The sequence below is a fragment of the Puccinia triticina genome, chromosome 4A, assembly GCF_026914185.1.
Source record: "Puccinia triticina chromosome 4A, complete sequence".
NCBI classification, from domain to species: Eukaryota; Fungi; Basidiomycota; class Pucciniomycetes; order Pucciniales; family Pucciniaceae; genus Puccinia; species Puccinia triticina.
Window position 1 is genome coordinate 2272307 of NC_070561.1, and position 72089 is coordinate 2344395.

Genomic DNA, 72089 nt, shown 5'->3' on the forward strand with positions numbered 1-72089 from the left:
ATCAGGAGGCTGTGTTGTTTGGAGGTGGAGTTAGAAAGTATCTATCAGGAGGCTGTGTTGTTTGGAGGTGGAGTTAGAAGGTATCTATCAGGAGGCTGCTTTGTTTGGAGGTGGAGTTAGAAGGTATCTATCTGAAGGCTGTGTATTTGTTTGTTAGTTTGTATATCATAGATGTTTGGCTGTGGATTTAAAGTGTATCTAGCACAGCAAAGCTGTGTTGTTTGTATTTGTGGCTGTGTAGAAAGGCTGTGTAGGTGAGAACCTCTGCAGCAGAAATCCCTCACAAGGAGCTTCCTGCAGCAGAAATCCCTCATCCTCCAACATAAAAGGAGGGCCTCTCCCCACTATAATTTTCTTTTTTCCCCATCAGCCTACAGAGGTTTGGTCACAAGTGGTTAGTTAGTTTAGTTAGGATCAGCCTATAGAGGTTTGGTCACTGTGGTTAGTTTTAGTTTGTAGCAGCCTAGGAAGGTCTGTTTTATTGTGGTTATTAGTAGTGGAGAAGTGTAGAGAACTGTAGTGTGTGTCAAGAACGGAAGTAGAACCAACAACCAACCAACCAACATCCAACATCCAACCCATATATATATATATTTACTTTGTAACAGATTATTTATAACAACATAGTGTCAGCAATTTAACATCACAAATTCTTACAACATATATCAAACTTTATTGCACCCACCACGTTAAACCAAGTTACAAAAGATTCACCTCAACTATTGATGCAAGTGATCTAGGTCAGATAGAGATTACTATACAAAAGTAAGAGCTATCTTTGGAATCAGCCACACCATTTAAATATTGATTACAAGACTCTTGGTTATTTGCATAGTACCATCAGAGGGGCAGGTCTTTCAAACCACCCGTAAATTGTAATAGGCTTTCAACCTATTCACAACTTATCTCCCCCTCAACGGAACTTCGATTACCACTCATCCATCCCTTTGGAGTCCCTACATCTGGTGTCCCAACAGTGGCTGATTACCTTCAGCAAGATCATCAAGTCATCAACCAATTTTAAGTGGATCATCAGTAACTTCTTATAAAAGTGGATCAAGATAACCAAGTGGACAACGGCGAGGCTAGGATTTTAAAGGACAGCAACAAGGATAGGATTTCAAAGGACTTCAGCAAGGATAGGATTTGGAACGAAGGTGGCAAGGATAGGATTTTGGAGGACGGTAGTGAGGAAGAGGAACAACAGGCTAGGGAAAGAGAAGTGATTAGTAAGGTCTTTCAGAAGCATTTCCCACACATTTGGCGCAAAGGAACTCAACTCAAGAGGGTAGAGGATACACCCATCATGGATTCACCACTCCCAGATCAGTCAGCTATAATTCAAGAGCAGTCAGCAATTATTCAAGAACAGCGAGCAGCTTTGAAGAGGGTTGAGGATATGCTGGCTTCATTCCTAGGACAGCAGAAGGCACCAGAAAATGTACCTATACCAGAAACTCCAGTTCAACAAGGACCATCACTTCGATTTACAACGTCAACTCCATTTACACCAGGGGCAGTGGGTTTGGACACCACCATTCAAGGAATTACAGATAGCGTGGGGGAAACACCTGGATCAACACCAAACTCTAGTCAGTTCAAATCACGAGCTGAGATCAAGTTAGTGGACGAGGAAAAGGGTGTTTTACTAGACACTAAGAAGATGAACTTACATTTTGATGGGACTGAAGTGGAGTTGTTCATTCAGCGTGTGGAAAAGATAGCTTCAATGCAAAAAGCTGGTGGACAAGATGTGGCTTTACAATTGCCATTCTTGGTGAAGGACCGGAAGATTAGTGAATGTATTGAGAACATGGAGGGCCATGAGAACCGGGATTGGGAGTTGCTGAAGAGGGAACTCATTTGAAAATGGGGAAGGGCAACACCAAAAAGACGATTCAATGAGGGCTCAATAGGCACCTTGGTTGAAAAGTATGCAGACAAGGGTGGCATCCAAACAAAGGAGGAGTACCGGTCGTTTATAGGTGATCTTGAGGAAGTCCTGGCATACTTGAAGAAGATGGGATACGAGGACGTTAACACAGAGAGTGGGGAACCACTTTGGAAGGCGATTTCAACGGAGATATGGCGAGACGTAGCACGTGATATGGCGCATAATAAGAAATTACGCAAGACCAAGGATGGGAAGGCACTGGTACCTAAGCTGGAACAGTTGAAGGAATACGTGGAGGCATCATTGGCGGTATTGGATATGGATGTGGGTACTACAAAAGTTAAGAATGTCAGCAAGGATCCAGAAACCAACAAGAAAGTTCAAGCAAAACCCCAGCCAGAGGAGGGGAATGATAAGGTAAAGGCATTAGAGGAGGAAATCAATAAATTACGTACAGATTTGAATACTAACTTGAATACTAACCCAAATTCTAGACCTTTCCCACCTCATTTAGCAGCACCAAGACATTCAGCACCAGGATTTAGACCAGAAGGACCAGGAGGACCACTGTTCCCACGGCCACCAATTCAGTGTTTTTACTGTAAGGAGATGGACCATACAGTCATGTTTTGCTCACATCTGAGTGAAGACATAACCAAGCGGGCAGTATTCAAGTCAGGTCGAAACTATTACTATCCCAACAAGGAACCAATTCCACCGGACACAGGGGATTCTATTTGGGAACTGGTACGGCGATACGCAGAGCGGGTTGAGTTAAACAAGGAAGGAGCGGAAATGAGAGCAAATATGGCAGCAGGAAACATGGGGCCAGTGAACTTACAGGAACCAACGGCAACCATGATTTCAACCAACCGATGGGAGATGTGGAGTCCACCAGAGATGCATTACGGCGAGGAGGACGAGGAAATTCAGATTGGTTTTGGCCTACGAAGATCTCCAAGGAATGCCGAAAAGGAGAAGGAAAAAGAAAGTCAGCCAACTCAATCCAAACCCGAGAAAGCCGAAAAACCCAAGGAAACTGTACCTAAGCCCCCAGCACCAAATCAAGAAGCCAATAAGAGGCCAGCAGCAGGACGTAAGAGGAGGTCAAGTTATCCTGGAGCATGGGTGGAAGGAACATTGGATGACGGAAGCAGCGAAGGCGAGGAAAACCAGGAACAGGAGCAGCTACCGGAGAAAGAAGTGGAAAGCAAAGAGGAGGAATCAGCAAAAGAATCAACGGAGAAGAATGTGGAGTCAAAGTTGGGGGGGGATTAAGGAAGAAAATACTGAAGCAAAGTTTCACACTTACCTTAGAGGAACTCTTGCTAATTGCCCCAAAATTTCTACAAGAGTTGAATAATCTGCCGGCAGGAGAGGTTAAGATGGCAAATTGACAACAGAATTCAGGAAGATGTAACCGGGATAACTTTGCGGAAGAATTTGACTGTCGGAGTCGACCACTTCACCTAGCTGCTCCTCTGACATATGCATGCCCGTTAGGATTTGTCAATATCAATATTAATGGACGAAAAATTAAGGCGTTAGTTGATAGTCGGGCGGAATTGAATATCATGCCAGAAACTGTTGCTCTGCAGTTGCAACTACCTACCAGGGAAATCAGTATGAATATTACGGGTATTGGCGGTCATTCTTCACCCATTGTTGGCTTAGCAGAATCTATTCCATTTTATATAGACCTGGAGGACAACAAGGCAGCTAATTTCTTCATTGTTCAAGGGAAGGTGTATACAGTGTTGGGAAGACCGTTTTTGGCGGATCATAAAGTACGGCTGGAGTGGTCAAAGTCACGAGGAGAAATCCTGAGTTACGAGTTGTGGGATGGAGAAAGATTGTGTATACCCATCTGTGCTCCAGAAGTTCCAGGATGGGAGATGGGACCGCCTAGAAGGATTACTGATAAATGTTCTCATAGCATTCGAGTGGGCCAGTATCAGACTTCGGGAACGGACGGAAAAGCGGATAGCGGAACGGACGGACAAGCGGATAGCGGAACGGACGGACAAGCGGATAGCAGAACGGACGGACAAGCGGATAGCGGAACGGACAGACAAGCAGATAGCGGAACGGTGTAGGGACTCCAAAGGGAAAGGATGAGTGGTAATTGAAGTTCCGTTGAGGGGGAGATAAGTTGTGAATAAGATGAAAGCCTATTACAACTTACGGGTGGTTTGAAAGACCTGCCCCTCTGATGGTACTATGCAAATAACCAAGAGTCTTGTAATCAATATTTAAATGGTGTGGCTGATTCCAAAGATAGCTCTTACTTTTGTATAGTAATCTCTATCTGACCTAGATCACTTGCATCAATAGTTGTGGTGAATCTTTTGTAACTTGGTTTAACGTGGTGGGTGAGATAAAGTTTGATTTATGTTGTAAAATTTGTGATGTTAAATTGCTGACACTATGTTGTTGTAATAATCTGCTACAAAGTAAATATATATATATATGGGTTGGATGTTGGTTGTTGGTTGGTTGGTTGTTGGTTCTACTACTGTTCTTAACACACACTAAAGTTCTCTACACTAATCCACTACTAATAACCACAATAAACAGACCTTCCTAGGCTGCTACAAACTAGAAACTAACCACAGTGACCAACCTCTCTAGGCTGATCCTAACTAAACTAACTAACCACTTGTGACCAAACCTCTGTAGGCTGATGGGGAAAAAAGAAAATTATAGTGGGGAGAGGCCCTCCTTTTATGCTGGAGGATGAGGGATTTCTGCTGCAGAAAGCTCCTTGTGAGGGATTTCTGCTGCAGGGGTTCTCACCTACACAGCCTTTCTACACAGCCACAAATACAAACAACACAGCTTTGCTGTGCTAGATACACTTTAAATCCACAGCCAAACATCTATGATATACAAACTAACAAACAAATACACAGCCTTCAGCAGTAGATTCCTGTGAAGGCTGGACCAGATACACCCTATCTCCACCTCCAAACAACGCAGCCTCCTGATAGATACCTTCTAAATCCACCTCCAAACAACACAGCCTCCTAATAGATACCTTCTAACTCCACCTCCAAACAACACAGCCTCCTGATAGAATCTTCCCTGAGCAAACAAATACAAAGACTCCAGCCAAAGATGCTGTGCAGCCTGTGTTAGATACCTTCTAACTCCACCTCCAAAACAAACACAGCCTCCTGATAGAATCTTCCTTGAGCAAGCAGATGTATAGATTGCCACTATCCGTGACCATTCTGGATTCTGGGGGTCTTGGCCTCTCCTCCTCTTCCTCCTGTTCCTTCCTCCCTTCCTTCTTCCTTTGCGCTCCTTCATTCCGTTCCTGGTTGAGACTATTCCTTACTACAAATCCTTCTTTGGTTCGTATGTGCCTTGACTGTTGATGTGATAATATCTCCTCCTCTTGTATGATGACTGTACTGTCTCCACCCTCTGTTGTATCCTTTTTGGCATTGACACAGGCACAGAACGCCACAACGGATAGCTTAACCAATGGCGGAGTGGCTTGTGGAAAGGACAACGGAGAAGGCAGCGTAAACAACAACGGAGCGGATAGCGTAAACTATAGTGGAGCGGATAATTGGATGAATGGTGGAGAGAATAATCAATTGAGTACCACCTGGTCTATTAGAAAAGAGCCAAAAGAGGATGTAAAACCATCAATGCGCCCTCCAAACACCCTTTCAGATGAGATTGCATATTATTTTGGTACTCCAGTGGAAATGGTAGAGCTGAAAAATACCTGGGACCTTGAACCTAGCAGTACTACGGCACCTCCAGCAGTCGAGCTTAAAGGGGAACCTGAGGAAGGATGGATAACGGAAAACTCGGACCAAGTACAGAATTGGGATACCAGCTGGACAGACTGCCCCACATATACTTCATCAGGACGAATACGCAACTACAAGGTGAACAGTGCATTAGGATTGGATTATATAGATCAAGGGTTTCCCACCCAAGACTTTTTACGAATATACCCAGAAACACTTCCTTCAATGGCAAATGGGTATTGGGCGGAGCTTCCAGGGTATACGGCCGGACGAATTGTGTTCATGATGTTGTTGAATGGTGATGGGGTGGAAGGTTATCTGAAGAACGAGTTGATTTGGCCAGGCCATTGGTGGATCCATGAAGATGACAGGAAAAATTTGTATTCAGGGGGTGACAATGGTTACAAGGAGCTGAGTAATCAAAGATTATGAGATTCATGTAGAGACAGAGAAAAAGAGGAGGAAGAATTTTTGGCCAGAGCAATAGCAAGGATGATTGGTGCCTGTGGAAAAAGGAGCAAAAACTGCTAGGAGAATCTTATGCCACCATTTGGGAGGAATGGGAGGATTTAGTTTTTAGCTGTTGAGATCTTTTCCATAAATAGCAATAATGTACAAAGAGATGGTGGAAGACAATGTATTTTTGATGGGTCCGCTTTTGACTAGAAGAAATGTATAAGTAGGAAACCTTAGGTTGGTTGTGCTTTTAGTTTCATTTTTTGGTGGTGTTTATCTTATGTGTTTTGTTAGTCATTTTTGGCTTCTTTCAGAGTAGTTTTTCGCGTGGGCACTTGGTTCATGGGTTTTTTTGTTACAGTCCATGTATTTCAAATAGAAGCAAGAAAGAGGATGTTAAAGGTGATAGGATGAACACACAATTCATAGCTTGTTATATTTGTTTCTATTTGCTTGACATGAGGGTACATAAGTAGGATAACGGTACATGCAGAATATAGTTTTAGCTCTTATGTCGGTCCAATCCTTTCTTTTGTTGGGCTCCAATTTTTTTATGTAAAATAGGTAGGTCGGCAATAGCTTAAGGAAGCGAGTAGATAGATCAGAGCGCGAGGTTGAATGGATTGTAGGCGTGATGGTGTCGGCTAGTAGGCGGAGGGACGACGAGAGCACCGCGGGCTAAGGAAGCAGCTGGATAAGAAAAGAAACGGTAAGAGGATTGGCGAGTAGAACGGCTGGGAGCGAGCTGCAAGGAAGATGGAGATATACGTACAATGATTGGGTTGGATAGCTGCATATCGAATTGGTCAGAATAACGGCAATAGTAGGATGGCGATGCTTTGCACCATCAGCGAAGCTAGCAAGCATAATAAACAATTGGGCCAATTGAAGTTGGTGGGTTATTAAACAAGGATATTGGCGAGCGGATAGGCGCGGAGGTGATTCATTCGCGAGATCAATAGCGGGACTGAGGTCTTGAAAGGAAAAGTATGAAAAGATGCATTTCAGCAATGGCACATCATGCAAGAGAAGACGAGAATATCATGAGCGAGCAGTAGCAACCGATCCTGCTGATTGGAGTAGAAAAATGAGTATAGAAATTGAGAAACAGAGAACAAACACCTTACCAGCAGCGAATGAACCTGAATGAACCCAACAAGGAAAGGGAGGCGATCGACAGGCAAGCTTGAAGCAGTCGGGCTGAGCCTTTGTTTTCAATTCCGGCAAGGTCCGGTAACAATCGGACTTAACTTCGGGGAGCGGACCGGGCGCAACGGGGCGAGTTCAGACTGTTACATAATCAAGACAGAATGGAAGCGACGCGCGAAGGCGCGCAAGAAATATGTATCAGGACATCACCAATCTCAACAGGCAATAGTGGAGCATGGATTTCAACATTTATCTGGTCTCCTTGGCAAGAGGTAAAACTGCCTACTCTCTCCTCAGCAAGAGACAAAGCTGCTCATGTTTCCTCAGCAAGAGATAAAATTGCTATGTGTAAACGTATGTTTGGCTCCTCAACATGAAATTCAAACTGCTATGAACAGGAAATTCAACAACAAGCGCAATATGGAATTACAGATCAAAATTGGAGGACCACAGAATATTATGGACAGTTTTAGGCATACAAATTCAAGCATTTTTTTATATTTCAAGACTTAGTATATAGAATATATTGGAAAGCATTTGGTAGGCAAACAGTTTCCCTTGTTTAGCTGAGGGAATAGGGTGGGCCAATTTGAAAACAAGTTACATTTTTTTTAGTATGAAGAGTAGTCAGTCATTAGAGGTTACAATCATTGGGATATTCAAAGGATAGGAAAATGGACGGACGGACATTTGGAACAGGAAGATACTAGCGGGAGAAATGGATGGGGTGGAATAGGACTTGGAATTTTATAGCAAAACAACAGGGCAAAATAAGAGTATTTTGGATTAGCGGGGTTCATCGATTGCGGGCATCAGGACTGGAAAAATTTGTAGAATCAGATTGAGCAGGTATCAGGAGGGAAGGATGAAATAGGCCGGATCTTATTAAATATTGCTTTTCAACAACCTTTTGCGGAATAAACTGGCTTTTTCCTTGGAACAATGTCATTGGTGTGGAGAGGAAGAAAGATAGGATTGGGATTTTTTTTCTTATACTGGATCATGGATGGATGTCACAGAACAACAACAGGGATTAAAGTTAAGATGTAGTGGTGAATTTAGACATTCGGAACTTGGAATTGGACTAGTTGTAGGAAGGGGAGATGAATCAGTAATTTTAGAATACCTTATTTCAACTGGCGCTTTGGTATAGGAGGAAAATAACTATTGGACACATCAAAAATGGAACTCAAAATATTGGATTGGGACAAATGGAAATCACAACTGTTGGAAAAATTCTTTTGGTAAATAATTGACTATGGTTCTTTTGGCATTTGTCGCGAATGCTGTGGACAGCATTAAGTTGGGGGGGGGATGTGGTGCTCCATTTGCGTGACAATGCCAAAAGCACATTTCAGATGTATTGGGACAGCATAGATACAGCTATCATTCAATATAAGAGGGGGAAGGTATGTATAATACAAGCAGTGTATGTGTAAATGGAAAAGATGGATTATTATAGATGGAATGGAGGACTAGGGTGGTTGAGGATAGGTGGTTTTATCACAGATGGAACAGCAGACCAGGATTACATATGATGGATGATTTCACCAGGGATTGAACGGAGGAAATGACCAGGTAAGATGGCAGGGAGGTGGAATGATTTTATTAAAAGATTTATAGTAACTTGTCTCAACAGGGAAGGAAGAAAGGAAGGAACAGGAGGCAGAGGAGGAGAGCCCCAGACCCCCATAATTCTGGACAGGCAAGGGTACTTGCATTCTAGGCAGGTGTTTGGTCATGGAACCATCTATCAGGAGGCTGTGTTGTTTGGGAGGGGGAGTTAGAAGGTATCTAACACAGGCTGCACAGCATCTTTGGCTGGAGTCTTTGTATTTGTTTGTTCAGGGAAGATTCTATCAGGAGGCTGTGTTGTTTGGAGGTGGAGTTAGAAAGTATCTATCAGGAGGCTGTGTTGTTTGGAGGTGGAGTTAGAAGGTATCTATCAGGAGGCTGCTTTGTTTGGAGGTGGAGTTAGAAGGTATCTATCTGAAGGCTGTGTATTTGTTTGTTAGTTTGTATATCATAGATGTTTGGCTGTGGATTTAAAGTGTATCTAGCACAGCAAAGCTGTGTTGTTTGTATTTGTGGCTGTGTAGAAAGGCTGTGTAGGTGAGAACCTCTGCAGCAGAAATCCCTCACAAGGAGCTTCCTGCAGCAGAAATCCCTCATCCTCCAACATAAAAGGAGGGCCTCTCCCCACTATAATTTTCTTTTTTCCCCATCAGCCTACAGAGGTTTGGTCACAAGTGGTTAGTTAGTTTAGTTAGGATCAGCCTATAGAGGTTTGGTCACTGTGGTTAGTTTTAGTTTGTAGCAGCCTAGGAAGGTCTGTTTTATTGTGGTTATTAGTAGTGGAGAAGTGTAGAGAACTGTAGTGTGTGTCAAGAACGGAAGTAGAACCAACAACCAACCAACCAACATCCAACATCCAACCCATATATATATATATTTACTTTGTAACAGATTATTTATAACAACATAGTGTCAGCAATTTAACATCACAAATTCTTACAACATATATCAAACTTTATTGCACCCACCACGTTAAACCAAGTTACAAAAGATTCACCTCAACTATTGATGCAAGTGATCTAGGTCAGATAGAGATTACTATACAAAAGTAAGAGCTATCTTTGGAATCAGCCACACCATTTAAATATTGATTACAAGACTCTTGGTTATTTGCATAGTACCATCAGAGGGGCAGGTCTTTCAAACCACCCGTAAATTGTAATAGGCTTTCAACCTATTCACAACTTATCTCCCCCTCAACGGAACTTCGATTACCACTCATCCATCCCTTTGGAGTCCCTACAACGTCCGGAATTACTTCAAATGGGTTAAAGTAGAAGCTTGATTGATCTAAGCTCTCGTTTGCCAGAGAAGGGAAAACTTTTTCATTGAACGTCGCATTTCTACTGGTACAGAAAGTTTTAGACTCAATTCTGATAAACCGGTAGGTTGAAAATTTGTTTGCATAGCCAAGGAAGATTGCCTTTTCTGAGCGCGGAGAGAATTTATTTGATCGTAAAGGATCCGGAATGAGCAAGTAGGCTAGACAACCAAATGACCGAAGCTTTGAGATTTCAAAATCCTTTTTGAAGAAAGTCTTGTAAGGGATTGCAAACTCTCTTGTACTTGACGGCAGAAGATTACACAAGTCCATAGCTGTTACGACTGCTTTGGCCCAGTAGCGAGGGGACAAATTTGCTTGCGCAAATAGACAGCAAGCTTTGTCTAAGATAGCTCTGTTGGAACGTTTGGCCATGCCGTTGTTTTCTGGAGTATAAGCCGGAGCAAAGTGTTGACTGATACCCCGGATTTCGGCAGAAATCTTCGAAGAAGACACTTTTAAACTCTCCCCCATTGTCAGAGATGACCCTCTTAATAGTCAGACCAGTATGGTTTTCAGCCCACAACACGAACTCTTCGAACTTGTTCAGAGTTTCTGATTTGTGTTTCAACAGCTTCACGGATTTAAAACCAGAATGCTGATTGACGATACTCAGAAAGTATTGCGCACCACCAGCAGAACAAGTTTGAAAAGGTCCAACCAAGTCAAGGTGGACGGCTTCAAGAACAGCGCTGGTGGGCAAAAATTTTCCCGTAAAAGGCTTTTTGACCCCCTTACACATTTTACACGTCTTGCAGTCAATGTCTTCACAACTGGAGACAACGCGCTTAAGATAAGAGAAGCTTGGATGTCCAAATCTGGCGTGCCAATCCACAGAATTGTGCGCTGAGTGGTACGAGGAAACGGAGAGCTTCATTTCAAAGGAATTGGAAAGTTCTAAGATGTTGTTGACAATTTTGCCGGATAGATTATAGCTATTGTCAAAACTAACTTTAAAAGAGTCCGAACTCTTCAAGAGAGAAGTAATTTTGGTAAACAGACGACTCATAGAGATTAAAGGTCTGTGAAGATTAGGAGTGTATAATACGTTATCGAGCTTGATACGCGCTCCAGTATCGTCTAGCATAACTACATTACCAATCGCAGTTGCAGAAACTTGATGAGATTGGTTACCGGTGTAGATTTTAATATTATAACTTTAATTTTAGTAAAGATAGATAGGTCGTTGACCATATGGTGGGAGGCGCCTGAATCGAGAACAGGGGTTGATCCAATACCCGACGAGTTGACGATGAAGGCTGAAGCTTCAATGATGTCAGAGGCTTTTTTAGAGGGGAGAGGCTTATGGATAACAAGGGCATAGCCCCCAAATTTGGGGTTACAGGGGGTGTGAAAGTCACAGGATGTGAAAGGCCCAAAAGGGAATGGGACAGAGCAAAGGAAATGACATAAAATTTTCAAACCTTTGATGATGCAATTTCAGGGTGACTATGCATTCAGTCAAAGGAGAAACCAAATTTCAACTGAAAAATAGGTCAAAAAACGACATTTCAAGTGAAAACTGGGTGAAATAAGGACATTTTATTTTGGGAAAAGACACCAAATTTGTTACTGAAAAAGTATATGTTTGGAAAAATGATGATGAGAGATAATCAAAAACTCTGAAAATGTGAGAGAACTTCCTTTTAAACAATTTTTGAAGTTTATGTTGAGGGACACCAGGGACTGAAACTGAGAGGGCTACTGATACTCACGAAGGGGGCTTGGCAGTGAAGATATGGATTAGATTCAGTGAGGAAGAAGAAACTGAGTGAGGAGCCGGTAGGCAGTAGGTGATGGGCTACTTGGTAGAAGCATATCTACATACAAGCATACAAGGACTACTAAACAGGCTTCACCATCTCAACATCCCCCCTTGCTGATAACCAAGGCATATTTCAGCACTGCTAAATATATCATAAAATGGTGATTGTACTAATATAAGTAAAAGTAAACTGATAGTAGTGGAATCACCATGGGGTAGGCTAAGTATTTATTTATAGCGTACTAAGAAAGTATAAAAATGATAGCTTCACAAGGATCAGTTACTCGTATACAACATGGACTTCTTCGTTGTTGTTGTTGGAACCTGAGTCATAACTGCCTAGCTTGACGACGGTGGCGGTGTGGTGGCCAAACTGGTACAGGGCCTCAAGATCAAGATTTCAAGATTTTAGATCACTCATCAGAAAATCCTCAAGAGAAGAATTATCCAGCTTCTCAAGACCCTTCAACCTCAAGATCCTCAAGATGATCCCCTCCCTCACTTTCTCACTTCCTCAAGATTCTAAATCCCTCCCAGATTCTTTCTTTTCCTTTCTTGGTCCTAACACATGAGTCATGTGGGTTTTTTTTTGTTTCTTTCGTCTTGTTTTGTTTTCTTTTTAGATTCTTTATCATTTGATTGTGTGTTTCTTTTCTGCCTTATTCTCATTGGTGTTGCTTTATCTTTGATTGTTGTGGTGTTTTCTTCTCTTTCTTCTTTTTTCCTCTTTTCCTGTTTGATGTTTGTAGTTAGGGATGTGATGACATGTCCTGTGACATGTCACTCCCCAGAGTACAAGTTCAAGCTTGAACTTGGAGGATGGGACGGCATGGGACTTGCTCTGATCCACGAGAAATTCCATCAAACTTTTCTGATCCGCTGGCAGTATTCCCAGCATTATCCTGATCCTTCATCCTGATCCTTATCCCTTTATCATCATCATCCAATCCTCAAACAACCAACCATCGCCGACGGTATTCCATCCCCATCGTCTCTCTACAAATCCCCCCCCAACGCTATCAAGTTCTGATCCTCGTCTCATTTGCCGGACCACCACGAGGGCAGCTCAACAGCACCCATCCCCTCGACGCTCTGCCTACCGCCTGGCACGGTAGGAGTTCCACAGCGGCGCCAGCTTTGGTTTTACCAAAGTTTTTGGGTTTAGGGCATTCATTTGATGGATGCCCTTGTTTACCGCAGTTTGAACAGGCCACTCGTTTTGTGTAGGCGGCAGAGACGGAGGTGAGATCGGTTGATTTATTGCCGTTGAGACTGACCTCGTGGGCTTCCATAGCTCCAACAACATCATCAAGAGACATCTCAGTCGCAGTGTAGACAATAGTGTCCCTAACGTTTGACCAAGAGGGATTGAGGCCTGCGACTAGACGGTTGGTGATTTGTTGATCGGTTGGAAGTTCTTCGACCGTTAGTAGATCGTCAGCAGCTACCCATATGTGACCGATCCACAAGGCAATTGGTTTGTTTGGATCGTGACGGGCGTTCCAGAACGCTTCGTGGAGATGCATACGGCGAGTGCGAGTATTCTTCTTGTATGCCTTGACGATAGTCGAATACAAGCGGGGTGCTGGTTTGACTTTCCGGTATTGCTGGGAGAGAGGATTGGACAGGGTCAATCTTATTGTGTGGCAGGCTAGATCCAAAAGAGAATCCCAGTCGGCAGCTATCTCCTTTGGGTTGTAGCCTTTCGAGAAATCGGCCGACCAAATACCTGAAGTGTCCACTTTTGTGTCTTCTTTAGGACGAGTAAGCGAGCCCTTGACAATGTCAAGAGTGTTTTGCATTCCCAACATGCCCTCAAGTCGATCGCGCCATTGGGGAAATACCGCTTCAGTGCCGTCTAAGGTAGCTATCAATGAGAGCATTGCGGCAATGTTATGAACTTGGCGAAAATTTGACATGCTGGTTGATATGATTGAAGATGCAATTGAGTGATTGGAAATTCGTTCAAATGCCAGCGGCGAGTTTTGATTCTGATTCCTAGAGGATGAAGAAGAGGAGTTGAAGCGATGATACTGAGCGAGACTAAGAGGGTCTCATAACCTGTTGAGGGACACCAGGGACTGAAACTGAGAGGGCTACTGATACTCACAAAGGGGGCTTGGCAGTGAAGATATGGATTAGATTCAGTGAGGAAGAAGAAACTGAGTGAGGAGCCGGTAGGCAGTAGTGATGGGCTACTTGGTAGAAGCATATCTACATACAAGCATACAAGGACTACTAAACAGGCTTCACCATCTCAACATTTTAATATGAAGGCTGGCCACTTTCAGGCTGTGGAATCACTACCTTAGTAGTTTGGCTTGACTTGCTTCTTGACAATGCAAAACACAGGTTCATGAAGTACAATACCAAAATTACCAATTGTTTGACCTTGAGATTTATTGATTGTGAGGGAGGAGGCCAGATTGACAGGAAATTGCTTGTGTATGAGCTTGAAAGGCAGTCCAGACAGGTCCAGAGTTATCTGGGTCAGATATGAAAGGAATGTGAATCTGAGGGATGGGCACAGAATCATTAACTCTGGTACCTGATGCAACTCTTGCATAAATCACATTTGAGCCCAACCTGGTTCCATTACAAAGTCACATTGTCCAATCAAGGTTCCTGAGCATTATTATTAAGCAATTTGGTCACCTGTTGGGAGTTTGTAAGCTCTTTGATCCACATTTGTAGCATTATCAGTAAGCCTTATTGAGTGATTTGGATTTATTTCAGATGGAACAAATTCAAACTGTTGCATGGAAGATATTAATGGTGAAGGATTGTTTAGATTCTTTGCATAAGTCCTGGAAGTAGATCCTGACCATGAACTCTGTGGTTTTCAAACTCATTTTCTGTGTCATATATGTCCAGCTGTAAGAATTTGGGGAATTCCTGTAAAAGTGGAAGCAAACTTCCAATGTTATGGTGAATTGTACCCTTCACCTTGAATGTATGGATATCTTCACCTTGATTGTTGAGTGCATCTCTGGTTGAGGCATTGACTCCAAGAGATGTAAATGTGAACTTGCTATTTATCAAGCAGATGGATAGAATGAGTTGATTTCCCTCAGGTATATTGTGTTGATATGTAATTTTGAAGATCTGAAGCAATTCAGGGGGTGGGGGTGGTTTTTATGAAGTGATCCTGCCTTGGCAGCAGCAAAGTTAGGTTGTTTATCCTGTGAAGATTATGGCTTGACACTTCACACAACATCTCATTGCCCTCAAAGTTTCTGGCCTGAATCCAGGAGGCTCAGTCCAACACCGTGCATTTGGTCTGTTTACATGATTCTTGGAATATTTGTGAAGGAATGGTTACCTGTGAAATCATGTTCAACCAAATTTCCAGCAGGAGGATCATGTAAAAATCCTGCTCTTGAGATAACCTTTAATCAATTTGTTCCTGAATAAGGCCCAAATCAATTTCAGGTGGGTCATTCCAGTTTGCGGTTATTTCCACAGGGGATAGATTTGAAGAATATTCATAAGTTTGAAATGGATTCTGCATATTTCTTGGTGAAGCACTCTGGGAGTTGAGCAAGTTAAAAATAGACAACCTGGAGGTGTGGTTGCCATGATTGTTATTTCCATGCTGGGATGGAGATTTGTGTGAGCTGTGTTCAGATAAGTTTTGTGGTTGAGGATTGAAATTGTGAGAGGATTTGTGATTTAGATGATACTGTTTTCAGATTGGTTTTGTGTTTGGAAATTGAAATTGTTAAGAGATTCATGATTTTGATGATACTGTGTATGCGGGGGTCTGTTGTCAATGTTGATGGAAATTTGGGGATGAAGACCACTCATGATTTGGATTATTTGATTGTTGAGTATGAGGAAAATCTTGAGGCTGAGAAATAGAATGTTGGTGCTCCTGCCACAGAGAAAAAGAACATGGGAATGTGAATATTGCTGGTAATGATGGGAGGGTGAGAATTGATGATAATGGGATTGTTGAGAATGAAGAGAGGGTGAAGGTTGATGATGATGGGATTGTTGAGCATATATGCCAATGGGAATTATGTAGGTGTTATGATTTAAGGTGTTCAAAGTTGAAATCATAAAATTTTCATTACATAAAATCATAAAATCATCAAAATTTCAAATGATGATTTTATATGTACCATTTTAGAGTGCATACTCCTCTTGATGGCAGGTTTGTGCTGGCCATGGTGAGACGCACTCTCTCAAATGGCCAGTACAACCTTGGCATCAAAACTCTTTCAAATGAAGGTTGGCAACAATTGTGATTCACTGGACCACACTTGTTCATGCACTTTATAACTTAAGGGACAATCCTGGATAAGGTAGCCACTACTCAGGTCTGATGATGATTGACTGTTACACTGTGGAGCCCAGGGGATCATGTGTTTCCAGTGGTCAGGTGATTTGAAAAAATGATGCTAATTACATCACATTTGAACAATCTTTGGCCTGAACACAATTGTTGCAACATGCCAGGCAGTTAAGAGATGTTTCTGGTGTCTTCCACCTCCTCCAACTTCAGGTCTATCTGACAGAGAAGTTGAATTTTACCACCCTGAAATGATAACCAGGAGATGCATACATCTTGAGGTCCCCTTGTGGCTTGATTATTAGAGCTTTCCTGTTCACTGACACAGTGAAGCTGATCAAGATTTACCTTTTCTGATGGAAACATGGCTTTCAGGATCCTCAGCTGGAACACCCATTGAAATATGTTCAAGTTGAGTCAAGCTGGAGTTAATCATTGGTTCAGGTGAAGATATGAACTTTTCCATGAGTTTAGGATAAAGATGAGATCAGCCTGAGGTGAACATAACATTCCCATTGACACAAGCTGAATTTGCATATGTTTCATACATGTTTACATGCTTGATACCCGCCAGGGTTGCTGAAGGAAGTTACGGTCTGGCACTCTCTGGAGAGTGCCACACTTTTTCCCCTGGTGAGTGTGTTCCTTTTTTGAGAAAAAAATCCAGCGATGAAAGAGAATTACAGAGAAAAACTAATACCCTGCAAGATGTGTTTTACAATTATCTATACATTCGTAGAGGATAGACAGCAGAAAAGTGTTATACAAAAAAGACTAAGAGAGAGATCATGAGAAGGCTTGAATACCGGTGATTGCCTTCCCCAAGATAAGAGTGTGGATGTCCTAAAACAAAGAAAAAGGTCATGTTAATTTGCTTGATCAATTAGTGAAAGAATTGATACATATAAATATCGAGAAAATGGAAGTTGGCCGCTGACGTGTGTGCCCTCGTACGTATTAGCGACATGCAAATTAGCGGCGATCCTGCCGATATGATACTCATCCGAGACCGCATTTCCACCGAATATATCCATGAGGATCCGGGCATGTTGGAGTGCTTTACCACAATTGTTGCGCTTGAGGAGGCTGACCATCTCGGCTAGGTTGGCCAAGCGGAAGAAGAAAAAGAAAAAGTTCAATTCTGGGGGCAGATGGATTCGAACCGAGCAGAGCACTAACGACACCATGTCCCAGCGTCTTTCATACGGCCCAGTTGAATTGCAGCACACAGGCCGAGTACCGCCTCGGTGTTGGCATCCACCAGCTTTTTTTGGACGAGTTGGAAAGCCGCTAAGGGTTTGTGAAATTGAATCCGTTCTAACGAATACTCCCTTGAACGCTTCACACACTCTTCCAATGCGCCCATCACCCCAAACGAGATACCGAACCGGGCACTGTTGAGACACGAAAATGGGCCCTTAAGGCCAGTCACTTTCGGCAAGATATTCGTTGACGGAACCGGAACGGAGTCCATGTATATCGAGCCGGTTGTACTGGCCCTCAGCGATAGTTTATGCTCGATCTTCGGCGCGGAAAGTCCCTTCATACCCTAATTGCCAGGGGAATGTTGAAAAAAAGTTCGCCTCAATATCGGTTGACTTGGACCCGGGATTTTTTCGGAAACTGGGCAGACCTTTTCTAAGATAAACCCTCTAATTTTGCCGTCCCAATCACACTTAGCCCATACCACAAAGACATCGGCGATGGGAGCATTGGTGATCCATGTTTTGCTACCGCACAGGACTAAAATTTGAGGGTAAGTATAAGCGATATGTAGAAGCCTTAGTTCAAGGATAGGGATAATAATTATTCAACTTACTATAGCCGCCCGATGGGTCTTCGGTTGCTCGGGTCAGCATACCTGAAGGGTCCGATCCATGGCCGGGTTCAGTTAGCCCAAAACATCCAACCATGTTCCCGCTTGCCAATTCCGGCAAGAATTTCGACTTTTGCTCCTCCGAGCCGAAGGCGTCTGCGACGACCAAGTAAGTACGGGAAAATTTCTTCCAATGACTTTAAGAGTACTTACGGATCGGATGCATCACTAGAGATGATTGCACGCTCATCGCCGAACGGTACCCAGAATCAATCCGCTCGACTTCACGAGCAACTAGGCCGTAAGCCACGGATGAGACCTGTTGAATTAAGAAGCCAATGTGAAAAACTAAAAAAATTTAGAACATGTGAAATCATGTGTTGTGAACAGAAAAAAAAGCAATCCATAGCCTCACTCCAGCACATCCGTAACCCGAGATGGTGGGACCTAGGAGCCCCAGCTTTCCCATCTCCTTAAGGATATTAGGATCAAAAGCTGCCCAACAAAAGTGGAAAGATCTCAACTAGGGTTTCGAGTCAATGTCGTAATAATATTGCACATACACTCTTTACGATGGGCCTCCAGGACTCTGGGCATAAGATTCTCCTGACAGTATTCATGACTGGTCTGCCTGGATGATAAGAGTGGTGACGAGAGAGTACATAAGTCTCATGTCAGGGTTTCGAGGGGATGGGGTACGGATTACTTGATTGCTAGCTCGTCTTCGGTCAGCAGACTCTTTTCCACTCGGAGAGCGTCCTCCCAATCGTATTCGGCAAAGGAAGCTGGTTTGGACTGCGACGCCAGTCCGCGTCTGAGGGTGACAATCGTCTTGAGGCTCGTATTGGGCTGGATCCTAGTTAGCCGTGCTAAACAGATTCGGGGAGTCATCATCTCAAGCTGAGAATATTATTCTGATCTCTTGCTTTCTTCTTTCTCCTTGATGTTGGCCGAGTGAAGGTGATCTGAATGGCATCAAGTTTCCTGGTCTTTGGCAGGCTTGCTCGAGAGATGTCACCTTCTTGACACTTGGGCCGACGAGATGTCATATCACATGTCACCTGGATTCTGGGACCTGTGACATGGGCTTCGTTATACACACAAGAATGCAGCCACCCAAAATGCAATTTCTCGACGACGATGACCGAGCATAGCAGCAACAAGACGGCTTCAAGCACAGAGTACCGCGTGCCCAACTTCCCTTTCTCTCAGCCTATCGACACAAGATGGGAGCAAGTTGTCGACTTCCCCTCGGCCGACCCACCTCCATCAGGCGACGAAGAAGAATATGAATGGACGGAAGAAGTCGAGTTTTGACCCCACCTTTGCCTTCATGATCGCAAGAAGAGCTGATTCTCATGTAGAACATATTTTAGGTGGAATACTTGAACTTCGACTTTGGTCACGCTCATGCTCCCAACCCAATCAGCTCATACTCCAGCTTTCAAGTTTTGGTGGGACATATCCTTCTTTTCCTCAATCTTTCAGACAAACAAGAAAAAAAACTTGACAAATAATCATTGCTTCTTGCAAAAAAAACAATTTTGAACACCCGCAATCATGTAACAATAATCGACGGAAAAGACAACAGGGTTTGAACACGGCCGAGCCATATCTAAAGATAGGCGACCAGATCTATCGTGGAGAATACGAGAGCCTCGTGGGGACTGAATTGATAATGCGACCGCTATCGGTAAACCAGAATGGAAAGAAAAGGGCCCGACAACGCGTAAGTTTCTGATTTTTTCTCGCGGTTCCACTCCAGCATGCAATTATACAAAAATAAACATCATGAATCAGAAGGAGTAACTTGCCAGGATATTCAATTTTGGAATAGTCAGGAACCGCAGGACAAGGGGAGGAGGGGGCTGAGGAAGGAGAAGAAGAACCAGAAGGGGAAGAAACAGACCAAGAAGGAGAAGAACGAGAGGGAGGGGAAGAAGCAGCACGTGAGAAGGTGAAAGTGAACTACGAGCCACTGACCCACACTCACTCCCGGATCCACTGGGTGCCAGTGACTCTAGCCGAGAAAGAAGGAGGCACGAGCGACCCGGACACATCGAGTCCAGAAGGGATGACAGGGGCCGAGCGGAAGATGAAGAAGCGGCCCGGGGCGGGCGCCGGAGGCCGACACTGGGCTAGCCATTGGACCAAATTCACGCCCCGGGCCAGTCGCCCTAAAAACAAAGTGGTCATTCAACCTAATCAGCCTGCATCCGAAACCCAAGCCCAAACTCAACCTCAAGCCTCCCAAACTCCCCAGCAGGATAATCCAAGTTAATTTTTTTACCTCTGCCCTACACTGTCCATTAGTTACAATTTACTTTTACACAAAAGATTTAACCTTGATTTGGATACATGCATCCGTCCAAGACTGAAATGGTTATGCTTGACTGAGAAATAATCAACTCTGTCAAGGTAGTTATATTGTGTCTCTCTTGAAAGCCTGATCCCATCTGGAAATATTGGGCAGTCTGTATAGTAGACACTTCTCTAAAGATGGTTTTGTATGGCTAGCAGTCATTTTCCTACTAATTCTGCCGCACAGCCCTTATATCTCATGTTCTGTAAAAATTTCAGGAAGTTCAACTTATGCATGATTCCCTGTTCTCTCAAATTTTTATGCAGTGCATGGAAAAAAGTTATGAATATGCTGGATAATAAGCACCTTACACCAGGAAAAATAATTTGTCACCAGACATCAGGTGATATCAAGTAACAATGGCTGCTACTTTGTTCCTGCTCTGGTGCTACCACAACTAGGCTACAATGGCCCTTTGTTTCCTACAGGGGGTTGTTGTGCAACTGGTGGGTAGCCCATTGGACTTTGGCTGATGTCACCTGTAGTCTAGTGACAGTATAGATATGAGCAAAACCACCACCTCCTCAAAAGTAACTTCTGTTGGTGGGGTACTGACTAGAAGCTAACCATTTTTAGAGAGGTTATTTAACTCAGTGGTGTGAAATTTTGGGGCATGGTAGCTAGGGGTTTGGTAGTTCCTGAGTAGGAAATCCATCAAAAAATCCATCAAATTAGAGCCACAGTAGGACATGGCTTTTCTCGGGTGAGATGACACCATGAACTTCATCATGGGTACTCCAGAGGGTATTCTTCCCATTGTAAAATTGTGGGGGGCTCTGGGTGCCCCAGTGAGGAGTCATGAATTTTTCTTAATTTCAGGTGTTTTTTGTGCAATTACTCATGCTATGGCCACAGCAGACCAAGCTAAGGGCAGCTATACCAGCAGTGTTCATTTAGCATAATTTAACAGTGGCCCACTGTTGGTTGTAAAGTTTTGTGTTTGTGGCAAGAGACATTTGATATGCATATGAGTGGTTTGTCTGACAGGAATCCCCTGTTCCTTTTACCTTTCCTTTTTTTTCCAAACTGTAGGGAGACCTCTTTGTCAGTGCAACCACAATTTTATGCCATTCAAATGCATGAACAAATGGTCCACCAAAGACAGCGACCATAAGATAAGTATTTCGTGATTACATTAGCCTACAATGGTAAGACTGTGCTCTATAGTTATAACATATAACAGACATACACATATGTGAAAGAAGGAAGAAAGAGATGGAAGTGGAAGGATCTGGGCAGGATTACCGATTGGGTTCGGGTGCGGGACTAGGCAGGGGATTTCCGGGCAGTTTTTCGTTCTGAGTTCCAGTGGTGATGCTGCTACTGGAGCTACTAGCGACGCTGCTAGTTCCGCCGGGAGTTTTGAGACCCGAGGAGGGCACATTTGGGGTGATAGCAGTTGGAGTAGACGCGGTGGAAGAGGAAGATGATGGGCCGCCTGGTGGTGCGCCGACCGTCGCTGCGCTCCCATTGGTGTTCGTGGTGGTGGGGCCCGCAGCGCTGACGGCCACGCTTGTTTTTCGGTTGGTGGTGGCGCTGGCTGGGGCCATCGATCCTAGGCTCTTTTTACGACTATGGAGGACAGAGGCTGGGATCTTGCTGGGCTGGTTCATGCTTGCAGGCGGGACGGTCGCCTGCGTGGACGTGCTGCTCAAGCGTTGGTGACCTACTGGCGAAGTTACTGGATCAGTGATGGCTTGCGTCTCCGTAGGGACTGTACCCCCGAGAGTATGCTGAATGGATAGTCGCGGATGAGTGGATGCGGATCGCTCGGTGACAAAGTCCTGCGGAGAGCGAACCTGCGAGGAATTGAAATTGAGATATGGACCTTGCTGCTCATTCGATTCATTCAATTCGCTATCCCTGTCATGCATCCCATTCGATTCCGACTCTCGGCCATGATGGAGATGGTGAGGCGGCTGGCGTCGAACCTTTTCATGTTTTGTCTGGAGCGCTTTAAAATGGAGCAACAGTGAGCTCCAGTTTACGGTTTCGTGATCAGCCTGCTTGAGGGCGTTTTTCAGACCACGTATTGTGTTCAAGTTGGATCCGGGCAATGTGCTGGTATTACTGGAAGCGAGTTGGGACCACAGAAAGAGGTTAGCAGGATCAAAACAAGAGAGAGAGCTTGGAACATTTCACTACGCACGCCTTTGGTGCAGCGTGGGCGTATCCCAGTGTGCTCACAGCCCCCAGCCTATTTCTTAAAGTCGCAAATGCGCTGCTCTGTGGTAACAGCATCAGAATCCCATACAATGCCTTGTAAAGAAATGGATACTTGTCCGGTTCCAGAAGCTGCAACCTCAGCGCTTTTTGATGTAAACAGAAAGAGGGAAGCAAAATCAGCTTTGCACTTGTATCTCAATCAATAATCTGATTGCTACTCAACAAGTGAATACTGGACTCTCCAACAACTGCACAAGTTTGTCGACCTGGATCAGAAGCCCAACGGTCATCTCAAGATCGTGTGCAAGGATCGTGAGGAGGTGAAAGGCGTGTTCATAAGCCATCGGACATAACAGGCATAAGGTCAAGGTCGAGATCGGATTATGACTGAATGATCGATAGAGATGTGTAAACAGTTGAACGCTCTCTTTTGTCTCGAGTTGTTTCAGTTTCCTTCTCATGTCACTTAATTCAGGTGATGTAATCATGATTAAGGTCAAGTTTTGCACCATTGATGATGCAAACTCCAAATCCTACTTGTGACGAACAGAAAAAGGAAAACATGCATGTCATCAGCACATGGCTAGTATTCGGAAACTGCAGTGTACGGATGACATTGATGGAAACGTTCATTTTTAATCCGTTAAGTTTTTTTTTTTTTTTTTGGTATGAAATTAACTAACCTCATCAGCCTCCAGGTACTCGGCAAAGGACTTATAAATCCGTTCGGCATTCAGATTTTTGCACAAGATCCTGACGATGAGATTACCTCTCGACTCCAACAAGTTTCGATCGGTACCAAACAGGCTCAGGAGGTTCCACATAAAATGGCGGAAATAGTATCCTTCCTCTTCGGTGTTCATGAGACTCCTCAAGCTGATCTGAGACAATAATTCCAAGTCGTATCGAATCACTGCTTCGGAATCGTCGGACAGGGTTTTCAACAGAGCCGGGAAAGTTCCGTCCTCGAGTGTCAGGATCTTATTCGGCACTTTGTTATGGAGCATCATCAACCATTTCAATGCGGCCAATCGTGTTTCCTCATACTCATTGAGGAACTGTAAAGTTAATGCATTGACGGTTAGTGCGTAGTCGAGCGGGTCTGGTGGTATTTCTTCTTTGGGTGGCGTTTCCGCTTGGACCTCATGATCCGGGGTGGGCTTGACGACTTCTTCAGCGATCCCATTGGGTCTTGTCCCTCTGCGTGGCCTGATAGTCCATGTCGAGGGTGTCGGGGTTGAGGGCGGATTGCCACGTTCGGGACGCATGATTCGATTCCTGAATTTGTCGACCGAATGGGATACGTGAGAGCTTAGCCGTGGATCGTGCTTTCGTTTATCATTGTCGGGTACATTTACTGGGGGCGGTGGTGGTGGTGGGACAGGTGGTAAAGAGGGTGGTGGCGGGGTGGGTAGTTGTTGGATGGCATGGAAGAGATTATAGTTCGCACCAATCGCAATATCCTTGATGTAATTCCGCTCGTGAGAGAGACAGCCGAGAATTATCGGAATCATTCTTGGCGTAAATGGAATGATTACGGATTGATCGATCTGAATGATTTCGCTCAGCCATTTCAGACATAAGGCCTGAATTTCCTCGGTTATTTCATTAATGCACATCCATCGAATGAGAATTTGGACAATGGAAGCCAAATTAAGGTCGACTCCTTGTCCGTGAATATATGTATCGTCGTCTGAGCTTTCTGACGAACTATCTTCTTCTTCGGGATCGTTCGGATGATCACCTTCAAGGGTTAATGACTCTAATCCGATCTCATTGATCATCTCATCCTTCTTTTCAACTGCGGAAGCAATCGCGACCGCTGTGTTGTCAGTCCCAGCGCTTGGTTTATGATTGAACGGAGAGCCGGCTTCGGGGTCACCATTTTCGTGATTGGATTCCTCGTTCGGATAAAACTGGGGTTGCGCTGGACGGGGAAGTGGTCGAAGATCTCGGTCATTTCCAGCCATTTGTTTCTCGAATAGTCTTCTTTGTCTTCGCAGTTCCTTTTTTTGGAACCGCTCCTGTTCTTTGTATTCCTTGGCGTGGACTACCGCATCGATCTCCACCATCATGTCACCCAACAAATTTTGAACGGCAAGCTGGATTTCATTACCCGAATCGGCGAGGTAGGTAATCAATCCGTCCAAGAAATCAGGTAGATAGCTGACTAGATTGATTTCTGGTATCGAGTTTAAGAGCTGGAGCCAGGAGACGAGATATTGGCGGGTAAAAGGATTGTGCGTGTGGATTCGCTCGCGTAAGAGTGGGATGAAGGCTTTTAGAGAAAAGGCGCGAACGACTGGAGGGTATGAAGAGGACTCTTCCATGGTGGTTTCTGAGGAGGAGGTTGAGGGTGTATTTTGCTGGCGTGAGGGTGTATTTTGCTGGCGCGATGGTGTATTTTGCTGGCGCGAGGGTGTATTTTGCTGGCGTGAGGGTGTATTTTGCTGGCGCATGACTTGTAGCTGACGAGGCGAGACTACAGATATGTAAGTGGCAGCTTGTTCGGTGACGATGTCCTTGATTAGTCTGTCGAGTAGCTCTGCTCCGTTTTTGACCGCAGGATCAGGATCTGCGGCAAGCTGAGTGAGAATGAAGGTGAGAAAGCCGGAAGGAAAGCATGTTGGAATGAACTTTTTATTTATTTATTTTTGATGGCCCAAAACAAGAGAATAGAGTTGACAGCCACGGACCTTGGAAAGACTATCGAACAGGTCGTTGAAATAGACCAGGATTTCCCCCTTGGCGACTTTGACGACATTATACATTCCTTCGCAGGAGAAATAGCGGACCTTGCTGTCGGGGTCGGAGAAACAGGAGATGATTGGGGGGACGATTGCGAGGAGGTAGGAAGCGATTTCAGGACCGAGGGCGATCGAGCAGGCGGCCAAGCCCATCACCCCACCCCATCTCCATGATGGATTGTTATTGAAGGCCAGACCAGACAGTTGATTGACGATTTCATCGATTATCCCATAATCGCGTTTAATGACATGGTCCTTGATTTGACTTGAGGAGCCCATACCAGCAGGAGAAAATTCGAGGGTGAGCTCGTGAGGTCGGGAAGAGGAAGATGGTGGGGGTGGTAGGAAGAAAATAGACTCACGCTTCGATGAGAAAAGCAGCATGTTTCCGCTTGTCATAAACTGGAGACACGATTCAAGATAAGGAGACGTATGCACTTTTAACATTCAAGGTTCCAGTCTCGGGATACGTATTCTGAAATTTCAACTGATGGAGCTGACCTTTGTCTTGGAGGGCACGTAGGGTAGAAGCATCTGCAAGAGCGTCACAAATCAGAGGGTCAGTACTCGGAAACGGGCTGGAGCAGGTGAAACGAGGGGTGGGGAGCAGATGAAGGCTTCTGAGGAGTCCATCGTCAACATCCCCGGGATGGCCATTCCCCGGCCGAAAATCGCTGGGGGAGTGGAGACTGACCCATGTGGGGACCCACTAGGAACGCCGGGGGCTGACTGGAGGATCGCTTGGGAGTGGCGGTGGCCGGATGGAGATAGCTCGAAGGGCGGCGGGTGGACAACGGCGGACGGAATCTTCTGTTTCTGTCCAAAGGGGGTCTTGGTCAGCCTGGCTGAGGTCAGGATTACATAGACCGTTGCACTCACGGGTGAAATACTCGAACTGGGCCGAGTTGGGCTGGAGGAAAGTCGAGAGGAGATTACTATCGATCGCCACTCTCACCAGTCAGGGCGAATCAGATTCAGGCAAAGGACCGGACGATGACGTCAAAAAATTCAAGCTCGAGGTCTGAAAAAACATTGCTGACATAACACTCATCTCAGAAAAGAGAGGCAACCTGAGGCAAGGAGGCAACGCATCCAAAGACGTCTCCACAGGAACCCAGGCAATCCGGCGAAAAGTCATGCTACCAACTCCACAAGGCTATCAGGAACGGAGGTGTATCCTTCGGCCTCAAGCAAGAATCAAAAGGCGTGCTGCTTTCTGGCACAAAAACAGCTTTCATGGATAAGTTTCATGCGGAACTAGTGTTGGACCAAGCCTCATCAACTCTTAGGCAGATCCCTGATCAACGCATTCTTCTTGAACTTGTGAAGCCAGCTTCTGCCAGGAAATGACTTGCATTTGGCTAGTAAGGGTCCTTCGTGCATCAGACCAGCAGCTTTTCTTGCCTTCTTTTTGAGCCCAGATGATCAGCTGCCATATCATCAGATTCTATTTCTAGAACTTGAGGAGATGGCCAATGTGCTATTTCCACATGGTTCCCTCACAAGCACTTGTGGGACTTCAGTTTGGGACCTTATATTCAAGTCTTGATATTTTCCACAGTGGAGAGAACAAAATTACACCAATTCACAAGAGAGTGGTCACGTTAATAGTTTTCTTATTAGTCCTCAAACTGACTACATGCCAAATTTCTGGAAAAAGAGAATTCCAACAGCCAATGGTATCTGCGATATACCTCTCTCACATTGGTTATGAAGCTTTGGGAGAGTGGCAATACAATCACAGTCGATGGAAAATTAAAATCAAGGCAGCTATGTAAAAGGCCTGGTAGAGGATATTCAAAGGCGAAGTGTTTTGCCACCCCAACACAACATCATACAATCATTCTTGCTTGCGCCCAAGTACCTCCTGTTGGAACCTAGCTGTGGAAATTGAGAGCCACGAGGTAGCTGGGACTGATTGAGTTGGTTATCAGTTCATGTGTGTGGGTTTTTCTGGCAGATTGCAAAACAGTTGAACAAAAGGTTTTGGTTACCCACCGCACATACATGAATAAGCCCCCACTTAACTGGTTCCTGTGTGAACTAATACCTTGAAGTTGCAGGAATCATAGGGAAATTGTATCGTTAAACCATTCAGTGCACACAAAAACCTCCTGGTGAGCCCATAGCCCGGACGATCTTTCGTAAGAACTAGTAATGGATTCTTAATATCGATTCATTCACAAGTCTCATTTACTTGGTTTTGTTGTTCTTGAAGCTGGCTGGGGAACAGATTAAATGATTGATTCACTACGTCTAAGAGACCGGTTCACACGGGAAAGAGCTTCAGGTCGAGCGTATTCAGGATAGTTTCCATATCATCACGAGCTTTAAAACCGAATGTATTGATCGGCAGGATCATGTGAGGATTGAACTTGATCGCAAGGTTTTTGGATGGTGATGTGTTAAACATGAGTGTTTTCTTCTAAGCGGGGCATAAGATGGTCGGATTGACTAGCCAATCGACCCCAAGGTCTTCAAGATGGTCATCAAAATCACCAATAGACCCTTCACAATCTAGCCAATCCTTGGGAATATTCGCTTGAAAACAGTTATCATCCAGCGTTGACCATTCATTATCTTTTGAGCGTGTATACGGCTTTGAGGGAAGAGAGAAGTGCCTGTGAGTAATCCTTCACATCCGTTCGAGCGGGGTGAGAGCAATGTCATGAGTCCAGCTCACAATGAAGGGGTTCTCAGTCGTGTTCAACTTTTGGCTGTCGATCTGTAGGACAAGAGAAATATTATTGGGTGTTTCAGATTCCATTGAGCAACTGGGGTATTAGGTAACCTACGATGAGAGCGATCGAGGATTCGGATTGGAGAGATTCATTGAGCTTCTGAGAGACGATATCCAAAGATTTGAGATCGGTTCTCGAGTGAGCAACGTAGGTTCCGAGGAGCTTCAAGTTCTTCGATTCGACATGGATTTTTGCCAATGCCAAGCCAGCTTCAAGCATCGGAGACAGATCAAGCCAGTGGTGAACCAACGGAATCGCGTCCACAATCGACACGCTGTCCCCTTCGATGCTGCCCACCAGAAGTCCGATCACCGTCGAATGGGGATACTTGGCCATGTGTCGCAGTGCCTTGAGTCCTGGAAGTCGCTGGATATCATACTTTTTCGCCATCTCGATTCGCGTCTGCAATTTGTGTCGAACTTATCACAACTGACTAAGGCTGTAACCCGAACTGCCCTCCCCGGGGCATTTCAAGGGGTGTGACCCCGGGGTTCGGATATCGGGATTTGATTTCAGTGCCCCGGGCGTACCCGGGGTATTGAGAGGCTCAGGGGAGAGGGAGAAATGATGAATTTATTTGACTCCATTGGCCATTTTAGAGACAAATCATCATTGTTTACTTTATTTTGCATGATCTAAATGTGGCTGCATCAGAGTTGGACAGAAGGATAGACAACAACATCAAAAGCAAGAAAAGCTTGGGGGGAAACAAGGAAAACAAAAGTGAAGAGGAGGGAAAAAAATAAGACAGTCAATGAAATGATGAAAGTGCAGCTTAATTGCATTCTTCCAGGAATCAAAAACATTCCTTTAGGGAAAGATCTGCTCAACAGTATCAGGCTTGAGGGCAGAGCGCTGCCAAGAGAGTATGCGGCGGCCTTTGGAGAAAACTCGTTTGGATGCAGCACTGCCACTGGTAGCTGGAATAGCTAAAAACTGATGGGTCATCTTGGATAAGTTGGGGAAGCTGTTTTGACAACCAGCCCAGTAAGTTAGAATATTAACGTTGTTGGTTTCAACATCCTCTTTCAAATATTTCTTTATCTCTGATTTAACATTGTCAATCTCCGCGCTGGTTTGGTACAATGAAGCTGCAAAAAAAACAACAGAGGCTGATTTTCTTTGGTTTGTTTTGCTTGCTTCCTTTGCGCATTTGCTTTTGCTTGTCTTGATACTATTGGCAAAGTCTTGAGCAACTTGAGTAAACTGAGTTACTGATATCGCATAGTTCTCCATGATGAACTATTACTAGGAGATGTTGTTATTCCAGAAACTAGCTTTGCGCTGAGGATTGAGTATCATTGTGCTGATATAGACTGTTTTTGAAGTGCTTCACGGAGATACTGATCAATTTTTTCAATCATTTGGGTAGCAGGAACAACTCCTTGAGCATGATCAGAAAGACCATGTTGGACAGTGTGAAGGTGCTTCATTAAAGCAATGTAAACTGGGAGAGCAGTATTCAAGGTGGGGTATTTGGATGCACAGGGTATCTTGGTGGCCTTGGAGAGTGGTTCAAGCAAATCCATGATCTTGGTTGCTTGATCCCATTTGACTGGCAATAAGATATATGACCAAGTTTTGGAATTCTCTTGGCAAAAGTGGTCACATGATGGTTGAAGGAGGATCACATGCCTGAACATATGGAAGGTGGAATTCAATTGAGTTGCAACATCAATTTCTAAGGCCCTGTTTGGCACTGATATAATCAGTGATATATTTCACAGATTATATTGGTGAAATACTGATGGTGTTTGGCGGAGCAATATATCCAATTTCCTGTAATTACATTACTACCCCTCGATATATTGGCAGCTCAGACCCGGCACACACATACATATCATACACCCTCTCCACCGGTCATGGAGAGGATTGACCAGTGCTCAATGTGTACACCACCTCTTGATGATCTTGATGACCAGTTGACCGGTCATTGAGAAGGAGGATACATACACCTTCTAATAGATGACGGGTCACACAAGTCATCCAGGTGTTGTATATTCCTTCTTGATGACCAGTCAACCGGTCATCAAGAGGTTGGGTTCCTCTGGATGACCGTTCGAACAGGCCATCCCAAAGCCTCTTGATGGCTTGTTTGACCGGTCACAGAGATCGACCGGTTGATCTCGTTGACCGGTCATCAAGATCAATCAAGAGGACTTCAACCTTCTGATGACCGGTTGAGCGGTCATCAAAAGGGTGAAATCCACCAGAGACCAGTTTAAAGAGGTCAAGTTTCCTGTTTTCGTTTTTGACAACCGGTTGAGCGGTCATCAAGAGGGAGAAGTTCCTGGCAGGGATGACTTTTTGGAATGGTCATCCCAAAGGTGTACAATCTGCGTCGGACCGGGGTGAAGTGTACATAATAATTATTCCGCATGTACTGACAAACGCTAGCGATATATTAATTTAATTTTTATTTTGGGTGTAATAATCAGCATGTCACAAATTATATTGCTTGTGATTATTTCACTGATCATATTGGTGCCAAACGGGGCCTAAGCACTTGATGTTTGTATCTTGAATCTTGGGTTGAACAAAGTTTAAGACTTTTTTGAATCACTCATGTTGTTGAGGCAAAAATCATACAAAGGTACTCAAACCACATACCTGCTTGAGTACTGAGTTCACATCAACTTTGGCTCCATTGTTTATGGAGCTATCAGCTGATGGTGTTGGGGTGGTTAAACCACCCATGTCAGTTGTTGATAGTGGCTCTCCATTGTTGTTGACTTCAAGGCATCCAAGGACAGAAAGTCCTGCCTTTGCTGCAAGATTTATGACAGGGGCAATATACCCAAGAAGGTGCTGAGGCTGGTTGAAGTTGGGAAGTTGAAGCTGAAGTTCCCATGTCATTTTGTTTTTTGTTGTTGCATTATTGGCCGTGATAGTGTGAATTTTCCCAAGGCAGCCAAAAATACAAAGTACATTGTAGAAAAGGTCTGCAAAATTCCCGCCAGTGTGACTACCTGAAAACAAAAGTGTTAGGCCCTGTTTGGAGCTGATATAATCCGGGAAATATATGAGTTTTGTTGCCTGACATCCTATGTGACATCTGATCAGGTCCGCCAAAGCTTGATCAGTTGTCACAAAAATCCAGATTATATCAGCTCCAAACGGGGCCTTAATTTAATCAGTTTTCCATATAACTGAAACCACATCAAAAAAATCAAAAACCAATAAAACAGAACTTGAACAAGAGGGATGGCAAGCATCAAGTCTTTCATCTTGAAATCTTTGGTAATGAAGTGAGCCGTCACTAACATGAAATCCGTACAGTTTGGTGCAGTCCAGGCATCTTGAGTGAAACTCATTGAATCTTGTTTTGCAAGATATACAAGCTTCATTACCTCTTGATGTTAAAAGTATAACCTGGAGAGGTGTCTAGTAATACCCCGGTGTTATGAGCCGTGAGGACGCGCCATAGCTTACCTCAGGGACATGTTACATTGTACTCACATGTCACAGCTCCTATAGTCATAGGGGAGCTGGGGAGAGAACATTAGCCTTTCCCCATTCAGTAATCTACATACTCATTGCACAAGACCCAGACAGCGCCTTCTCCCCCATCACAACCATTACACCCAGCAAGTATTATTGATGAGAGGCATAGCCCTTTGTTTGATAAGCCAAAAAAGATCCCAAAACAACTTTCTCTTGACAATTGCAAAGGGACACTGCACAACAAATCTCAGAAGGGTGTTGTTCAAAGAGTCACTGTTGAGCTCAACCTGGAAAACAAATCAATGCTTCATTAGCTTCAAAAAACACAGTATGAATATGAGGATAGGCAAAGGACTTACTTTTGGGTTCACAGCACCTTCCTTGGCCCATTTTCTCATATCTACCTGGGTCTTCATCTTTTACACTAATCTTTGGATCAACAAGCTGATGGATTTGAAGGAAGTGGCTGTGGAAGTTTTTAGTACTGCCACTTTTGTCCTTCTTCAACATAGCGCCACAAGCTTTACCACATTTTTTAACAACCTTACAAACAGCCTGAGTACCTTCCTTGGATACTTCAAAGTGATTCCACACCCAACTGTGCCTAAGCCCAAAATGTTTAGAATAATCCTCCCAGTTGCTGTTGTCATTGTTGATTTTGATTAGGGTTGATGGTGTGGATTGTATCAACGGTGAAACAATCTGATACAATCCGGGTATTGGCTGATACGGCGTATCATATTGTTTTTTTGATACCATGTATTGTATTGAAAAAGAGATACAATACACTGTATTGTATTGAAACAAACAATACAGTGTGGATCCCACCAATAAACAGAATATGGGAATGTATTGGAAACCCAATACACATGTATCGGACCGTATTGGATTGTATTGGCGACCTGATACACCGTATTGGATTGGATCAGCCAACCAATACAATACTGATACAATGTATTGGGACCAAAACCAATCCAATACATGTATTGGATTGGTTGCAGTGTTGATGGTATGGACACAGAGAATGAAGGAACCTTGATTCTTGGATGTTTGGGCTGATTTTTACCGGAATGAGTGGATGGTTGCTTCATTTTAAAGTGATTTTGAGAGCTAATACTAGATCAAGTATTAAATATTAACTATAGTGGGAGGAATAGGGAAGGCAAGTCAAGACAGATGAAACTTTTGTCTTGTGAAAGCAGACAAGTTAAATGCAGTTGACTGATGCCAATGAGAAAATCCTCAGTTGGGTGAAACATGAAAATATTTATGACTAGATTTCACTTGATGTTCAAATCATAGAAAATGCACAATACTAGACAACATAAACTTCCATGCCATGATCAAGGCCAGCAACAAGTTGGTGCAACACATCTCCTTTTTTTGGATATTCACCTGGGGCATGCTCCAAACCCCACTTTTCACGGGGTCTGTGCTTTGGGATGAGTTCCTCACCCCATCCTGAACCCCGGGTTACAGCCTTACACAAGTCCCTCCTGTGCTCCGGGGTGCAAGCAACATCCCGCCAGGTAGGGACTTACATGCAATGGCAAGGTTCTAGTGTGAGCAGTATCAGCCAAATGGCTGGAAAGACCATAAAACCCCCTGATGACCCCCAACCCCTCTGAAATTTGAGAAGCCAAGGGCACCAGTGGAATCCTCAGGACTTCCTGCATGTTGTGAACTGTTGAAATCTTAAAAAAAGCTGCCATTGTGTTTGAAACCATTTGTAAAGCTGGCCAGAATCCAATCATCTGTCACAGGAATTACAGATTGGATGCCGTTGTGGAACTACTCTTTGGGGGAATAGAGGTTAGAGAAGGATGAGTGCATGAAAATCTGCCTCTCAGGATGGAGAGTAATATGGGACAAGAATAAGAGTATGGGCTCTTAAAGAAAAGTGTGGCTGATAAAGTATTGAGAATATTGCTTTCTAGATGAAATGATGGGAGAAGGAGTAAAGTCAGACTGGTTACTGGTATCCTACTATACGGGTAATTCTTTCAAGGTAAGTATATTTCTAATGATATCTAAGGCCCCGTTGTGGTGGCCAAAACGGTAGTCAGCTTCAAATTTCAAGATCAGCCCTCAAGATCCTCAAGATCAAGACTCAAGCTTCAAGATCTTCAAGGCTCAAGATTCAAATCCCAAGATTCTCTCAGATCCTCCTTCTCCCTTTTCTCCCACTCTCCTCATTCTCACTTCCCCTTCCTTCCCCTTCTTCTATTTCTTGGTCCTAACACAGATCTGTCTGTGGGTTTATTCCTAGTTGTTGTCTTTTGCTGGTTTTTGTTTCTTCCTTGTCTTTTGTCATGTTTATTTCCATTTCTCCTGGTTCCTCTCTTATTTCTTATGGTTCTTGTTGGTTTCATGCTTTTATCTCTTGGTTCTATTTCTCTGCCTTTCTCCTCTTTGTGTTGTTTTTTTTCTTCCTTTTTTTCTGTTGTCTGTTGTGTGTGCGCGCGCATGGCGCGCAAGGAGAGGATGACATGCTTGTGACAGGCCTCCAGGAATCCAAGTTCCGGGCGAACTTGGAGGATAGGAGGCCATAGCACCTGTTCTGATCCAAGTCAGGGGTTATCAATTCATCGATCTTTTCCAAGTCCCGAGTCCCAGAGTCCCCCTTCCAGAGTCCATTCCCCATCAAGAATCCTATCAACAAAAACCAACCGCCACCGAGGATCCAACCCCCGGCGAAACAAATCAAAACCACTTCCACTACGCTATCCATTTGAATCCCCTACGACTCATCCCGACCATCCGTGAGGGCAGCTCCCAGAGCACCTTTTCCCCTCCCAGCGCTGCCGCCGGCCTAGCACCGGACGGAGCTCCATATTTGGTCCCCCGAGCCGGGATCGAACCAGCGACCTCAAGATTTACAGTCTCGCACTGTGGTTTTGAGGCGTTTGGCGGTTATCAGTATCCTTTTCTTTTTTTTTATCCTTTCTCTCGATTTTTTTATCCACCCAAATCCACGAGGATTCCAGCCGAACGAAGATTGGTTTGGTTCTCTCAACTATCCCGCACATCGGCGACCTTAAACAATTTCGAGCGATCGATCGTGTGGGCCTTTCTCTCCCCCCGAGCGGATTCCTTTGAGGCGCCAACGGTGCCTCAGAGCCGATCCTCCTCTGCGAACGATCTCGATCAACCGGTTTCCCCCCTTTGAGCAGATTCCTTTGAGGCGCTGACGGTGCCTCAGAGCCATCTCTCATCCCTCGCCACCCACCTCGTCTCAGGAGCTGCTCTAGTCCTTGTTTCATTGGATCGAGCCGTTTCAGGATCCGAATTCTCTTATTTCTTTTCTCTTTTTATTTCTGGTGTTTCAGCGGCGGGGCATTAAGGGTATAGAAGTAAGTCCCCTCTAATTAGTAGCACCTCCGAAGCACTACTTTTTTGTCAAAGCATTATCGCCACCGCTGTGAGCCGCCCCTCTATTTCTGCTTGTTTCTCTCATCAGATTCGCGCTCAAGATGGACGGCGTTACGGGAAATCCTCCTCGCGCGAGGATGGTCAAAATCAAACCTCAAAACAAGGCACTGAAGTTCTCGGGCTCGGAAGTCGAGCTGTTTCTGGATGACTACGAGCTAGCTGCGGAATTGGACGGCGCGTTGGATTACGACAAGGCTCGTCAGATCGGCTCGTTTGTTGAGGATGGGGAAACTCGGACTATCCTGGCGACGCTCGATGGCTATAAGCCGCCCGATTGGTCGAAGCTCAAAGCCGCTATGCTGAGCTACTGGGTTGATGTCGACAAGGCTCTGTTCACCGAGAGAGACATCACCAGCCTGGTCAATACGTGGGCGAAGAAAGGGGGCGTTTCGTCGGTATCGGACTATCACTCGTTCCGCAAGGCTTGGGACCCAATTCAAGCCTACCTGGTCTCGAAGAGTCATGTCGAATCGGCCGAAGAGCTTAAGAAGCCTTTCTATCAGGCGTTTTCGGAGGGTTTCCAGGGTCGTATTCGGGATCAGCTCATAAAAGAAAATACTCTGATTGTGACACCCGATAATCGGGCTCGGTTGCCTTCTTTTAAGATTTTGCGAAGCGCAGTCGACACTGTCATGAAAGGACAGATATCTCTCACTTTCGAGGACACAAGAACGTCAGCCCCGGTGGCTTCTTTTCCAAGCCGCGAACGATGTGATGAAGAAGATGGGCGAGGATCAGCGCCCGAAGACAACTGATTCCGCGCCTAAACCCGAGCCGTCTATGGAGGAACTCACCAAGCTTTTCAAAGCCTTCGAGCAGTACATGAAAGGAGAAGGTGGCAAGGTCTCGACGTCGACGGAGCGCCCACCGCTAGTGTGTTATCATTGTCATCGGGAGCGCCACGGAACGGCTCGATGCCCTGAGCTCCAAAAGGACAAGGAGGCGGGCCTCGTCGAGCAACGAGGTACAAATTTCTTCCTTCCAAATGGGGCCCTGATTCCCTTCGACCGCAGTCGCCCGATTCGGCATGTAGTCGCTTCTTATCAGCCCTCCTCCTCTTCTGGGCCACCCAGGCCATCGACACCCACTCGCCAATCATCTGCTGCCGCTACGACCGAGTACAAGGCAAGCTGTGGGTCGTTGCAGCCGTGGTACCCCCCAGCGGTATCGTCCCAGTCATTCGCAGGGGTTTATGAGTCCGATCCGGCCGGAAGGAAGCGCCACGAGGACGCACGACCATACAAGGCTCCTTTGGTACCAGCTAGTCAGTCGAAGCGCCCTCTTCGGAAGGTTCCGAGCGGGGTTGCCGATCCGCCGAGGGTCGAAGTAGAGGACGAACCTGAGCTGTTTGATCGCATCATGAACGATTCGAATCCCGAACCCCCTCTCCCCAAGGAGGGGCCTGCAAGACCGGTCACTCCTCCTAAGAACGCTGGCTCACAGCCTAAGGTGAGGTTTGAGCGCGACGTTAGCCGAGATCACCCAGACGCAGTGGATGGGTTCATCAAGAAGATCTTCGACCTGCCGGTTTCGACAACAGTGGCCGAGATTTGTTCTGTTTCGCCGGCGGTCTCTGATGGAGTCAAGAAATGGGTTTCTCGGCGTCGCGTGGAGGTTGGCTCTGAAGATTTGAAGGTTAACTCCGGAACGCTGGCGGAAGGGATCGACCCTGAGGGCGCTTTTGATCCAAATCTCTACTCATGTCCTCTTGGATATCTAAGCTGTAGCGTGGGCGATGGCGAAGCAATATCATCGCCCCTAGTGGACTCGGGGTCTCAACTCAATTTGATCTCCGACGCCTTAGCGGTTAAGTTGAATCTTACACCTCGGGTTAATTTCAGTTCGGCGGTCTACGGAATCAATAACCAGGCATGCGAATTGATTGGGATAGCGGAAGACGTTCCCATCCGAGTGGGACGCTCCATAGTGGGTTCCTGCCATTTTTGGATTACTCGGGCAAATGGGCCTTTCATCTTGGGCCGGCCCTTCCTGATGGATTTCAAAGCCACACTGATGTTCTCCCCGACCGCTGGGGAGCGGATCATCCTCCCGGATTCTAGCGGACGAAACATTGAGGTAACACTCTGTCCGGTCGATAAAGGAAGGTGGGAGCGTGAGTTTCCCTCCCACGGTCGCAAGGGAGTGCTGGTCCATTGTGGTCGCCTCTGCGAGGACTCCGAGGAGGACCCGCATTTTTTATCAGGGGCGTCGATCCACTCGCCGGCGGTCTTAATGTGGGGCCTCGATGTCCGACCGGCGGATCGACCCCTGCCCAAGAGGCCCATTCCCCTTTCTCTTATTCTGTCCCCTCTATATCCGTTTCACCTCAAGATTCAATAACGAAACACCAAATCCAAAAACATCAAGAAACTCCAGAAAACGCCAAAAATATTTTTTCGACTCGCTTCAATTCACCGTCTCCACTTCTCTTCAAACCATTTTCTCCCGATCCCTCAAAAATGACCCGGCGGCTTCGCGAGGAGGCCAGCGCGGCGGAAGGTGTACAACATGGGTGTACCGCGGGGGCACAAAGTTTGAAAGTAAGTCCCCTCCAAGTATGCACCTCCTGGGTAGATGCTACCGCGATTTCAAAGACAACACCTTGGGCCACACTCGTGAGCGATTCGTCAGTTTTGTGTTCTTCTTCTTTTCCATGTGGACCTTCATCCCACCCAATACCCCTCGCCACTGAGGAATTTACTCCTTCTTCAACCTTGCATCAATTTCACACATCTAGGGAGCAAGACGTTTCATCTCAAGATACTGGTTTCACGCTCCGCAACGAGGATAAACTAGTTTCGTCCTCCATAACCCTCCGCAATGAGGTTAAACTAGGCCTGTCTGCAAGGACCCTCCGCAATGAGGCTAAACTTCCGAGCCTCTGCGACGAGGATAAACTAAAGACCCTCCGCAATGAGGTGAAACTATTTTCTTCAAATACGGACGTTTGGGTGAATGAGGTGGAAGAACCTGAGTTGCGGAGGGATCGGAGACTAAAAGTAAGTTCTCTCCGATTATGCACCTCCGGGCATGATGCTCCAAACTTTGTCGAAGCTCTACCTCGCGCCACTGTTGTGAGCCGCTCTCCGCCTTCCGGATTTTCTTACGCAGATAAGGCCCCTTTCAAGGGTTTCTTGGAACTTCGGACGTGGGTGTTGCTCCAGTATGGTCTCGGCAGTCAGTCTCAAAAGGTGCTGTTGGATGCCTGGAAAGCGGGTGAGTATGTGGTCTTTGCCGCCAAGTACAAGCCAGTCTCGAGGAAGATCAAACCCGTCAATCAGCCAATGCCACAGGGTCTAAATCCCCCCCTCCGTCGACCCCCTCTTTCCCACGATCCTTATTGGCCCTTGCCCCGCTTTTTGCCGGGCCCATTTCGCCCCAAAGGCCGCGTCACGGAGGAACGGCTTCAGGTGGTAAATTTTGGTCCGGACGGCTGGCTTTGGCCGGACGAATTGAATCTCATCAAGAATGTGCTAGCCGAGCGTAACCAGTCCATCGCCTTTGACGAGTCTGAGCGTGGACTGCTGAAGGATTCATATGGCCTCCCTTACATCATCCCGGTCATCGAACACAAACCCTGGCAGAAGAAGCGTATCCCTATACCTGCCGCTAAGCTAGACGAATACACCAGGATCCTTAGAGAGCGAGTCCGCAACGGCTTGTACGAGCAATCCACCTCGTCGTATTCAAGCCCTGTGTTCTGTGTCCTTAAGTCAAACGGGAAGCTCAGGATTGTCCATGATCTTCAACCTCTGAAAAAAGTCACCGTGAAGGACGCCGGAGTTCCTCTGGCTACCAAAGATTTTGTTGAGTCATTCTTGGGTCGCGTTTGCTATGGACTCGGGGACATCTTGGGCGGTTACAATGAGCGCGCCCTCAACCCAATTTCGCGCCCTTTGACGACATTCAATACCCCTCTTGGCAGATTTCAGCTGACGCGCCTCCCGCAGGGCGCCACCAACTCTGTCGCTGTTTACCAAGCGCAGATGATGTGGGTCCTGCAGGAAGAGATCCCGGATCACGCTGGCGTTTTCATCGATGATGGGGGCATCAAGGGCCTGGCTTCTGATTACAATAACAAGGCGCTGTCATGGCATCCAGGAGTACGGCGTTTCGTGTGGGAATATGCAATCACGCTGGAGCGCGTTCTCTTCCGGATCAAGGAGGCCGGGCTGACAGTGTCCGCCACAAAACTGGCAGCCTGCGTTCCCGCCCTGGAAATTGTGGGTCACATCGTGTGCAAGGAGGGCTGGCGGATGGCTAAGAATAAGATCAACAAAATCTTAAGTTGGCCAACACCCTTGGACGCAACTGAAGTTCGCGGATTCCTTGGGGTGGTGGTGTACGTGCGGATTTTCATTCCATCTCTTTCTCAAATTTGTGTTCCTCTGCGTCGACTGACTCGCAAGGATGCGCAATTCGTCTGGACCGAGGATTGTGAGATCGCGTTCCAGCAACTCAAAACACTCGTGGGGAGGGACATCGTGTTGAAGAAGGTGGCGTACGGACCCGACGCAGGAAAGCTCGAACTCGCTGTTGATTCCAGCTACCATGCTGCAGGGGCCGTTCTTACTCAACAAGATGACAGCGGCGTTGACCGACCGGCCCTCTACGAATCTCTGCTGTTCTCCGACGTTGAATCGCGCTATTCCCAGCCTAAACTGGAGCTTTGCGGCGTTGCTCGGATTCTCAAGAAGCTGCAGATTGTTTTGTGGGGGCAGCACTTCAAGCTTCTCGTCGACGCGCAGTCCCTCGTGCAGATGATCAACGCGCCTAGTCTACCCAACACCCCGATGACGCGCTGGGTGTCCTTTATTCATCTTTTCTCTTTCGACATTTTTCACCGCCCGGGCAAATCTTTTACCATGCCGGACGGACTGTCTCGAAGACCTCAAGGCGACGGCAATTCCAACCCACCTTTGTCAGAGTTTGACGAGGAGGAACCTGTCATCCGGCCTATGTCGACTTTCTCGGTTGTTGCGTCGCCGCCTTACAAAGGTTTTCAAGAAGGCTTCTGGCGGCAGTTGGAAGACTATCTAAAGACGTTGGCGCGCCCCATTGGGATGGATGCGGCGGCGTTTCAGGCGTTGAGGAGGAAAGCTTCCAATTTCTTTGTTCAGGCGGGGCGACTCATGAAGAGAGGCAGCCCGCTACCTAGGATCGTGATCACCATCCCGAGCATGCAGGACAATGTTCTTCAGCGTCTGCACAAAGACCTTGGCCATCGAGGTACGACTGAGACTTATCGCCGGGTCGCCGACCGCTTTTGGTGGCCGGCTTTAAAAAAATCCGTTCATCTGTGGTGCCGCAGTTGCGAGGCCTGCCAGAAGAGAGGTTTGCGGCGGCCGATGGAAATGCGCTACCCAACTGGTGAAGACACTATATTCGGACGAGTCTCAATGGACATCGTACACATCAAGGCGAGCGGGGCAAAATATCTCATTGTCGCGCGTGATGATTTCTCGGGCTGGGTAGAGGCCAAATTTCTCAACAACATCACTTCGGAGGCTGTCGCCGCCTTTCTGCAGGAGCACTGGACCATGCGGTATGGACTGGCGCGTGCTTACTCGACCAACGGCGGTTCAAAATTCGGCGGCGCCTTGGCAGAGATGCTGAGGTCTTTGCCGGGGCAACATCGGGTTTCAACTCCTTATTATCCGGAGGCTCAGGGAATGGTGGAGCGCGGTCATGCTCCTCTGAAAGCAGCTCTCGTTAAATTGGCGGGCGAGTCAGGGAAAAATTGTCGGAAATTTCTCCCGCTCGTGTTGTTTGCTGACCGCATCTCAACCAAGCGTTCAACGGGCTATTCTCCTTATGAGTTGGTCTTTGGTCAGCGGGCAGCTCTTCCAATTGATCTGGATATCAATTCGTTCCTTGGGGTTGATTGGGAGGAGGTCCGTAGTACCTCCGACCTACTAGCGGCCCGTTCTCAAAAACTGGAGCGCAGTGAGGATTCTTGGCAGCTTGCTCATCAACGGATGATGAAATCTCGGGCGGATGCCATTCGCTACTGGCAAGAGAAGAACCCCGAACGGTTGCGCGATCCCCTCTCGCCGGGCACTTTGGTTCTGGCCTACAATCGGTCGCTCGAGGTTCAATGGGGGCAGCTCTTTGCTCACAAGTGGAACGGGCCTTACCGGATCGTCACGCAAGTCCAGGGCGGCTCATATGTCTTGGCCGAGCTTGATGGGACTGAGCTTAAGCGGCGATTTGCTGCGGATCAAGTCAAGGAATATTTTCCTCGTGGGGGCATTGGTAACTCAAAGTAAGTTCCCCCTCCTCGGTATGCACCTCGGGTATCTACTACCGCATTTGTCGTAAGCTCTACTTTAGCCACTGTCGTGAGCCATGCGCGGGACCCGTTTGCTTTTCTTCTTTCAGTTTACGGCGAGGAACGGGGCAGTCTAGGGACAGACTGTAAATGGTGGGGTGATGTGGTGGCCAAAACGGTAGTCAGCTTCAAATTTCAAGATCAGCCCTCAAGATCCTCAAGATCAAGACTCAAGCTTCAAGATCTTCAAGGCTCAAGATTCAAATACCAAGATTCTCTCAGATCCTCCTTCTCCCTTTTCTCCCACTCTCCTCATTCTCACTTCCCCTTCCTTCCCCTTCTTCTATTTCTTGGTCCTAACACAGATCTGTCTGTGGGTTTATTCCTAGTTGTTGTCTTTTGCTGGTTTTTGTTTCTTCCTTGTCTTTTGTCATGTTTATTTCCATTTCTCCTGGTTCCTCTCTTATTTCTTATGGTTCTTGTTGGTTTCATGCTTTTATCTCTTGGTTCTATTTCTCTGCCTTTCTCCTCTTTGTGTTGTTTTTTTTCTTCCTTTTTTTCTGTTGTCTGTTGTGTGTGCGCGCGCATGGCGCGCGAGGAGAGGATGACATGCTTGTGACAGGCCTCCAGGAATCCAAGTTCCGGGCGAACTTGGAGGATAGGAGGCCACAGCACCTGTTCTGATCCAAGTCAGGGGTTATCAATTCATCGATCTTTTCCGAGTCCCAAGTCCCAGAGTCCCCCTTCCAGAGTCCATTCCCCATCAAGAATCCTATCAACAAAAACCAACCGCCGCCGAGGATCCAACCCCCGGCAAAACAAATCAAAACCACTTCCACTACGCTATCCATTCGAATCCCCTACGACTCATCCCGACCATCCGTGAGGGCAGCTCCCAGAGCACCTTTTCCCCTCCCAGAACTGCCGCCGGCCTAGCACCAGACGGAGCTCCATACCGTTTGGCACCAATATAATCAGTGAAATAATCACGAGTAATATAATCTGTGACATGCTGATTATTACACCTGAAATAAAAATTAAATTAATATATTGCTAGCGTTTGTCAGTACATGCAGAATAATTATTATGTACACTTCACCCCAGTCCGACGCAGATTGTACACCTTTGGGATGACCATTCCAAAAAGTCATCCCTGCCAGGAACTTCTTCCTCTTGATGACCGCTCAACCGGTTGTCAAAAACAAAAACAGGAAACTTGACCTCTTTAAACTGGTCTCTAGTGGATTTCACCCTTTCGATGACCGGTCAACTGGTCATCAAAAGGTTGAAGTCCTCTTGATTGATCTCAATGACCGTTCAACAAGATCAACCGGTCGATCTCTGTGACCAGTCAAACAAGCCATCAAGAGGCTTTGGGATGGCCTGTTCTAACGGTCATCCAGAGGAACCCAACCTCTTGATGACCGGTTGACTGGTCATCAAGAAGGAATATACAACACCTGGATGACTTGTGTGACCCGTCATCTATTAGAAGGTGTATGTATCCTCCTTCTCAATGACCGGTCAACTGGTCATCGAGATCATCGAGAGGTGGTGTACACATTGAGAACCGGTCAATCCTCTCCATGACCGGTGGAGAGGGTGTATGATATGTATGTGTGTGCCGGGTCTGAGCTGCCGATATATCGAGGGGTAGTAATGTAATTACAGGAAATTGGATATATCGCTCTGCCAAACACCATTGGTATTTCACCGATATAATCTGTGAAATATATTGCTGATTATATTGGTGCCAAACAGGGCCTAATGTTAAACTGTGACCAGATACAATGAAGATCTGATGGGGGAAAAACAGAATGGGCCAATTAAAGGCTCTAAATTTATAGTGAGGGTACAACAGGTGGTTCAGAGACAAAGACAAAGATGAGAAACAGGGTACAAAAGCCTCCAACAAGGGCGCAAGGCAAAAATCCAACAAGGCATCTACTACATGGGTTGGGATGAAATAAGAGGAAACAATAACCATGGCACATCAGCCGCCATGCATCTGAGAAAGAGTTACACCTTGATGGAATATAGAGGAGTAAAATGTAGTGAAAACTCAGGGTCTTAGAGTTACGCCTTGATGGAATATAGAGGAGTAAAATATAGTGAAAACTCAGGGTCTTGCCTAATAGTCCGGCTCTGTTTGATGGTGGACTTTCTCCAACTTTGAACCTGATTTTGTAAATATTTCATTACACATTGTGGAGGGCCAGAAGGGTTTGAGGTGCCTGTAGGAGTGGTGCTAGGCTGTTATGAAGTGTATGTGGGTGCTGATTACGTGTAACAGAGTAATTTCTAGAGGGTGTTGGTGCTGATTCCTTAACAATAGGTGGCTGAGTGATGTGATAAAGTTATGATTAGGCTCACCACACCGGGGAAAAATGCTATCACACCCCTCAGAGCCCTTAAAATGGCTTTCTTGAAACACTTGTAGGAACCTCAATAATGTCACTTTTGACATAGTTTTTTTTGGAAATCATAGGCAAGAAGGTAGGCTCCACTTCATTTTGATTCCTGGTTCAGATGCTCAGTTGTAGGTACTACAGGATCTTGAAATCAAAATACAACAAAATAAAATAAAAACCACAGTCTTCTAAGGCCACAACCCCAAATTTACACATAATTCTCTTCTTTGGAGATTCTTCACGCCTCCTCAGAGAGGCTTAGTTAAGCTCAATTTATGTTGAACCAGATGATAAGCGAAACAGGGACTGGAGACAGCGGGCACGAGCGCCGGCAAGTGGTGATGATGTGGAAGGATAAATTTCGCATCAGACATAGAGAAAGAAAGGAAAGATAGAAAGAGAAGAAAGAAGGAGGAAAAGAGAAGTGATAACTATACCTGGAGACAGCGGGCACAAGGCGCCGGCAAGTGGTGATGATGTGGAAGGATGAAGAAAGAGTCCTTCCACACCTGTCACCCACTGCCTCAGGTAGACTAACTACATGCTGTGACATCTGAGTGAAATGTGGAGAACATGTATGTAGCACACAACAAAAGAAAACATAAGATGAAAGAAACCAAAACTGTAATCTTAACACCAGATCAAGGTTCCCCAGGGACTAAATAGCGCAGGGTGCAGTTGGGCCAGTGTCCTGGGGCCGGATACCTTTGGTCCACTCCACTCCAGCTCAAGGACCTTGATGGAGGACTTCCCATCAATTTTGAATAAATCTGGAACTTCAGATTTCACAAGGAAATCTGAACTTTGGAACTCTGGATCACTTCAGGGATCTTTGGGGACCTAGATTTCCCTGTGAAATCTGAAAGGAGGCCTTCTTTTCTATAGGCTTATTCTTCTTTGGGCTTGGAGTGAATTTCTGATGAGAATCTTTATTGGTATTTGTGGTGGAGAAGCAGTTTGAAAATGGGTAGGTTGGCATTTCAAGTGGTGTGGGCTGCAGAAATTTCCAAGATGGTTGGTACCCATTCTTAGATCACCGGGGGCCACTGGCCAGGGGGGCCGCATGTCACATGGATGTTAGCTCAGCTTGGCCATGGCGGCCCTGGGGGCCCACACTCCTTTAATACTCAGTGGCACACAGTTACTCTGTCTAGTTCAACACCAGGTAGAGGTATTGTTAATTTCTATTGTTTTAATTTTTCAGCGCTGGTAGGGTTCCAGAAGCCTAGACTAACCCGGAAGTTTGCTTACACTGCTTCCCAAGCTAGCCAAGTGAGGGTCAGCAGTAAGGTTCCTCTCCCTGGAAGATGAGCTCGGGGCCTCAGCTTAAAATAAAGACAAGGAAGGAGCTGCGGCACTTGGATTTGGGGCGGAGGGAAAGAAAACCTTTACAAAAACAAAAGATCTTGCCATAAGGGTGAGGGGGTATGACCTCAGACCCAACTCTGAAGTGAGCTTGAGCCTTGTGGGGTATCCAACATTTATTTTCAATTTCCTTGAATGGGTAGGCATAGGAATAGTTTCATTGCTAGTTGGTTAGACAGGAGCAGTGGTGGCCCAACAACGGTCTAGATATTCCATTAGAGATATGACATTGGCATTTTCCTGTGGGGAGTAAAAATAGCAATTGGGTATCTGGTACCTGTTTGGCAGGTATTGCCACACCTTCCATGCACCCACCAGGCACTAGAGATGGCTCCTCCGCACCCGGGTACCCCCAGCCTGTTTTGACTGAATCCTGAAATCTGCGCCTGCATCTGCACTCATTGGATACCCGCCCCTTGAAACTCACCTTGGCGACCGGAAGGGACCCCTTTTGGGACCTTGGCGACCAGAAGGAAGCCCTTCTGGTTGAAATAGGAGTCAGGAAACCTGCGAACAGGAGGTTTCCTTCTGGTTGCCGAGTGAATCTTGGTCACCAGGAGGTTTCCTTTTGGTTTCTGTGTGAACTTTGGCCACCAGGAGGTTTCCCTCTGGTCGCCAAGGTAGCTCTGGCCCCCAGGAGGTTTGAACCTTCTGGTCTCTGAGCTAACTTCAGCGACAAGGAGGTTGTCTTCTGGGTGCCAAGGTAACTCTGGCCCCCAGGAGGTTTGAACCTTCTGGTCTCTGAGCTAACTTCAGCGACAAGGAGGTTGTCTTCTGGGCGCCAAGGTTACTTTGGCAACCAGGAGGTTGCCTTCTGGTTGCCAAGGTAACTTCTGCAACCAGGACGTTACCTGCTGGTTGAGAGCTGAGGTTATTTAACCTCTGCAGCCAGGAAAATTTCCTCTTGGTTGCCGAGGTTTTATAGCCTTTGTGACCAGGATACTCTCCTCCTGGTTGCTGAGGTTTTTTGACCTCTGCAACCAGGAGGATTTTTTCCTTCTGGCGGTGTGGTGAACAAAAGAGGTCACTACGTAGAAATTTCAGGACCTGCGCTGCTCCAAGATAATTCCTGGGTAAAGTTGGGTGATCTGGGAAACTCCGCTCCGCTCTGCAAGTACGTGTAGGGGCGTCATGATCAAAAGAAAAGAGCCAAGTAACATATAAAAATAACCGCAAAGATACGTAGAAAAGCCACAATAAACCGTAAAGTCTGCCATAAAGAATACAAAACAACTCCACAAGTAAAAATAACTCTCCGCCAAAAAGAATCCGCACCAGAGTAATTCAGAAAAATCCAAGATCAATGGATGGATTGATGGGGGGATAACTCCCCCCCATCCCGTACCAAAAGAGAAAACAATGTGAGAAAGAAAACCATCCTCCTCCGCCCGCCTCTCACGCACGCCATCCTCCAAGCCCCGCTCCCACAACCACGCACGTCATCCGCCCATTCTGCTCTCACACGGATCTTCTGTCTACATCCCCGCACGTCATCACCCATTGTCGGACTCCTCTCGCCTTAGCTTCCTTGCCCCTGTCTAGCCTTCAATGCCGGGATCCCACACGCCGCCTCCGCCCCAGCTACGCCCGCTGATGTAGCCCACTTTGGCTGACACGGCTTCCCCCGGTCACAGCCTATACTATCCAGTCCGCGCCGGCCTGCTTAAGTTGAGTCCAGCTCCGCTGTTGAGCTCCGCCGCCGCCGCACTGCTGACATAACCCCGCGCTTCGCCTCATGAACATTTTCTGCACTGTGTAGCTCCGCGCCAGCCTTGCGGAATCCGCAGCCCGCAACCTCCGCAAACCCGTGCGGACAATCGCGGATGTTGGGCGTTGTTTATTTGACGTGTATGGGAGTCCTGGGGGCAGGACTCTAAGTCTGGGGTGGATGTGATGCTAAAACCGGGTCGGGGACCCAAATTGTCCGCAAGGGTTTGCGGGCTGCAGATTCCGCAAGGCTGGCGCGGAGCGGCACAGTGCGGAAAATGTTCATGAGGCGAAGCGCGGGGTTATGTCAGCAGTGCGGCGGCGGCGGAGCTCAACGGCGGAGCTGGACTCAACTTAAGCAGGCCGGCGCGGACTGGATAGTATAGGCTGTGACCGGGGGAAGCCGTGTCAGCCAAAGTGGGCTACATCAGCGGGCGTAGCTGGGGCGGAGGCGGCGTGTGGGATCCCGGCATTGAAGGCTAGACAGGGGCAAGGAAGCTAAGGCGAGAGGAGTCCGACAATGGGTGATGACGTGCGGGGATGTAGACAGAAGATCCGTGTGAGAGCAGAATGGGCGGATGACGTGCGTGGTTGTGGGAGCGGGGCTTGGAGGATGGTGTGCGTGAGAGGCGGGCGGAGGAGGATGGTTTTCTTTCTCACATTGTTTTCTCTTTTGGTACGGGATGGGGGGGAGTTATCCCCCCATCAATCCATCCATTGATCTTGGATTTTTCTGAATTACTCTGGTGCGGATTCTTTTTGGCGGAGAGTTATTTTTACTTGCGGAGTTGTTTTGTATTCTTTATGGCAGACTTTACGGTTTATTGTGGCTTTTCTACGTATCTTTGCGGTTATTTTTATATGTTACTTGGCTCTTTTCTTTTGATCATGACGCCCCTACACGTACTCACGGAGCGGAGCGGAGTTTCCCAGATCACCCGACTTTACCCGGGAATTATCTTGGAGCAGCAGAGGTCCTGACATTTCTACGTAGTGACCTCTTTTGTTCACCACAGCGGCCAAGATGCAGTCCCAGCGACCGGAAGGAATCCCTCCTGGTCAATGAGGTTGTGTTTCCTTGGCAACCAGGTGGGATTTTGTGGCTGCCAAGGATGTAAAACCTTGAAAACTGGAAGGGATCAGGCCTTCCGGTCAAAGAGGTGGGCGGGTGTGGATTGAATTACCCGGGTACCCGCCGGCCTTTTCTCAGAATCTCAGGCATCCGCACCTGCTGGCGGGTACCCACCCGCAGATAGCAGGTACCTGCAATGGGTTTGCCGGGGCCATCTCTACCAGGTGTTGTCAAGTACAGGTATGGGTCCTTGAATTTTTGCAGCCAGAGGGTACACCACCACTTGAATTTGAGCTTGGGTTGATGTGGGCCCAACAGCGCGGTCACAGACAGGTTGGCCCATGTGGGCCCCAACCTGTCTGCCCAGATTTCAACCACGGGGTCGGATTGGTCAGGCCCACCTTGGCCTGACCCATGCTGCTCTGTGGGCAGGCCAACCCAGCCAACATGCCACATTGGCGGGGTTGATAGAGCCCTGCGGTTGAAACATTGTTGGGCCTGCGACCCAGCCAACCAAGGCTGTCCCTGAGCCCCAGCCCCATGCTGTTCTACGGTTGAGCCCACATAGGGCCAACCAAGAAATGAAAAAAGATGATTTTTCCATGCCTCTTTCCATTAGGGTTCCGATCCGAAGCCTCGGGCTCGGATCCAAGGTGTCCCAAGACCGAACCCGGGGATACTTGGATCGAGTCGGGTCAGGCCGGGTAATTGAGGTGAGAAAATTTGAAATAGAGTGCCAACTGGGTATTTCAAATTTTCATCACTGTCGAGGCCAGCCAACTCAACGAGTCAACCAGTTGAGGGAATTTTTTTAAACCATACTCTGTGTTTCATCATAGATTATGACTCCAGCTATTTGGATTCCTGATTCCGATTCTGAAAGCTCTGTTGAGGTTCAGGAAGAAGGCTCAAGCACAACTGCCGCAAAGGATTCAAACAAAAAATCATGGGTTTGGCAATACTTCAAGTCGGAAACCCAGAAGGATGCAGTTTACAACATATGTCAGGCCAAGAAAATCCAAGGAGGGACAACAATCTGCCTTGCAAAGCTCAAAGCTTGCAGAACCAGTTTGACAAAAAGTAAGGCAAATCACCTTTTGCGAGTACATGTAATAAGGAATACTTCCTCTTCTACCGATTCAAAGGGAATGATGGATAACTAAATGATATTCAACAAATCACTGGGTAATATTTCTTTCTGATCAGCTAGACAGAATTTACTTCATTGATTGATCTGCTTGTTTTTTCTGTTCATCGACTCCATTTTGTATTGACTGCTACAACGTAAAAAGCTCTTATATGACCCGTAAACACCAGGAAAAAAAATTATTCACTTGATGGCAAGTGACATGACACAACTTTTTTTTCAGCTCCAACACTGCTCCAATGCTGCTCCTCTTCACCAGAACATCTGGGGCTCACATGGTAGGTGTCAGGATCAAAGCACTCAATGTGAAAAAACCAGATGATGCTCAGCTTTGGCCCTGGCCCAGCTGATGCTCAGCTTTTACCCTGGCTCAGCTGATGCTCAGTTTTTCCCCTTGCCCAGCTGATGCTCAGCCTTGGAACTGGCCACCTGATGATCATCTTTGGCCCTGGCAAAGCTGATGCTCAGCCTTGTCCATGGCTCAGCTGATGCTCAGCTTTGGCCCTAGCCTAGCTAATTTTCAGCTCTGGTCCTGTCCAAGCTGATTCCCATATTTTTCCCTGGCCTGGCTCAGCTGATACTCATCAAGCTGAGCATCAGCTGGCCAGCTAGCCCAGGACTGAGCCAAAGCTGAGCATCAGCTGGGACAGGACTAGGAGAAGGCCAAGCAAGGACTGGTACAAATCTGAGCATCAGCTGCGCCAGAAATCTGGTTGTCACAAGCGATGGGAATGCAAGTTTACAGGGGGGCTGTATTTTTGATTCAATTATTTCAAATCTGACTCTGTATGGGGCTACAGAAGCGAAGGGAAGTCTTCCAGTACAAAGCTGAGCATCACCTGAGCAAGGAATGGTCAAATGGCTTTATTCCAATTCTGAGAGGAAGCTGCGTGAAAAAGCTGAGTATGAGCTGGGTGGCAAAGCTGAGACAGAACTGAGGATCAGTTGGGCTCATCAAAAACTGAACAGGACCTCCTTGGTAAATTTTGGAATTTGAGGAGATAGTTGGGAGATTGGGGTAGATAGTGGATAGATATTGGATAGATGGTGGGTAGCTGGCTGGAGCTGGTGTAATGTCACTTGTCATCAACTGACTATTTTATTTTCCTGGTGAAACAAGTCTGAATCTTCCCATGTTCCCTCACACATCATGTACTGGAACCCAATCGGAGCTCGGATTGGAGCTGGGGCATCCCGAGCCCGATCCAATCCTAATACCCGTTGGGTAGCTCCAAAATGACCGGGTTTGGATTGGAACCCTACTTTCCATGTATAGAAAGAGGCTGCATAGGTGAGAAATTACAAACAAAAAAGGTTCTTCACAAGTTGCGCTCTGATAGTATTTGGGGAAAAAATGAATTTACTATGCTAAGGGCCTGTACCATGGGCCTCAATTTTGAAAAATTTCAACTTTTTTTGCCTTTCAAAGTTTTACACAAAAATTGAAAACTAACGGAGGGTTCAAATGTTAAAAAATTTCACATTTGGGCTCCAGCCTACATTTTGGGCAGGCTCAGTTTTTGTCCCAAGAAATTTTGAGGCAAATAAATTTGGAAATTTCAATTTTCAAGCCCTATGGTACAGGCCCTAAATATGCATTATTGGCTAGGAGGGCATGAACATGTCAGATGATGTGGTCAGTGCTGCCTTGGCGGGCCATGCCTCCAGCTTTTCCAGGGAGGCATGGGTTTGAATCAGGGCGGTCAGGTAATTTTTGCCCGCCCGGACTCAAGATGCTGACTGGAGCTGCATTGCGGCAACCACCGCAGGCCCGAACTTGTGGAAGTCCCTCTTCTGCGGGGGGTGCGGGCAGCCCTGGTTGCGGAGCGACCCCTCCAAAGGAGGGACTTGAGTCTAAAACCGACTTACAACCGCGTCACGGTTGGCCAGTTTTGGTGTAGCCAACTTTTGGACGGCTGCACCTCCTGTACATCCATCTCCCCGGAGGTAAAAAGTTGGGTTGGAGATAGAGGAGGATGGTGAGGACCTCCTCATCCACTTTTCAAAAGAAAATATTGAAAATTGGAGCAGCAGGAATTTTTTCAAGATTTTGAAAATCTGAAAATCTGACTCTTCAGGATTGAACTGAAGTTGATTCTTGGCTTCTCAACCAGGATCTCTCCTTCACAAAATTCCTCTAAAAAAATTCTGTTTAATATCCTGGGATGGCCATCTTTTCCTCTATTGATTACATAAGGAATGGTTTGGTTTGAAGAAAAAAAAAACAAAGTCACGTTGAACTAAAATTGGCTTGTAAAAAATCCTACACATACAATTTTTGAAAAAATCAAAATCCTTCTTGATGGGGATGAAGACCTCCATCTTGGGTACACCCTGCCCAACATTATTATCCACTGGGCGGCTGTGTGTATTTTACAGGAGTTTTACAAAAAAAAGGACCTCAGAAGCCCAACCGTGACACGCGAGCATGCGCGTTTTAGACACAAGCCTCTCCCGCACTTCGTGCGTTTGACGGAGAGGCTGTACACGCTCGCCGCAGGCCAACATGAGGAATTTGCCAACCGCGGGCTCCGCATGTGGGGCCCATGTGAGGGGTTGTGCTGACTGCAGGTCCCAAGACCTCCCGCTCAGAGGCACACCCAAATTTTAGGGCTGGGTTGCGGGGGTTGCCTCCACATTGGAACCCACATCAAGCCGTGGTGTAGATACCTGCTGAGTCTTCTTCTCCAACGGCGGCGCACACACCCCGGGTTAAACCTGACCATACCAAATTGGTACATGGTGTATAAATTTTACATAGCATGTGAATGTTACATGGTGTGCACATGTTACATGTCAAAAGTGTGTTTATTTGTTGCAGAAATATATTGTAAAGGGGTTACATGTTGCATAACAATGTTATATGGGGGTTGCGGTGCCTGGGTTACATGCCACCTGACAATGTTATATGAGTTTTGCAGTGCCCAGTTTACATGTCATGTAACAATGTTATATAGGTGTTTTGGTGCCCGGTGTAAGACTCAAAAGTGGTAATGAAACCCTTTTGCTGAATTTTGAAGGGTATGATGGAGTTGCAAGCTCTGCCCTTCTGTTATCAGTCAACAAGACCCACCAAGCTCAGCTTGGCAAGTTTTATTAAGTGATAGGTCTGGTCTGTTCCAGATGAAATCTGTTTGACTGGCAACGTGTAAGTGTTTTAATTGTTATAAGGGTTGAATTACTTTTTATAAGGGTTGAATTATTGTTATAAGGGTTTTAGGATTTGAGTGTGGATGAGTGTTGGGTGACTTGTGAGTTCTGGGTGAGGAACTGGGGAGCAGACCACTGGGGGTGGAGAGAGCTCCTTTTATAGACAAAAGTGGAGCCCCAAAGGGGCTTGTGGGTTAGGGTTGCAGCTAATCTAGACAACAGGGTGAGAGATTTTAGCTAGTGGCACTGCCAGCATAATTGGCTGGGCTGAGGTTATCCCAGTTAAACTGGGATGCACTCAACCAATTTAACCTTGGGTGATCTCAACTGATGAAATATTAATCCAAGGTACCCCCCTTGCGTTTATATTTAATTGGTTGAGATCAACCAAGTTTAAATTGGTTGAGTGCTTCCCAGTTAAACTGGGATGACTTCAACCCAGCCAAATATGCTGGCAGTGTGGGAGTAGATACAAATGATGTCATAACCCCTCAGGGGCGCATGAATGGTGTCAGAATATACAACAGAACATTCTAAACATGCCAGGGGTACATACATGATGTCAGAATATACAACAGAACATTCTAACACATGCATAAGGTGACAGTAGACTGCATGAGCTGTCATACAGGGGTAATTGGTGTATACACAAAGTCTGAGGCTGCAGAAACAGTGTAAATGATGTCATACTATGTATATAAAGGAGTGTATTTAGCTAATATGTGATGAGTGTAGCCTGACAGGGAGATGTATGTTTTTATCCTGTTAAGTGTAATACTGTGAAACTTGGGTTGAGGCAGGTGACAGCTGAGTTACTGGGGCTGGCTGTGTGATAGGTGTCCATGAGGTGTAACTTCCACACTAGAGGGGGTCCACGGGTGCTTCCAGTGGTGACTAGGGGTGAAATTGGCCGTAATATCCATTTCTGGGGTCCATTTGATGGTATCTTGAGGCCTAGTATGAGTCATTATGTGGGAAAGAAAAAACCTTTTATTTTTCCACTTTTCCGTCTACCACACCGGGTTACATGCCGCGTAATATAGGGGGGTTGCAGTGCCCACCCGCAGACCCAAAAAGGCCCTCTGCAAAGGGCCTTTTGGGCGGACAACCCTCAATTTATTGGGAAAAAAAAGAATAAAAAAATATAAGGCCCTGTTTGGACGCCCAGTGTGATATGATAAGTTGCATCATAATATACATACCACCCAATGTGCAGTCCAACTGTAATAATAAAGCCAATCAAGAAATGATTAGATTTATAACATGGCTGTTTGGCGCATCCGCTCCAGAATAATTTTGGAGTCCATTTATAACAGGCTGTTTGGAGAGCAGACAGTATCATACATGTACACACACCTAGTACACATCTCAATGACCTGTTCAACTGGTTATCCGGAGGAGTAACACCCTCTCAATGACCGGTCATCTGGTCATCAAAAAGGACTTCACCTCTCAATGACCGGTCAACCGGTCATCGAAGAGGACCTAACCTCTGGATGAACGGTTCGGCCGGCCATCCAGAGGAGTTCACCTCTTGATGACTGGTTGATTGGTCATCAAGAGGTCAAGTCCTCTTCAATGAACGGTCCATCAAGAGCGTTCAGCTCTGACCGGCCATCCAGAGGAATTCAGCTCTTGATGACCGGTTGATCGGTCATCAAGAGCTAAACTCCTCTTTGATGAACGGTCCATCAGGAACGTCTCTTGGTCCATCAAGAACGTTCAGCTCTCTCAATGTCCGGCTGGTCGGACATCAACAGATGAACTCCCCTTGATTTCCGGTCAACCGGACATCGAGAGAGCTGAACTCCTCTCAATGTCCGGTTGAGAGAGCTGAACTCCTCTCAATGACCGGTCAAACGAACATCGAGAGAGCTGAACTCCTCTCAATCATCCGGTCATCGAGAGGAGCCCACCTCTTGATGTCCGATCACCCGGTCATCAAGAGCTGAACTCCTCTGGATGGCCAGTCAAACCGGTCATCTAGAGGAGTTCAGCTCCTGATGGTCGGTTGAACCGGTCGTCCAGAGGGCTTCAGCTCCTGATGACCGGTTGACCGTTCATCAAGAGCTGAACTCCTCTCAATGACCGGTCAACTGGTCATGAGGACACAACCTCTCAATGACCTGTTGACTGGTCATCGAGAGGTGAAGCGGTTGACTGGCAATTGAAGAGGACACAACTGTTGTAGTACGGAGACGTAATATGACATTACGTCCCATTGTGAGAATAAAAGCTGGTTAGTTGGTGGAGAATGTCCGCTAACCGCCTCCTTCAAGAATATTGATGTCCGGGCTGTGTGATTGTCGGTAACTTGGCTCCGCACTGCTACTTTCCGCTAGCCTTCAGCGCTCCTCTACTGAGCCTGATCTATAGTGTAATAATCTGCAGGTGAATAAAGCTCCGCACTCGTAGCACAAAGTCCGCAAGTAACTCTCTAATAAGGATATGAACACCGATAATCTTTTTTTTAATAACTCTAGTACGTCCGTTGTTGTAAGTACAAGTATGAGTAATTCCGTAAGATGAGATGAAGAAAAAGAAAGTCCCCCTTCCCCGTCCTTCCCTCCGCGCACATCGCCGTTCCCACCCGATCCCGCACGTCTGACACTTTCCTGCACTAGTCCGCCTGCTCCGCCCGCTATCCCGCTTGTCACTTTCCCAGACTCCGCTCCTCTCCGACGCCTGCCCTCCCACCGTCCTCTGTCTAGCCCCCGTCAGTCGTCCTCTTGCCACCACCTTCACCCCGGTTCCACCCGTTGGCAAAACCCGCTCTGGCTGTCATGGCTCATGCGCTGACACGCCGCTGCTACCAGTCCACGTGTGTAGTCCCGCCGTAGTCCAGCCCTGTCTTTTCCGCTCTGATCCGAACTCCGCGATCCGCAATCCGCAATCCGTGCATTCCAATCCGCGCGTGACTTTCCGTAAGCTTTCTTAGCGTGCTTTCCTGACCTCATCCTCAGTGCTTATGTCACCGGAATGCACTCTGCCTGAGCGGCTTTGTGCATTCCCCACCCGCACTATCCCTGCGTGGACATTCTACCGTGATTGCCTATATAAATCACCACATCCGCCCCAGTTTTGAAGTCCTGCCCCCAGGATCTTCACACACATTCGCCCGCTCCCACACTCGTCACACATCCCCCATACACATCATCCTCCTTTCCCACACATCCTATCCCGTTCAATATGGTAGCCTGCGATTGCTGCACTCGACTCGGACTCCCCTGCGTCTACTCCCGCGCTGGTCGTGCGTGTAACAACTGTAGGGATTCAAAACGCCGCTGCTCCACCTTCACTCCCAAATCAGACAGCTCCCGCAGCAAATCGCAAAACCGTCCGCCGCCGTCTGGATCCCGAAGCGCTCGTGCGGAACGTTCCCCGTCTGTTATCTCGGTCAGTTCCCGCACCAAGTCGCCCTCTGCACACGGTGAAGACCTCATGACGCCGCCACCCAATTGTGCCGACTGCTTGAGCGCAAAAGAATACGTCCAACAAGCCCAGGCGTGGGCCTGTAAGCACGGCGTTAACAGACCCTTAGTCAACAAGCATCTCAAACGTCCTCAAGAGCCCGCATTGACCCCTTCCGCTGGACCTTCTTCGGCTGCCAGGCCTTCTCCCACTACTGGTTCGAAGCGCCCCTCAGCGGATTCTACAGATTGATCTTCGAAACGTCCATGCCCAGCCGGCCCTCAGCCTCTAGGTCTTGCGGCCCGCTTTTCTGCTTGTCCGCGTGACCCAACATCGATCGTTCTATCTCCAGAGCCCGCGTTTCCTCAGGCTCCCGGTAAGCAACTTTCTGCTTCTACTTGTCGTGCCCGCGCTAACCAATCAACCGCTTTTTCCGCTCCAGCCACCCCAGCGAAAGACACCGAGATGGGGCCGAACGACCCTTCCCATACTCCTTCCGGTTCTCCCCCCAGTTCCCCGCCGTCCGCTCCACACACCAAAACCCCGCATGCCAGAGCCGCCCGCGCCTCTTCGATCCATACCTTGGAGTCCACGAACCCGCCTTCTCCGCCAGCCAATACCACCCCAATGGCGCCTCGACTCCTTGCCCTGCCGGCCGTGTAACCCCCCCTCCTTGGGGGTGTCACAAGAAGGTTCACAGGTTCCCAAATAATCCTGTACTTAGTCCAGCCACTCCCCCGCCCCTCCTAGCTCAGCAGGGATTGGTATGCCATCTCTCCTGAGCTAGGTGAGTCCTTTCCCCGTTCCCTCCCTTCACTATTGTATATACTGATAGAGATTGGTATGCCAGCTCTCCTGAGCTAGCCCCCCTGACCCTTTGCAATATCAGAATCAGAGGTTCTAGAAAGCTGCCCTGCCCCGCACTCCCAGTTCCCGCCTCCGACCCTGACCAAGTGAAGCGCTCCCTAGCAGCCGCTTACAGGCCGCTACTGTACGGTGTGGTAGATAAAAGAATTTGATTTAATGTTTTATTGCTAAAATAGAACCAACACAGTTGATGCGAGCAAAGACATGTGAAGTATGGCAGGTAGGATTGAGAGAACTGAGCAGGAAGGTTAAGGAAACAAAGCAGACAGAGAAGGACTTATTGTGAGGAGGAGGATGAAGAAAGAAGATGAAAGAAAGGGTTTGGTGATAGAGGTGAATTGAGTGAGTTGAGTTGAGTTGAGATCGAGTGAAGTTGATGGTCGAAGTGAGTTGATAGTTGAGTCAATGAAGGAGAAGGGAGCGAGAAGGAATGAGAGCGAGGAAGAGACAAGTGAGAGAACAAAGAAAGACATTTCACAAGTGTGACAGGACTGTGATTTTTACACTCCCCGTGGCTGGAGAGATTTTACCGGAGAAAGTGAAAATGATGGATCGATGGTTTTGGTGAGATTGGTGACAGAAGATTTGGGAACGGCTTTTGTTAGAGCATCCGCTAACATGTCAAATGTACGAACAAGAATGATTTTAATGTTTTTATTTTTGAGTTCTTGTCGGATACCTTTTGTTTTGAGGTCGATGTGGCAAGTTTTTGGGTTTGAGCCGAATTTCTTCAACTTGTCGTCGAGACCCTTGTTGTCAATATAATGAGAGTTTGCGAATTTTTCTTTGAATTCAGAGTCGTTCATCATGAGACGTTCGTTAAGTTCTTTGTTGGCAATGTAGTGTGTTGCGGCGTCGATTTGAAGATTCCAAATATCTGAGAGTAGAGCCTTTAACCAGGTTCCTTCGTGAAACGAGTCTACAAGTGGATTCAGTTCTGCTTTGGTTGAGGAATAAGTGACATTGTGTTGTCTACAGCTATTCCATGATATGAGAGCGCCGAATAGATAGCAGAGATACCCAGATTGAGATGTTCGGTGTACGGGATCGTCCCCCCAGGACGCATTGCTATATATCTCGAGTAGTTGATTTGGATTTCGAATTTCAAGGGTGAGCTTTAAGTCTTTGGTGTTGCGCAAATACTGCCACACTTTCTTCACCTCGTGCCAATGTGACATGCCTGGCTTGGTGGAGTATCGTGTTAGACTAGAAACTGCAAAGCTGATATCTGGGCGAGTGTAGCCAGCAATGTAATTCATTAAACCAATTGCTGATTGGTAGTTGATGTTTTGCTTCTTGAATATTGCGTGGTCTTCGTCTGTCGCTTCCTTCAGTTTCAGATTTGGTGTGAGTGGAGTTGCAGAGGGATTGCAGTTCAGGAGTCCTAACTCTTCTAGGCCATGTTCAATATGTTTAGGTTGTGAGAGAAGAATTTTGTTGTTTATTCTTTCAAATTTCATACCTAGGATAGTATTTGGGTCGTGACATGATGAGTTAGTGAATCGATTCTCAAACTTTTCCTTGAAGTTGTTACCTGGTCCCACCAGGACGAGGTCGTCGACATGGAAGAATATTCGAGAAACTCCGTTGTCACACAGGTACAGGCATGGATCACAGTTCGATTTGTGAAAGCCTATTGACTCGAGCCAGGCTGCAAGAGTTTCGTACCAGTTCTTTGGAGCTTGCTTGAGTCCGTAGAGGGCTTTCTTGAGTTTGAGGTAAGGAGCTTCGCGATTGACTCCCTTCGGCGTTTTGATGTACACTTCTTCAGAGAGAGGAGCATGTAAGAATGCTCCCTGTACGTCGAATTGCGTGATAGAGAGATTCTGATGAAGGGCGTAGAGGAGAATCATTTTCAGAGTTGATACTTTTCCGGTGGGAGCGAAGGTCTCCCCGTGATCGACTCCTTCAATCTGGTCGAAGCCTTGCACACATAGTCTTGCCTTGAACTTGAGAGGATCACCGTGACAATTGTCCTTGATCCTGAAGACCCAGGTTGTATCGAGAGGATTAGGCGGCTCCTCATAGTGATTGTCCCACACTTCGTGATTTTCGATCGAATCAATTTCTTTTTCAATGGCTGATTTCCAAAAATTTTCGTCTGCGCATCAAATTGCGGATTCGAGCGTGTTAGGTTCGTAGTAATGGTGGAACCCGAATCGTATTGGGGGTTTGATAGTTGATCGATCTCTCATTGACCTAGCAGGTGGTTCCAGCGGTTGTTCTGGCTCTTTTGGCTTAAGCATTTGAGATACATCGTCATTTGCTTCTGAGTCTGAGGAGTCGGAGTCATTGTTATCAGTGATTTGATTGTTCCTTCCCGAATTCAACGATTCAGATTTTTCAGCCGGTAGCATATTCTCTTGAGTATTTTGAGGAGTTGGAACCGTGTCGCTGATTTCAGGGAATCTTCCCGGGTAGAATTCGTCATCGCAGCCAGAGGTTTCGAGATCGACCTTAGGCATTTTCAAGAAGCGAACATGTTTGGAGTCAACGATGGCTCCACTCTGCGTGATGACTCTGTACGATTGCAGGAGAACATTGAAACCCACAAGTAGACCTTCCTGGCCTTTGACGTCGAATTTCTTGCCCTTGATTCTATTCATGTTCAGGACTATTGTAGTGGTTCCGAGAGGTCTGAGAAAGTTTGAAGGAAGCTTCTTTCCGTGTACTATCTCCCAAGGTGATTGGATCTTTCCTTTTTGAGGGATTTGATTCAGCATGAGACAGCACGATTTGACGACTTCGTGCCAAAAGTTCTTCGTAATCCCCGAAGAACGAAATGTTGCTCTCATTGATTCAACAATAGTTCGATTAGCACGCTCCGCTCTACCGTTGGGTTCGGAGATTAGTCTCTGGATGTGGTTTTTGTTTAAGAAGTCGACTAACCTATTCCCCATAAATTCACCTCCTCCATCGGAGCAGATCATGTTGGGGAAGTAGCCTCGTCGTTTGTGTTCGGACTCAAGAAGATTTATCAGAACTTCTGTCGTATCGTCCTTCTTCACAAGAGGGAATCCTGCCAAGTATCCTGAGAAATTATCGACAAGAGTAAGAATGAAACGGGATTTGATCTTGGACTCAGGGGTAATTGGCCCGATGATGTCGAGATGAATTCTTTCAAAGACTTTTGCTGCAGGTTCAGATTCTGAGTTGAACGGCTGTTTGGTGATCTTCGATAGAGTACAGGCTTTACATTTGAATCCGTCTTTTTCCGCTTTTGAGATTGATGCCGGTATGAATTGAGTCAGGTGTTGAATTGAAGCATGACCAAAAGATTTGTGAATTGCTCGTAGGGTATCCGTTTCAGACTCAATGAAGTTGGCGGAATATTTGACCGTTCCACCCACTGAGTCGGGATTGTTGACTACAAAGAGATTGTTTTTGATCTTTCCTTTGAAACGACTTATTCCATCTTTTGATACCTCGAAGGAGCCCTTTTTGGCTGAGATTTCACATCCCTTATTGATCAAGGCACCAGCACTGACAAGATTAATCACTATCTCCGGGACATACAGGCAGTCTTCGATGGAAATTATAGAGTTTCCCCACTGTAGAGTTACTCGTCCAATTCCTTTGATAGGAAGTGTTGCACCTTCTTTTCTGGTACGAATCACATCACGATCGCCAAGCTCGAGTTTGTCGAAAAATTTCATGTTGTTGAAAATGTGGGCGGATGCTCCGCTGTCTAAGACAATTTTGAATTTCGGATCGCCTATTTCAGTCCATAGGGTGACCAACGACAGGTAGTAGTTGACATTGTTCTTGCTGGCTTGGTATTTCGCCTGCGCTTCCCGCCACCACTCAGGAGCTTTATCTGAATGTAGATGCCAGCAGGAATCCGAAGTGTGATTTGCATCTTGCTTTGGATTGTGATAACCCGTTGTACATCGCTTGGCGCCATTTGCCTCCTGTCCTCCTTTTTGGCCTTGATTTCGGTTGAACTTTTGATTTTGATTTTTGGTTGTAACCAATGCAGCTTGAGTGGACGATGATGCTTCTTTGACTTCGGCACGATTTTCGTTGTTGAATTGTGTCAAGTGATTACAGACGAATTTAACTGTAAGAGCTTTGTCCGAATGCATGATTTGCCGTTTGAGGAGTTGAAGATTTTCCGGTAGTTTGAACAGTATGAGGTAAGCGAGTATGTCTTGAGGAAGATCGATTCCGACATCAACGAGCTTTTTGATTGCAACTTTAATATCGGTCACGAAAGCTTCTAGGGCGTCTTCTCTAAATTTGACGTAAAGAAACTCGTTGAACACCCGAGCTCAATTGGCTGACTTGTCCGAGGCGAATCGATCCTTTATTGCCTTCCAGAGGTCCTTTGCCGATCCTCTGTTGTCTGCGGTGACGATGTTGTTATGAGTCACGCTATCCATCTTCGAGATGAATAAGAGTTTCAGTTCGGCGTTGACGTCGTCTGCTAGAGGGATGATATTTGGAGCCTGAGATTCCAGTGCCGTTAAGACTCCCCGTAACTTTAGCAGAGCCGTCATCTTGTCCTTCCATATTGAATAATTCTCTTCCAACAATTGAGGGGTCGTCTCTAATGCTGTCTTCAGCATTGCTTGTCGGAATCCGTCATTGTTTGACATCCCTGCCATCCTCGCCGTATCGACTATTGCGTTTGGCGGTATCTGTTGCTGTCCTGCGCCGGCTCCACTTGACATTAAACGATTGGTTGTAGGCTTTTAACCGTAAAAGAATTTGATTTAATGTTTTATTGCTAAAATAGAACCGACACAGTTGATGCGAGCAAAGACATGTGAAGTATGGCAGGTAGGATTGAGAGAACTGAGCAGGAAGGTTAAGGAAACAAAGCAGACAGAGAAGGACTTATTGTGAGGAGGAGGATGAAGAAAGAAGATGAAAGAAAGGGTTTGGTGATAGAGGTGAATTGAGTGAGTTGAGTTGAGTTGAGATCGAGTGAAGTTGATGGTTGAAGTGAGTTGATAGTTGAGTCAATGAAGGAGAAGGGAGCGAGAAGGAATGAGAGCGAGGAAGAGACAAGTGAGAGAACAAAGAAAGACATTTCACAAGTGTGACAGGACTGTGATTTTTACAGTAGACGGAAAGGTTCCACTACATCAAAAATAAAAAAAATTCTCTGTTTTCTTTTCTTTACATAACATTCATCAGAAATCATGGACTATGGCGCAAGGACGGGACTCTACAGGACTAGAAGTTACATTCCAAGCTACATATACACCTCACCTCCTATTACAACCTCACGTTTACATACACAACCCAGCTGCAGGACAGCTACACATACTCATTTCCACTGCATAGTATATACATACATTCTAAACTAGTGGATTTTCACAACTGACAGCTGCAGGCGACATCATAGAAGTACCACATTAAATCCCTCATGTTCTGACCAATCATAGTCACTCATTTAGTTGTTTGTACCTTCTACATGTCATGTACATTTCCGACCAACCACATTCACTCATTCAGTTTCCCTGCAGCTAAAATCCCTCATACAGGGCCTCCTTGTAGCTAAATTTCCTCACATTTGTCTATATAAGGAGCTCTCTCCCCCCCCCTCAGTTGTCTTTCCCTCAGTTCAGTACCCACCTATCACATACCCCACAACATTACATACCATCCAAACCCTTTACACATTATAACAACCCTTAACAAATCAATAACAACTGAACTCACTCTCAAATTCTCATATCTCTCACCTCAGTTCATTACTCACCAATTACAGTCAACCCAACATTTACATAAACAACCTTACATACATTTAACAACCTACATACATAACAACCCTTACAATAACAATATCAACAAATTATTCAGTGTCATCAACAAGCTCATCTTGAACCAACCAACCCTATCACTTCATTAAAACTTGCCAAGCTTACCTTGGTGGGTCTTGTTATCTGATAGTATAGAAGGGCAGAGTTTGCACCTCCATCATCCCCTTCTCCATTCAGCAAAAGGTTCTCAGGAACACTTTTGAGTCTTACAAGGGAGTCCCCAACGTGATAGGATAACTTTGTTTGATCGACAACACACAGTTTCACCAGAGCGCTCTTGATCGGCTGATGGCCACGCTCAACCATTCCCGCACCTTCAGGGTAGTACTCTGTTACTTTGCCGAATTTAGCACTGCACGACTCGACCAATTTCCGCAAGCCGCCACAAAATTCTGCACCACCGTCCACTGTGATAAGTCGCACACTCCCGAACCGCGCAAACCAGTCCTCTTCCAAAAACTGTTTGACTTTTGCCGCCGTAAGATTCACCAGAGGCCGCGCCTCCACCCAACCAGAAAGATCATCTCGCGCTGCGATCAGGTACTTGAACTTCCCTGCCTTGATGTGCACCACATCCATTGATATCCTTCTGAATAGCGTGTCCGTTTCCGTAGGTTTCCCGATTTCCTTAGGCAGACGCTGACTACGCCTCTGGCATTGCTCGCAACTCCGCACCCATTGCCGCACACTCCTCGAGACACCCGGCCACCAAAACCGCGACTGAACTCTCCGTCTAGTTTCCGCCTCGCCTCAATGACCCAGCTCCTTGTGTAAACTCCGCAGGACAGCTTCCTGATCAATACGCCAAGTCACTACCACCAAGTGTACCGGTGCGCTCCGACGCCATAGTTGACCTTCATGCACGAAGAAATTCGCCGCCTTACGCTTGATCCAGCGCTGAACCGTTGGCCCAATTCCCGCAGGATAGCGAAGAGTCGTCAGGAACACCACCAAATACTCGTACCTCGGCGTCTGAGTCACTGGCAAGCCTCCGCCCTCCTTCACAACCGCGTCCTTCACCATTTGCACATCAAGAATCCGCCGCTCCACGTCCAGCTGTTCCGCCAGCGCAAATCAATCCTCATCGTCACCCAGGGGAATGCGGGAAAGCGCGTCAGGCAACGTGAACACCTTGCCCGGCACGTGCACCACTTCGAAAGAAAACAGCTGCAAGAATGCCACCCACCGCGTCATAGGGGCATTAGGCAACAATGGACAGTTGATCATCTGCACCAACGCCTCCGCATCGACCAGTAATTTGAAATAGACGCCCCACAGTATGTGTTGCAATCTCCGCACGATTTTAGCCACTCCGCACAACTCCAGCTTCGGCTGGGAATACCGCGATTCCACATCCGTAAATGTCACCGATTCGTACAGCACGGGCCAATCCTTCCCGTCCTCTTCCTGGGTGAGTACTCCGCCCGCACCAAACTCGCTTGAGTCCACTGCCAACCGAATTCCGTCGTTATCGTAGTTGAGCTCCTTTAACAAGATCTTCCTGCCTACTATGTCCTTCAGCATTGCGAACGCGTCGTCACATTCTTGGGTCCAGTTCCATTCCGCATTCTTGCGTGTCAATCTCCGCATTGGACTCGCAATTTCCTCAAACCTTCCGATGAACATGCGCACAAAACTACATAACCCGAGGAACTGCAGGACATGAGACGCCGTACGTGGTTTCGGCCAATCCAGTATCTTGTTCCGCTTAGGTTCCGCAACCCGTCACCCGTCTTTAGACACCTTGTGCCCCAAGACCTCCAGCACCGGTACACAAACCGCAAACTTCTTCCCAGAAACCGTGAGGCCTGCTTCCTCAATCCAAAACAAAACCCGCTCCAACGCCACTGCATACTCCCAGATAAACCGGCGAATATTAGGATTTTCCGCCAACGCCGCTCCGCCGTAGTCACTCCTTGGTCCTTTCACGGCCGCATCATCAATAAATATCTGCGCTGTGTGAGGTAACTTGTTCTGAAGGATCCAGGACATCTGCGCCTGATACACCGCCACCAAATTGGTAGCCCCCTGTGGAAGCCGAGTAAGCTGCAAGCACCCCAATTGCGTCTCAAATGCCGTCAGCGGCCTTGACTCCGCATGCAATTCCCGCTGATCGTATCCGCCCATCACATCCACCAGGCCATAGCAAACCCGCCCCGCCATAGTGTCAATGAACTCTTCTATGCGTGGCGGTAATCCAGTGTCCCGTATAGTGACCGAATTAAGCCGTTGCAAGTCGTGCACAATCCGCAGACTCTTCTTGTCCTGCTTAATTACCGCAAAGATCGGACTAGAGTAGCTGGAGCATGATTGCTCGTACAACCCCGTCCGCAACCGTTCCCGCACCAGCTCCGTCATCTCTCCGCGAATCGCCGCTGGTATAGGGATGGGCCGTATCTGCCATGGCTCATGTGGAACCGTGGGTATTCGATAAGGATCCCCAATACTCCGCTTGAGTAAACCCCGATCCTCCGGTCCAAATGACAACGCCTTCTCCCGCAACGTGATGGCTTCAGCCAATAAGTGAAACTCCTCCTCGTGGAGCCATTCCGGTGGCCCAAAGTTGAGACTGGCCATCCGTTCCGCCGTAATCCGCGTTGTCGGCTCAAACCTTGGCGGAATCCGATGCAAAGGTGTCTTGAACGGATCCCGGCTCCACTTGATCTCCCTCAATGGCGGGTTGAGCTCCTGCGGCATCGCCACATTCTGCGGCCGCACCTTTTTCGCCACCGGTTTATACCTCCCGCCATTGAGTCGGCCCATTCTTGCTTCGCCGTCGTTGCCGATTGTCCTAGCCACAATCAAACCCCTGCGCGGACGTCTCATTTTGCTCACAACCGTGGCACAATGGTAGGTTTTCGTAGAAAGCCGACTCGGAGGTACATACTTGGGAGGACTTACTTGTACACTGCTCGCCTCCGCCGCGCAGCTCCCGATTTCCGCACCAATTTTTCCGCTCTCGTCCATTCCCGCTTTCCGCTCATCACTTGTCCCTGTCGCAGAGTAACGGCTCACCACAGTGGCGCTGTGGTAGTGCTTTGATCCTTCCACACTCAGAGATGCACACAATGAAAAGCTCACTTTGGTATTGGGCTGCCTCGCCGTACCTTCGCCAATACCCTCCCGCTTCTTAAATGTCAACCGTCCAGGCTGAGTCAAAGCTTCCTCCGCCCGGATAGCTCGGCCGACAACTAAAAATCCTCCGCGGGAGGCTCTGCACAGTGATGCGGTGCCCCATCGCCCACCTCCGTCACCCAATCTCCGCTTTGAGGCTGGCAGACGATCGTCTCGTACTGCTTCCCGTGAGTTCCTTCCACCCGCATCACTTCCTCTTGCCTTGCGGGACAGAAACACAGCTGCGCTTGGAAAGCAAACAGTGCTGGTCGACCAAGGATGATCTTGTGAGACCTAGTTCCCAGGAACGATAACTTCTTGACCACTTTCGCCACCTCCACGGTCTCCGCCTCCGCTATCCCGTATACTTCACAAGTAAACCCACCCATTGTGCGGATTTTTATGTGAGTCTTCCGCAGCACCAAATTAGCCTCCGACGCCAAATCCGCCAGGAGAATGTTGATCATGGACCCTGTGTCGATCATAGCCCATTTCGTGACGTTTCCTACCCTCATACTTATGTATCCCAGTGGGCAGGACACGGCCGTAGATGGTAGAACGGGAATTGAATCCAGCGAGTGTCCAAACTCCGCACACTTAACTTCCGCAGTTTCCGCGTTAGTGGTGACAGATGTCGCCGCTGGCTTCCTTTCACCTGACGCCTCTTTCAACACGCTGATCATCTCATCCGCCATCACCGGGGAAATTGCTGCCAGCTCCCTCAAGGTAAGGGCTACCGTGGTTTCCGCACCCATTGCTCGCCGTGCAACTTCTGCCGCCTTTTTCTTGCTGCCCCCCGCCATCGGAGCTACCGGAAGCTGCTTGACCGGCTCCGGTCTGGCTTTAGGAGCGGGAACGGGATCCAAATCCATCTTCTCCAAACGCTCCCCCAAGAAGACTTCCCCCGTTTGCACGCACTTCACACTGCTGGCCACTGCCGGCGGCTTCCACACCATGCCCTTGACCATCCCAATATTCACTTTCCCTTTTGCCGAAGGTTGTCCGGCCCGCACCACGTCCCTCGGAATCGGGCCATCCACTGGTGTTTGATCCGGCCAGAAGAAAGCGCGCCCCCACGAGGAAACTTTTCCTGCAGCCCGATCCGTTTTGAAGTACTCGCACTGATTCCGCATATGGCCAGTTTGCTTGCAGTAGTCACACACCGGAGGTCCTTGCCTCCACGGCGGCATTCCGCCAACCTGCGGAGTGCCGTCCGCCTGAGGAGCCGCAGGAGCGGCTGCTGGTGCCACGGCCGCCTGTTGTTCCTTCGGTTGCTTGTGCGCCGCTTTCTGCATGAACAGCTTCAGTTCTTTCAGCGTATCCGCCAGGTCACTCACGTCTTTGACCGTCACCGGCGCCTGCGAAGCCGGTTCCGCCCTCACAACCGCATCTCCTTGGCTGTTGTTCATGAGCTCCAACACTTCGAGTTCCGCCTTGACAGCGGACCGCAACTCCTTCATGCTAGGCAACAATTTTGGCCCGCCAAGTCGTGGTTTAACCATCAGCCCCCGCTCGTTAAGTCCTCAAAGCACCTTCTCAGTGAAGGTCCGGTTGAATCCCTTCAAGAAATTCCGCTTCGTCGTACCCATATCGGCCGTCACAATCTCATTCCGCTCCAGATACCGCAGAACCTGGTCAAAACTGGTAATGTAGGACACATACTCCGCTCATGTCCGAACACCACCCTTTTCCGCACGCTCCAAAGCCACTTTCTCCAGGTCGCTCTCCCGATACCTGGGTCCACGGTCTTCCCACCTCTCGAGTATCTCCTCCTTGAGCTTGGTCCAGTCCTTACTCTCAAACCCTTTCATGTCCTCCACTTCCCGCAAGTCCTCGCCTTCCGGGAAGAAGTTGACCACCTGGTACGCTTTATCCGCATCCGTCAGACCTTCTTGCAGAGCCGCTCTTTTGAACCAGTCAATAAAACGCTCCACCTCCGCCTCTGAAACCTTAAGGTGCGGAACATCCCTGGGCCGTATCTTCGCTCCGCTCGGCGCAGGAGCAGCAGGTCGTTGTCCACCTAGCGCTTCTTCCATGGTTTCGTCTTCTGTCTCCTCTGGTCGAACGCCATAAGTTCCACTCGTCGTTCCTCCCGTTGGCACCGCTGGTCAATTGTTTAGAGTGCTCCGCTGATACAACTGTTGCCTCCTCGCCGCGAGTGACTGATTAGGTGAAAACTGGTTCCGCACCGACGAAAAAGATGCCTGTCCTAGTCTTGGTCCTCCCGCTAATCCCAACCACGATTGTGTTTTGGCTGGTCTTGACGAAGAACCTTCACCGTTTTCTGCAATTACTGTGTCTCCGCTGTCCAAGTCGCCTGATCCAATCTGAGCTTCTTCGTTGCCTGGAGTAAAGAATTCACCTTCCAAAGGGTTCATTCAACGTTTCCGCTGTGGAACTACTCAAGGGGGAGAATAGAGCTTGGAAGGGAAATGGATAGCAACACTAGTACTAATGTAAGCTATGCAAGGGTGCTGATGAGGCTGCCTTCCTGACTAATGCTGAGGGGATGAGAGTAACACTAAGAAAAAGAAGAAAAAGGTGTGGCTGATTTCTGCTTGATCTTAGGAGCTAGTACTATGAGCTTTAACTACTGACTACTGAGGGTAAGAGAGTTTGGAGGAGTGATGAGAGAGGGGAATGCAATGGCAAGGTTTAATGGCAAGGGGTTGATGAGAATGGGCACTTATAATTTCTGTATCTAAAATTATCTATAACTTCTGCATAAGGTACAAGTGAGGGGGGAAAGACAGTTCTTATATGAAGGAAGGATGAGCACAGACAATAAGGAGTTCTGGCTATGAGAATGAAGGTTGTACAAATGAGGAAGAGTGATGTGAACATAGTAACAGTATGTAATGATGAGCAATGCTGAAAGGGGAATGCTGGTTATGGGAATAAAAGAATGTACTAATGGGGAAGAGTGATGAGAACATAGTAACTACTTGTAATGATGAGCACTACTGAAAGAGGTAAGCACAGATCCAATGATGTAATGTGTACAATAGGCATAGTACATAATGAGAAATGTATGTAAAGGGTTTAGTATGTGAGAATAAATATGTAAAAGGAATTTACTGTAATGATTCAAGTAGGTTACTAATGAAATGAGTATTGTAACTAATGAAGAATGTAGGTTGTCTGTAAGTCTTATATCCTTATATAACTACTGAACCATTGAAGATAAGGGGGTACTATGTACGAGTGACTATAGGTGAAATTTGGCGTAGAATCTGAATATGCAATAATAATGAAGTATTTGTGAAGGGTTATGGGGGAAATGGGAAATGTAATGATGAATGTATGTAAAGAAAAGCAATAAAACACTACTTATGGTTTGGAATGGAGCACCACATCCTCCCCCAACTTATTGTCTGTCCCCAGGCAATGCACCAAAGAGAAGAGTGATCCAGAAAGAGTTGAAGAACGTTGAGTCCAAGAGTCCAAAGTTCCAAAGTCCAGTGTTCTTCCTCCAAAAGGTGAAATCCAAAGTCCTGAGTAGTAATCCAAAATCCAAAGTCCAGTGTCCAAAGCCAATAGAATCCAAGTATAATCCAAGTCCAGTATATCTGAGTCCAAGGTATCCAAGTCCAATCCAAAGTCCAATAGTCCTATGTATCCAAAGTATCCATAGTCCAGTATCCAATCCAAAGAGTCCAGTATCCAAAAGAAGGTCCAATTATCAATGAGGGGTGAATGTTTAAGAAGATCTAACTCTGCTGAAGGCAATATCCTTGAGACAGACACATATTAGACTAGATTCCATTCTGAAGAATACACTAATTTTCCTGCCTAACTGAGGCAAATGGAAGAATGCAATGATTGATGATGATTGATTGATGGGGTTGATAATTGTAATTTCTGAAGGTTGTGAATGATTTGAAGTTGAATGACTGAATTTCTGAGTATCTGAATATATATTGTAGAGTTCTGTGAAGAGAAGTTGAAGTCCAGAGAAGTTGATAAGTTGTCCAAAGAATATTCTTGCTCAAATTGAGTGGTTTCTGAGCTGCCATGTGTTGGAAGAAATTGATTATAATGGTGAATGAATGACTGTTTGAATTGATGGTTCAATAATTCTTAGAATACATGGTGAAGATGATGAGGAAATTCCAGTATTGAGGTGGTTGGATGTCCAGTAATTGCCATGGGATGGTAAGGAATGATAATGGATGATTAGATTGATTTTTTTTTTTTTGGAGGAGTGAATTATTGATGGATGAATCCTGGGGAATAAATCCCTCCTCCTCCCAGGAGGAATCATTGATAATGGTCTTTTATTTCAACATTTCTACGAAAAAAAACCTTGAATTTTGTCCAGATGAGGAATGGAACCTGGGTCCATGCGCGTGTGCTGTCGCAAGAGGGGTCCTGATGTCTGAGCAGGAGCTCCGTGCGGGAGGCGCGCATGCGGACTGACGAAAAGAAAAGTAGGAAATGGTCGACCTGTATCTTCGGAACGGCTCGATGAAATTTCTTGAACCCGAGTCCATTCGAAAGATACAATTCTCTAGATTAAAATGGTATATACTAATTATTTTTAAGGGTTGAGTATTGATTGTGTAGGGCCGGTTAAAGATCCAAGCGAAATCGGCGGGCGCGCATAGTAGTAACACCGCGTAAATATAAGGCGATATGTTTTCGGGTATAACTTGGATTTCCGTCAATGAAAAGTTCTAATTCCGGGCTCATTAGAAAGGCAAGAAGGAGAGGATGAATAGACAACCGATCAATATTAAAGATTAATTCGGCCGATGGGCAGCCGTGAATGCTGAATGAAAACCGTAAATGAGTCCGTGGAAATACTAGGGGAACTTTGAGCGCGTATAACTTTTGAACCACTCGATAGGATGAGCTGGAACCGAGTTCAAATGAAAGGCAAGATCGGAAAGATCCATTCTGAAACCGGGAATATTAATTTTGTGACCGGCCGAGGGGTTGTTGAAGCCGTTCAGAGTATCAACATGATTTCCCGCGGTTTTCATCGTATAGAAGTTGAAAGAAAATGAATACATGATGAAATAATCTTAAGGTAACGCCAAGGAGCTGTCCGATTGGACTCCTGAAGCTGGCAATTCGACTGAAAAAGGTTATAAGCGAAAAGAACGACGTGAAAGCGATCCAAGAGCAATCCAAGAATTAATTAAACTGGGTCGAACACCAGAGTCAATATTAAAAAAATGAAAGAGAATCCGCGCCAAACGATTCTGAGCAGTGAAGGCGTCCATCGTGACGTCATAATATGAATAAGAAGTGGTATCTATAAGGCCCTGGTCGTCGGCCAACGGGACAATCCCGTTATTGCTCTACCTCATCCACAATGATTTCGTCCAGCGCTACGTCCACGCCTTCATCGCCACAAGAGATCCTTGAACCATTGTTAGAGTACTCGTCCAACACCTCTATTTCCTCATCGCAGCTTGATGAAGAAGCCGTAATTTGTCCCAGCCATGAGTTCCCGTTCTCGATTCGACAAGCGCATTCGTTTGTCAACAACGTCCCCGTATACAATGCTTTTGCAAGAGATAGCTTTAAACCAGAAGAAGTGGATGCTCTTCGCCATTATATCCAGCAAGGACTCCTCGCCTTCGCTCGTGAGGACCTCGACGACCCAGTAGCGGCTCGCAACGCCCGTCTCCGGTTATACAGCCGATTTCACGACGCCTTTACACATGTATGTCGAGTGGATTCTGTATGTATATAACAAAAAGGACTAGAAGAAGGATGATATAATACTAATACTTTAATCCCTGATTTGTTAGATGGATTCTCATTCTATAATTGATGCCATGGTAGCAGAGACTGAGGAAAGGAATGCCCTGGAGTTGTTAAGGGTGAGGGACCAAGTGGAAGAGGAGGAAGATGGTTGGAGGGTAGAAGCAGAAATGGAGAGGATAAGAGCTGAGGGTAAGTTCTATTTTTTATTCTTTATTGAGGATTTTTACTAATGTTATGCTTTAATTTTCTTTTGATGTCTTTTGAATTTATTTTTATTTTTATTTTATTTTTTATTTTTAGATAAGGAGAAGGGAAAAGAGAAGGAGGAAAGTGAAATGGAAGAGGGTGATGTAGTGATAAAAGAAGAAGAGGTGAGCTTTTGATTTTTATATTTACTTATTTTATTTGAGAGTGTTTTGAGACTGATTTATATATTTCTGATTTGTTTATAGATTTGATTTTATTTTGTTTTTATGTTATTTGTGTAAGAAGATGAGAAAGAGAGAAGAGAAGAGAAATGAATTGATTATTCCTTATTTATTATTTTTACCTAGAGTGGTATTCCTTGACATGAGCTGCAGCAAACCTTCTGGCTAATTCTGTGCCATCCAATTCTTCCAAGATGTAAGATCCTCCTGGGTTTTGAGCCTTGATTCTGTAAGGGCCATTCCATTTATTTTCAAAGAGCTTGCCAAACTGAGAGTCCAAAGATTTATTATACACTACTACTAATTGACCTTTCTTTAGTGGCTGCCTTGATGTTTTCTTCTTGTTCCAATAGTCCACAGAGTTCTTCCTGGAATCCATAAGCTGCTGGTGTGCTTGCTGCAAGATGGTATCCCTGTTTTCAAGCTGCTGAGTCCTAGCCAATAAAAGATCCTGAGTTGATTCTACCTCTGACCAATCCACTCCAAAGAAGGTTTCCAATTCTAGGTCAATGGGTAAGATGGGGGGCTGTCCAAGAACTAGCTCATAAGGTGAGTAACCAGTTGATCTCTTGGTGGAAATTCTGTCTGCAAATAAAACTAAAGGTAAATAATTCCTCCACTTCTTGCCTTCTTTTCCACAGAGCTTGACCAAGGTATCCTTAATTGCCTGATGTCCTCTTTCTACCATACCATTTGCTTCAGGATAATAAGGGGTGGTGACTTTGATT

General features: G+C 46.6%; 4 protein-coding genes across 4 annotated transcripts; 1 reads left to right on the forward strand and 3 right to left on the reverse strand.

Annotated features, from left to right (window-relative positions):
• Positions 1-17007: 17007 nt before the first annotated feature.
• Positions 17008-18931, reverse strand: PtA15_4A282 (uncharacterized protein; the record flags this gene model as incomplete). The annotated part of the gene is made up of 9 exons (XM_053168150.1): positions 17008-17064; positions 17160-17320; positions 17401-17770; positions 17855-17964; positions 18041-18193; positions 18251-18356; positions 18453-18532; positions 18601-18668; positions 18744-18931. The coding sequence occupies 9 exons, from the start codon at positions 18929-18931 to the stop codon at positions 17008-17010; spliced, it is 1293 nt and encodes a 430-aa protein (XP_053019388.1).
• A 246-nt stretch (positions 18932-19177) lies between these two features.
• Positions 19178-19354, forward strand: PtA15_4A283 (uncharacterized protein; the record flags this gene model as incomplete). The annotated part of the gene is made up of 1 exon (XM_053168151.1): positions 19178-19354. One exon carries the CDS (start codon positions 19178-19180, stop codon positions 19352-19354), a length of 177 nt encoding a protein of 58 aa, XP_053019389.1.
• Positions 19355-21640: 2286 nt separating this feature from the next.
• Positions 21641-26363, reverse strand: PtA15_4A284 (uncharacterized protein; the record flags this gene model as incomplete). Its single annotated transcript, XM_053168152.1, has 10 exons — positions 21641-22469; positions 22549-22708; positions 22789-23098; positions 23249-25150; positions 25262-25577; positions 25675-25714; positions 25814-25846; positions 26007-26128; positions 26203-26247; positions 26353-26363. The coding sequence occupies 10 exons, from the start codon at positions 26361-26363 to the stop codon at positions 21641-21643; spliced, it is 3768 nt and encodes a 1255-aa protein (XP_053019390.1).
• A 1374-nt stretch (positions 26364-27737) lies between these two features.
• On the reverse strand, positions 27738-28443 carry PtA15_4A285 (uncharacterized protein; the record flags this gene model as incomplete). The annotated part of the gene is made up of 3 exons (XM_053168153.1): positions 27738-27911; positions 27996-28037; positions 28108-28443. The coding sequence occupies 3 exons, from the start codon at positions 28441-28443 to the stop codon at positions 27738-27740; spliced, it is 552 nt and encodes a 183-aa protein (XP_053019391.1).
• Between the last annotated feature and the right edge of the window lie 43646 nt (positions 28444-72089).